Consider the following 60,948-nt stretch of genomic DNA (forward strand, 5'->3'; position numbering starts at 1 on the left):
CATCTTCATGCTAGACAACTTGTTTAATACTTATTAGAACTTTCTCAATGCTTTGCAACACTACAATCATCCTTTTACTTCATGTTTACTAGCTTTCAAATCATAAAATCCTTGTTTTACAATGTCTTGTGTTTGTATGCACCAACTTCTTGTGTAATGTGGTGAAAGACACTTTGAAGTAGTTAACACCAACTCCTATTCAGAAATTCCTAGTCATCCTTAGTCTTGGTCTGGGTTTAACACCTTTCAGTTTGATGAGTTGGAACATCTCTTTATAGTATAGGATATATTCCATTCTACTCTTCTAGACTATGTAGTTTGAAGTAGTTAACTTGACATTGTGCACACTGCTAGAATACTTGGATTTAGAGGCACTTAGCCAGAAGTGGTAAAAAAAATTGCCTCTATATCATATTAAAGAAGGCATAGTTATTTCGTTAGTATAGAAGCACTATCTATTGCCTTTATGATTAATAATTTTGCCTTTTGATATTAGCAGGCCTAAAAAATAGTCATGGCTTGAGGTTTGGTGCCCAAAAACAATTATGTGCACATAGCCAAGTCTATTCTCGAGTTATGACAATTCCTCACTTTCTTTGGAACCAAACCTAGTTCATTGTTTGTTCATTTTCTCTCTTTTCTTCTCCATTTCTTCTCTATTCATTCTTTTTCATCTCTTCCTTACTTCCTCCTTTCTTCCTCTTTACTTCTCCATTTCTTTAACACCTGAGGTTGAGTTTGGAGTCAAGTTTTATAGAAGGAAAGAAGCCATTCAACCTAGTTCTTGCATCATTCGGTAGCATGGATTAAGGTGAAAGCCTGGATTAATTTCGATAAATTTTCTTGTGTGTTTACTTTCCGATGATGATTTCTTTACATTCAAATATTTTTTATCTACAATGTTTAGTTCGTACAAAAACATCCTTATCAAGCAACTTAACTTCTGAATTGGAAGACTAACAAAATGGAAGAGTTCATGATTAATGCTTTGAAATGATAGAAAGTATAGGGATTTCTATACATATAGGATTAATTACGAATCATTGGCATCAACTTGTCTACTAAACTAGACCTCACCTCACTATTATGAGGAAAATCATTAAATGCTTTATTAGAATCCTTGTTGAGTTATGAACTAGAACATCAACCAATCTTCTTTCCCTTATGAAACCCTAGAAAATTACACAATGAAACATTGTTCAGTTTTCCCTTTTTTTTTTACGTTCTTTTTCTTCTTTTGGATGGTTAACCATATTTCATTATATATAGGAAGATTAGGAAAAAAGCTCCCCAAGAAGTCTCCATTTACATCACTTTGGACTATGTACTTAGATCATAACCACCCAAAAGTTAGTAGAGTGCCGCATAGCTTTTTTTATCTTTCTTACAGCAATATAAATTCATACTTCATTGTATTCAAGAAAAAAAAGGATAGGAAGCCATAGAGGCTACTCTACTGCAAATCTGAGCTAAAAACTTGGCATCTAAGTTCATTAAAGGCCTTCACAAAAGCATCCCACAATATGAAGTACTAGTTATATCACTCTTAAAGCACAATCCCCTGTCAGATGTCAGAGTTTTCATTTCTTGTTCCTCAAGAACAACTTCAGAAAATGATCAAACCTTTCTTAATTTCCTCTATTCCTCTTAAATACTCTTCTAGTTCTCAAGAATGTCCCAAGAATTTGGATGCTCATAGGAACTTTAACAAAAATATGCATACTGTATATTTATTAACCATTAAAGTTGAATCTTTCCAAAGTTGTCAAAGTCAAACAATCTTTTATGGATCCTTCAATCTTCATGTCTCCATTAAAATACAAATCCAAGGATTAGACTATTAGACTCTTAATTTTTGTCATTATTTTTAATATTTTTTCTCTTTTAAGTTTTCAAGAAACTATAGCGGAAAACTAGGAGACTTAGTTTAGTATTCTGGTTTTTCCTTCTTTATACAATTGATGAAAATCCACTCTTCTTGGCACATTTCAATTGGTAAATCATTAAAGTCAGAATTACTATTATGTTTGGCTTGAATTGATATTTAGAAACTTCTAGGATCACTAAATTCAAGGTTTGGTGCTGCTAAAGAACTCTCCTCAAGGTTTGAATTGGTATTCCTCTCTTGAGAAGAATAAGAACTCTTCTCAAGAGAGGATTTACAGCAGATCCTTGGAGCAAGAGCGAGAGGAAGAGCTCCATGTGTTGTGGAGTCAAGATAACTGAAATACTTTTGTAGTATTTTCTTTACTCGGATCTTCATATGAATAGTAGTTTCTGGTGTCAAGCATCTCAAATGCAAGAAAGTGGGCTTCTTCTTGTGGGGTGTCTGCTCTCTTTTTCACTCTGCCTTTGCTTCCATTTCACATGATGGCCCAAATTTTGGGTCTTGATTCTTTTAACCAGCCAAAATTTTTTGCTAATTAAATGTTGTTAGTTCTTACAACAAGGCCATTCCTGCGAAGAATGCTCTTTTGAGTTGAAGCAGGGTAGAATCCAAACACCATTGCGACTTAGGAATTAACCAAAGATCCTAGAAATAGGTTAAATTGTTCAAATAAGTGATTACTCCATTGACAAAGAATGAAACAATGCCGGATTGAGTTGATTGGGAATTATCATTACCTTTGTAGTCGACAAGATGAGCGTCTAGTATAGACAAAGCAAGAAACAACCATGTAAATAGTGAGTACAAAATTTTATAAAAGAAACAACATAAGAATTGTTCAATAGTGAAACTCCATTGGGATCATTGTTCTTTATATTTTCAGACTAATTAAAAGAAAAGATAAATAATTAAGTATGTAGTTTTATATACACAAGCCTAGTGTCCTTTAGTTACTCTAGGATGGAGATAACATGCTTTTTTGTTGGTTGAGATTTTGGCTTAGGAGTTGGCTGTTGTTACAGCAATCCCGTTTTGTTAGGACCATTTGAAACAGCTTCACCATTTACGACCTATATAGGTGAGTCAATGGATGTTTGACTCTTCCATGCATGGTTCCCAACTTTATTATTTGGATTCAGGTTTGGAATTGACAAGCTTGAAGGGGATCTCATAATCTTAATAGAATTGCTGATAAACAAATAGAATTACGGAAGAAATTAGGGTTGTCTTTCTTAGGTGGATAGTAAACACCACATTACTAATTACTGATTACGTATTGAGGTTTGATGGCAATAGAAAATATGAGCATGGACTTTTGGAGGCAGTTGGCATTGGTGGTTTATTGTTTCTATCTTTTGATGGTAGGGTAGTTTGGGCATTCATTGGACTTGATGAGCATGTAGATGCAACTAAAGCCAAAATCAGAGCCTTATTAGTTGGCCTCAGGGTAGCTATGTCTATTTTAGCCAAGCTTTTAGTGGTTGAAGGTGACTCTAGGAATGTCATTGGTTGAGCATCCAGAATTAACTAAAAGCCTTGGAAGATTTCTTCAAGAGCTGTTAGCGCAATGTTAAAGCATATTTACTAAAAGCCTTAGAATATTTTTATAGGAATGACATTGATAAAAAAATAAATAACTTTGGCAGCAAGTGGAGAAGCTGCATTAAATTTTGTATTTCAACTATTAAATTTTCTTTTTTACTCAATGTCACTCCAACTGGTTTCACCAACCCAACCAGCTAGGTTTGGTTGAGCAAGAACCCTACAACCAAACCAAGCCAGCCCATGAACACTCCTAGTTCTTAAGAATTTAATAAATTTCATAAAATGTTTTGTGGACTTCCCCACAACTTTCCCTTTCTCACTAATTTTTTTGATAAATCATTTTAGGTTGCATTCATCTTTACTATTTCAGAATCAACCACCATAATGGCAAGTTGATAATTGCTAGGTAAAGAAAGAGAGAAAGTAAGAGATTCATTTCCTTCAGGACAACTAACACTTTCCACTCCTAATCCTAATGACATGCCAAAATTTCCACTCCCAAACCTAGCTTCTCCTACTACACTAGGACACTACTTCCTATTGTGCAAGTTATGTATACATTTGCAATTGTATAAGGGGAGTAATCAGCTCTTGGAATCATATCAAGGGCTATAGGTAGCCATATATGATTCACTCTAGATGCCAAATGAGGTGTTTTATATAAGAGTTATTTCTTTAATCATTATAATTCCTTTCTACTTATGTGACCAGGGCACTCTTAGAAGGTTATAGGGAGCTTCAATTGGGTGTTTAGTAGTTAACGAATATACTTTGAACAAGAGTTGGATTTATTGACCAAGGTACCTTAGTAAAAAAATTTCACAATGAATCTTTATCTCTAACTTAAAATTTCTTTCCTAGGTAATTGCCTTATGACTATCCTATTTTATTTGATTATATAGGACAAGCATGGCTTACTTGGAAGGATCTTCACAGTTCCTTGATTTATGCAAATCAATAAGGGAAAATTCTATGTCAATGTATTAAGTGCAACAACTCTATGTTGAAAAATTGAACAGAAGTGTACGACCATATCATTTGTGAGGGGTTTAATATGACTTACATGAATTGGGTGTACCATGGTGAAGCTACAACTTCTAAGACTGCTACTACAAATGCTGCAAATAGTGAGATAGGTCCATATGATGCATGGTATGTCACATGATGCATTTGGTTATTTAAGCTCAAACGATGATTCAAATGATGTGGCACATGCATCTAGACAAGAGATTAATGATTATCCTCAAAAGTTTTTTAAGTTTGTAGAAGATGTTAATAAAGATTTATATCCAGGATGTAAGAAGTTTTCTATGCTTTCTTTTCTAAAATGTTTGGGTAGATGGACCAACAAATCATTACCATGTTGCTTCATCTATTAAAAGAAACATTTCTAGTGGAAGAAACAATGCCAAAGTCATTTTTTGAAACTAAAAAGATCATCAAGGAATTGGGTCTTCATTTTGAAAAAAAAAAATTGATGCATGCCCAAATGATTGTATGTTATATTGAAAAGAGGCTACCAAGTATGAATCATGTTACATGTGGTACTCTTAGGTGGGATTTAGATAACAATACATCATCTAAGAAAAATCAAAAGATTCTAAAGAAGATATTGTGTTATTTTCCCTAATACCAAGGTTTCAAAAGCTATTCATGTCTGGAAAAAATAGCTTCTTTTATGCATTGGCATGATGAACACCTTAAAGATGGATAGTTGAGGCATCCTACTAATTCACCTGCCTGGAAAACAACTTCTTACATTATACATACGGATAGTCTTAATGTTAAACTCGGATTAACTACAGATGGCTTTAATCCATTCAAAACAATGAATCTTTCCTATAACACATGGATTCTTGTTATTATACTATACAACTTGCCACCATGGATGTGTATGAAGCAACCCTATTTTATGTTGTTATTACTTATATTCCTGGCCCATATGGACCATATATTAACATTGATGTGTACTTACAACCTTTAGTGAATGAGCTAAAAAAATTATGGGGTGGTGTAGAAACTTACGATGCTTTAAGAAAAGAGAAATTTCTACTTTATGAAGTTGTATTATGGACAATTAATGAATTTCCAAGATATGTTAATTTGTTTGGGTAGAGCACTAAAGGTTACTTAGCTTGTCCATATTACCATAAGGATACTTGCTCTACATACTTACCAAAAAGTCGAAAGATATGTTACATGGGCCATCGATGATTTTTGAATCATGATCATAAATTTAGAAGTGATAAAAGATCTTTTAATGGTAAACAAGAATATAGAAATGCATCGATTTCATTCTTTGGGTCTTATGTAATAGCAGAGGTGGGTGACATTAATGTTACATTTAGAAAGAATATATGTGATAATAATCTTCCATGTAATTGGAAGAAAAAGAGTATCTTCTTTGAGTTGTCATACTGGAAAGGTCTTTTATTACGTCATAATCTTGATGTTATGCACATTGAAAAGAATGTATGTGACAATGTGGTTGAAACATTATTGAATATTGAAGGAAAAGATAAAGATAACCTGAAGTCTCATCAAGATTTGGAAGCAATGTATATAAGAAGACCAACTCTATATCCGGTGCAAATTGGACAAAATAAAACATATTTGCCTCCAACATGCTTCACAATCGATAAGGAGAAGAAATTTTTTTGCCAAGTCTTAAAGCAAGTAAAAGTTATACATGGCTATGCATCTAACATTTCTAGATCTGTATACTTAAAAGGAGTGAAAAATCACAAGATTGAAGAACCATGATTACCATATTTTGATGTAACAATTACTTCCCTTGGTTATTCAAAGGACATTACCTAAGTATGTAATCTCAATTTTGACTGAATTAAACTCATCATTTAGGGAATTATGTTCTAATGTTGTTCAAATACATTGTTTTCAAATGTTGGAATCTTGAATTGCATTAATTCTTTACAACTTGGAAATAACCTTTCCACCATCATTTTTTGACATTATGGTGCATTTGCCGATCCATTTAGTAGGTGAAGCCATGATATGTGGACCCGTACAATATCGTTGGATGTACCCTATTGAGATGTATGTGATAGTAATTAGAAAGTTTGATTTGATTATATGCTTATACTAATAATTAAAGCTTAATCCATATTTATCCAATTTCATGTGGATATAAGTATTTATCTACATTAAAGTCATATGTGCGTAATAGAAATCGACCTGAAGGCTCGATTGCAGAAGGGTATCTTGTAGAAGAATGTTTAATATTTTGTTCAAGGTACTTACATGGAGTGGAGACAAGATCATGAATGATGATCACAATAATATTTCTATAGAAAAAAAAAATTTCTATTTTTCGACATGTAAAACGTGCATTTGGAAAGTGTGAATCATTTGTCCTTGACAATAAATTAAGGACACAAACATACTGATATGTGCTTTTCAATTGTGATGAACTCATCCCCTTCCAAGAGTAAGAACTAATTGTTTTATTAAATTAAATAGAATGCAATTTTTTGAATCTAACATAGATTAAATCACATGTAGAGAGTACATGAACACTCTTAATCTAAGTGTCCATCGTAGATGAGTAAGAGATATAGAACGGATTCATAGTGAGAAGTTTTACGAATTATTTCACAACCATGTAAGAAATTATTATTACGATGTAGTATCATGTGTACATTTAGTTTATTGATCAATTTTTTCATAACTAACTCTTAGTTTATTTATTATGTCATGGATATGCAGGAGACAAGGTGCGGACAAGTATTAAGTGATATTAGATGGTTGGCCATTGGTCCTAACAATATTACTAGAAGATTTTAGTGGTTTATAATGAATATGACTAAATTTCATACCAAGAAATGTGATGGTAGAAGGAAAACTCAACATGAGAGGATTATTGTTAATGCAAAAACATCAAGCTTTGCAAGTGCCAATGATTAGAATCCCATTACAAGAGATATAAGTTACTATGGTGTGCTAACTTATATCATTAAGTTGGATTATCATAGGAACCACAAGTTTTTTTTAAGTGTTTAGGCTGATGTTCTAAACTATGGTAGAGGAATCAAGAATGATGAATTTGGATTTACACTTGTCAATTTTACACAATTATGTCATACTAGACGAAACTTGCATGATGAACCATTTGTTTTAGCATCTCAAGCAAGTGTTTTATGTGATAGATCCTATGGATATTGATTGGCATGTTGTTGTGAAGAAAAAAAACAAGAGAGATATATGAAGATGGCTTAGAAGATGATATTGAAGCAAATTTACAAAGCATATCATGTTCTGATCAAAGCGTGGATGATGATACTAGTTAGGATAGGCCAAGTGTAGATAGTACAACAATTTTACTTGAGAATGAAGAGAATCATCAAGTTGATATTGAACTTGATGAAGAGTATATTGAGAGCAACACCATCAAAAGTGAAAATTTTTGCTTAGGCCATTTGGAGGACAGTATTGACCATATGGTTGCTAGAAGGAAATAATTGTCAATGTAGATTCAAAGGAAGACAATGTACTAAAACTAAAATGAAATGATCAGTCAAGTCAATAATCTCATGCTCTCTTTTTTATTCTTTCCTCCATTAAAAGGCGTTCTACTTAAGCAATCCTCTTTCGGCCCTCCCTCCCTTCAGTTTAGTAGTATAAGATGTATCAACTGAATTCATACTACCTTGCTTGGTTTGATTGAATTGGAATGCCAGAATAAGTGACAATTGAAATGCTTTGTTTGCAGAGCATTTACCAATGAGAATTTCAATTTTTAGAGCATTTTTTTTTAGTTTTGCAGATCATTTCTCTAGAATAAACTCCATACCACATGTTTATAAAGTAATAAACCACTCAAATTGAATCTTCAAGATCTAGGTGACAGTTGGAAATCTGAAAAATTGTCACTTTTGTATGAAACAAATTAGAGAAGTGGTTATCGTTCAATCTGTTTTGTTATTTTGCTCTAATTAAAGGTATTTTTTTTCTGAAATGCATCTTTTAAGTTCGAACCAATGGGTTGAATTTGAGCTAAGATATCAATCCTAGATTGTCATGTTTAAACTGGTAAGATTGAAAATAAGTTAAATGTAAGGAGAAGAAACACAAAGAAACTAGAAAAAGGTTATGACATGGCAAGTTCTATAGGCAATCTTAGATATATGGTTGGTTTCAGAACCCTTTCATTATTCAATAATTTAACTACCTTTTTGCAATCTAGGATCAAGTTCTAAGTTGTAACTAAAAAAATCAAGTTTAGTAAAATATTAACTACCTTCTTGCTCTTCAGTGAAACTATTTGATTGGGATGTATTTTCTTGCCATTCTATTAGTGAAAAGGAATTAAATTTGATAATTTTGATTTGATTTTCAAAAATTCAAAAACGTTTTCAATTCAGTAAAAAAGGAGAAAGCCAAAAAGGCTCTCTCTCTTCTTTCATTAGCTTTCTTGAATTGATTTTGAACTAACCTTCAATCAAGAATCTAAAATAGGTTCAAAATCCATTGTCAACTTCAACCAACTAATTAATAATCTACTACAAGAAAAAATATTAACGATAACTTAACAATGACTTTTAAGTCTATCAAGAATCTCTTTGAAATATTTATTTTCTTATGTTGTTTTGATGTCTTCAATTTGATAAAAAAATTGTAGGATATGATTAAGGATTTCTTGAAGAGTTTAAGGAAGCAAGAAATTGTGGCCAAAGAAGTTGTTGTAAGCAAAGACCCATGTAAAAAAAGTAGGAGATATTGAATTGGGTCAAGATTTTTGGGAGGTATATGTTGGGGGACTAATAATGCATAAAGATCATTTAATAAGGCCCCATGGACATTATAAGACAGTTGGTACATCTGTCAGAGCTACAACTGCATGGCCTTTGGTTTTGATAATATTACAAACTTACATATAATTATTTTTATTTCATATTTGTTTCTATATGTGATTAGATAGTCAAAAGCTATTTATTTACAAAATTTATACCTATTTATTTAATTTGTCTTTTTTCTTTTTGTTGATTTTCTTTACAGATTGTAGAGGAAGAGAGAATTGGATAAGGACTACAAAGAGCATTTTTTTCTTTATATGTTAGAAGGATTTTCTTTTGGACTCTATATTTGATTTGTAGGTTGTCAAAAATGAAGTCATCTATTGAAAAGGAAGAAGGAAGATAATGAGAGCTGAATGTCATGATTTTTTGTTTCTTTTTGTTCTTAAAGTGATGATGGAAGTCAATTAGAATATTTACATAACAATATCCACAATTTATTGATAAGTTGTATTTTTTTTTTTGGATGAAGTATATATTTTCATACAGGTTTTATGTTTTGATTGAAGAATATATTTTTGTATAAGTGTATCACTTGGAATATTTATGAAACAATATTCACAAATTGCACTTTTAAAAAAAAAATTGAACATTTTTAAAGGCGGCAAAAGTGCCTCTAAATATTAAAGAATATATCTTTAGAGGCAACCAAAAACGTCATTAAAACATTTCAATTGAGATTTTTCCTCTTTTTAGATTTCTTTTAGAAGCACATAAAATCACTACAAAATTATTTAAAGGCATTCAAATGCATCTCTAAATTAGACTTTCAGAGGCACTTGTAACTACCTTTATACAAGACTTTTAGGGGCACATAAAATCGCTGTAAAATCATTTAAAGGCATTCAAAAGCACGCCTCTAAATTAGACTTTCAGTGGTACTTGTAACTGCCTTTATACAAGACTTTTAGCATCGATGCAATAGAGACAGTTGTATGTGCCTCTAAAAGTCAAATTTATATAATCCGCCTTTAATTCTCAACCAAGCGCCTCTAAAACATTTAGCGGTAGGGATTTTAGAGGCACTCACCTGGCTGCCTCCTATTTGTTTTAAATGCACATTGTATGATTTTAGAGGCAGTTATGGACGCCTCTACAAATTAATTTTCCAGTAGTATAGGAGTTTTTCTTCCATGTCACTAGAAGTTAATAGAAATAACACAATAGTGAACTTGGGCTCTAATACCATTGTTGAGTAGGGGAGCATGTGGTTCTAGATGTATAGAAAATGAACGAGATGGAGAAGACAATTGAGCAAAAATAAGAACAAGAAAAAAGCACACAAGAGAACTTTTAATGGGAAAAACCCTTCTAGGCTTGAAGACAAAAACCATGGGATACTAGAAACTTCCACTATCTTTTTCAATAGTGGGATTACAACTTCTCTAATCTCTATAAGAGTATAACATAGCGAAAGATGAGTTCTTCTTTTGTATTGTAAAGGATAACCTTGGTGGGGTTTCAAAAACTAAATAGTTGATACAATATGTTGTAAAAAATGAGAAACTTAAATAAATAGAGGGTTATGGTCCATCTTCCAATTCTTAAACCATTGAAAATACCTAAAATAATTAATCATCTTGTCATAGAGTAACGAGGTCTTTATAAACCAAGGTTACAACCTTGTGGAATACCAAAAGGTGTGAGGTTGAGGAGCCACCATTAGCGAGGCCCAAAGAAGATAATGAGGTTTGGGGGTAAGGCTAGCTTGTGAAGACAAAGGAAAAGCTACAATACTGGATGCCATGCAAAGTTGAGGTCTAAGGGACGATGAGATGGAGTTGGCACAACCATCATCTGAGGAGCTACAGAGGTTACCATCTTATGAGGTTGCAAAGCCATGGATCCACAAGGCTATGAAGCCGCCATCTTGGGAGGTTGAGAATAGCTATCTCATCCTTCATATGAGAAGGGAAAACCCAACATACTAGAAGGTTACCACTTCCATCTCCATCATTGGATGTTGAACCACCTCTAAATTATTTGTTTCATAACACAAACAATATTGAAATTTAATTTTGTAGTACCAACTAAGTCCATAATGACTCTTCCAACCTCATCACCATCAATACTAGTGACCATCAACTGCACCATTATTCCTATCTCTTTCTTTTCATTGCCAAATCCAATTATTGTCTTAACCAACAACGCAACCTTCATCAACCACCATCAATGATAAGCCTTCAAGAGTCATCTTCGAGACCCTTCACTTTTGTATCTTGTCCAACACTAGTCTTTGCTCCTTTCCACTCCATTAGGTGTTTGACGACATGCAAGTGTTAAGGAATATTGTAATAGGTATTGCATGACCATATCAATTTTCCTCATCTCAATAGATTAAGATCAGATTAATGGTTAGATAAGATTAAGATGAAGAGATTATCTTAATTATTTTCTTATATATATATATATATATATATATATAGTAATCTTGGTTCTAATGAATGAATGCACTCTCTACGTTCATTTTTCTTAAACTTAATACCAATACTGAATTTCTAGGACTTAGAAAATAATGATCTTGGTGTAATGGTAAAATATTAGGCTGTCAGGTTTGAGAGTGCAGATTCTAATCTCACCAGGCAAGGGAAAAAAAAGCAAAATAAAATATTATGCTATCGTATCCAGTCCACCCCTCCCAACCCCATATATAACTGGGACCAACATTGGGTAATGACATTTTTTTTGTATATACTAAGCTAGGTTGGTTATGTTTTTTTTTAAGGCATAAGGCCTCCTGTTAAAGTTAATGTGCTAGGAAGTTAAACTATTTTATATTTATTTTGTCTTTTTCTACAATTGTAAAAAGTAACTTTAGTTGGATCATTTTCTACTTTTTGTAAACTTGGGTTAGTTGAAAAGGTGTACTTGAAGAAGCTTCTATTTGGCTTGCTTAAGAAGCTATTCTTGTATTACTCTAACCAAGAGAAAACTAGAATACGTAAGAAGTGATTTTCAGCCCTTCTCTTGCTCTGTTCTTTCTCTATATTTTTACTTCAATTTGCTGCATGTAAACTCTCTGTTTTCTCCACTTTGCATGCACCCATAATTAGCTGAAATTACAGCCAAATTCCAACAAGTGGTATCAGAGCTACAAGGTTCGTTGGAACATGTTTGAGTGCAAGAAAAGTTGAAGAAAATTTGATTGTGAAGAGCAAACCATGGCCAACACTAATGTTGTTAATTTCAGCACAGTCCAAGTTCCTATTTTTTTTTATGGAGAAGACTGATTTCAGGTATGTTAAAATGAAAACTCTGTTCTTGTCTTTGGATTTATGGGACATTGTTGTCCTTGGATATGAAGAACCAGAAAATGTAGCAAATCTTACAGCAGCTCAACAAAATGAACTAAAGGACAAGAGAAGTAAGAATGCAGGAGCACTTTCAATGATACAAAAAGGAGTTGGTAAATCTATTTTTCCAAGGATAATGAGTGCTGAAAAGGCAAAAGAAGCCTGGGAAACACTTCAGCCAGAGTTTCAAGGAGACAAAAAGGTAAGGACTGTTAAACTCCAATCTCTTAGAAGAGATTTCGAAAATATAAAAGTGAAGGAAAATGAAAGTCTAAATGATTATTTCAGTAGATTTATGGAGTTGATAAATCAGATGAAAGCATATGGTGAAAATTTTGATGATAGGAGAATTGTTGAGAAGATTTTAATTAGCTTACCTGAAAAATTTGGTCCTATTGTGGCTGTCATTGAAGAAACAAAGGATCTCACTGAATTAAGTGTTCAAGAGTTGTTGGCATCTTTAAAATCATATGAGCAAAAATTGGCATGTCACTCCAAAAAATCAATAGAGGAGGTAGATATGCAAGAGGAAGAGTAAGAGGTAAAAACCAAAGAGGAAGAAGTAGATGTACTTTTGATAGAAAGTCTAATGATGAAGGGTCATCACAATGGTAATCTATTTGTAAAAGAAGCAACCATGTTGATGAGGATTGTTGGTTTAAAGGAAAGCCACAATGTCACTTTTGCAAAAAGTTTGGGCATCTACAAAATGACTGTAGATTAAAAAACAATCAGCAAACAAATTTTACAGAAGAAAAAGAAGATGAAGGAAATTTGTTTTATGCATGTCAAAGTGCCATGGAGGAAAACAATGATGTGTGGTTCTTGGACAGTGGGTGTAGCAATCATATGACAGGGCACCCAAATATTTTTCTTGACATTGACACATGAGTGTAACTCACTGGTGTATTGACTCTGGGGCTTCAACTCATGCGTGTAACTCACTGCAGGGGTTCAAGGTAAGAAAAAGGCTGAATGAAGGAGAAGTGACGCTCTACTTGGGGACTTCTGCAAGTGTTGCAGCTACGACAATAGGAACCGTAGAGTTATTTTTTAGAGAATGATCCATTGTACTCAAAGATTGTCTTTTTGTGCAAAATCTAAGAAGAAATTTGATTTTTGTCTCAATACTGTATGTGGATGGATATTCTATTTTTTTCAGTAATACGATTACTATTAAAAGAAATAACAGATTCATCGCATACGGGGAACTGGAGAACGGTTTCTATGTTCTACATCCTTCTTTAGAAACTAACATAACCGAAACTACGTCAGTTGATATCACCAAGAAAAGAGTACGTGATACAGTTAATCCCACGTGTCTGTGGCATTACCGACTTGGCCATATCGGTATTGACCGAATCACAAGACTGGTAAAAGATGGTCATTTGGATTTTCTAACTGTAGAAGATCTTCCCACTTGTGAGCCTTGCCTTCAGGGCAAGATGACAAAGAGGTCGTTTAACGGTAAGCCTGAGAGATGTACAAGCACGCTTGACCTTATAGATACTGATGTATGTGGTCTCCTGAGTGTTAGGACTTGTAACCAGCACGTGTATTTTATCACATTTACCAATGATTATTCTCGGTATGGTTACGTGTACCTAATGAAACATAAGTCTAAATCCTTTGAAAAGTTCAAAGAGTTCAGACAAGAGGTCGAGAAACAGTTAGGGAGAGAAATTAAGGCCCTTCGATCGGATCGAGGTGGTGAGTATCTCTCTGATGAATTCAGGGACTATTTGCAGGTTAACGGGATAGTATCACAGTTGGCTCCTCCTGCTACACGACAACTTAACGGTGTTTCAGAGAGGAGGAATAGGACCTTGTTGGATATGGTCCAATCACTTCTCGTCCATTCAGAGTTACCCACATCCTTTTGGGGATACGCATTAGAGACTGCGATATACGTGCTGAACCGGGTTCCAACCAAATCAGTTCCGAAGACTCCCTATGAGCTTTGCACAGGAAAGAAATCAAGTGTACGAAATTTAAAGGTTTGGGGTTGTCCGGCACACGTTAAAATAACAAGTCTGAACAAATTGGAATCCAAGACCAGCCATTGCCTATTTGTAGGCTACCCAAAGGGCTCTGTAGGTTACCTATTCTATGGCCCAAGTGAGCAGAAGGTGTTCTGTAGTCGAAATGCACAATTCTTGGAAAATGATTACATCCTGGACAATCATCGTCAGGAAATCGTTCTTGATGAGGAGAGCTCGGATGTAGTGGGAGGTGTCCCACAAGTTCCAAGTAGAGACCAACCTAGAAGATCTACTCGGGTATCCAAGCCACCAGTCCGTTTTGGTTATGACCAGGATAGTTACCTGGTGGAAGCCTTGACTGGTGAGGAGGATCCTGTGACTTATGCAGAAGCTATGTTGGACATAGACTCCCTTAAATGGGTAGATGCCATGAGAGCTGAGATGGACTCAATGGAGACCAATGGAGTCTGGACTCTAGTAGATCCGCTCCCCGAGGTAAAAGTAATTGGTTGCAAATGGATCTACAAGAGGAAGAAGGGCCCCGATGGAAGGGTTGAGACCTACAAAGCTCGACTAGTGGCGAAAGGGTACATTTAGAAAGAGGGCATCGATTATGAGGAAACTTTTTCGCCTGTGGCCATGCTTAAATCCATTAGAATCCTGCTAGCTATAGTAGCATACCATGACTATGAGATTTGGAAAATGGATGTCAAAATTGCGTTCTTGAATGGAGATCTTAGTGAAGATATCTATATGCAACAGCCGCAAGGCTTCATTGATGCAGGTCAGGAACACAAGGTATGTAAATTGAATAGATCCATATATGGACTTAAGCAAATTTCTAGGAGTTGGAACATCCGATTTGACTCTACTATCAAAACGTTTGACTTTGAGTAGAATCCGGATGAACCCTATGTTTATAGGAAGACCAGTGGGGACAAGGTTACGTTCTTGGTTCTGTATGTAGACGACATTCTACTCATTGGGAATGATGTAGGAATGTTGACTACGGTGAAAGTGTGGCTTTCACAGCAATTCTCCATGAAAGATCTTGGAGAAGCCTCCTATATACTAGGTCTTCGACTCTATAGAGATAGATCCAAGTGGATAATAGGATTATCCCAATCTGCTTACATTAACAAGATTGTCAAGAGATATAGCATAGAGAACTCCAAGAAAGGAAATGTTCCTTTCAGGCACGAAGTCACTCTCTCCAAGAAGATGTCTCCTAAGACCTCTGAGGAGATAGAGGGCATGAAGGACGTTCCCTATGCCTCAGTCGTAGGGAGCATCATGTATGCCATGTTGTGCACTCGTCCTAACATTGCTCAGGCAGTGAGTGTGGTAAGTAGATTTCCGGCCAACCCAGGGCAGGAGCACTGGACTGCTGTGAAAAACATACGTCAATACCTTCGAAGGACAAAAGAGTTTTGTCTGGTATTCGATGGTAGTTCACTACAGATCCAGGGGTATACTGATGTCGATTTCCAATCGGATCCAGATGATAGAAAGTCTACAGCTGGGTATGTTTTCATTATAGGAGCGTGTGTTGTTTGCTGGAAAAGCAGCAAACAGGGGTCCACGGCAGACTCCACAACCAAAGCCGAATACATTGTCGCAAGTGAAGCTGCCAAGGAAGCCGTGTGGATGAAGAAGTTCGTTCACGAATTGGGAGTAGTTCCATCCAGCACATCACCCATCCCGTTGTTGTGTGACAACAATGGAGCGATTGCCCAGGCTAAGGAGCCACGAGCCCACTCAAAGTCGAAGCACATCGAGAGGAAGTATCATGTACTGCGGGAGATTGTTGGTAGAGGGGACGTCCTGATTCAAAACGTAGCATCAGCGGAGAATGTAGCAGATCCGTTGACTAAGCCACTCACACAGAAAGTGTTTGAGAGACACGTGGAAAGTATGGGACTCTGGCTTGTACCAGATTGGACCTAAGTGCAAGTGGGAGCTGTTAGACAATTGTATGCCCTTAGTTCTAATCAGAATGATGTACATTATGAATTTATTGTAAATGAATAAAGTACATATTTGATTCATGTTCCTGTGGTGTGTTTCTGTGTAATACCCTTAAATTGGACACTTATGAGACTCGTGTTAGTTTAGAATGTTCACAGCCATTGGATAAGTCTGGGGGGATTTATCCTGCCAAGGCTGACACTGGTGTGCTACCAAATGTTGGGGTGGCCTGTCTCAGCTACCAGGGTGAGACTCAAGGCACATGCAGTGTAGGATTGATTGAATCTTTCAACCGGACCAGATTTCCAGTATTGCTCTGGACCTTGGAGATTGATGGGCAAAACTGGAAAGTTACACCTGACCCCTAGATTCGATTATGATATTGCACTAGGTGTCGGATCGAGCTGTCTTTGATATGCCAATCGGTGAGATCCTTAGTGGGGGTCAAAACCTGGGTGTGTTGGGACAGTTTGAGAATTCATTTGAGTGGGTGATCATAGTGATAGGATCAGCCCCTTTGTCGGACAAAGGTAATGATCGGGGATGCACTCTCTATGATGGAAACCAAGACTGCCGACAGTCGATTTCAATCGTTGAGATATGTTTTGCAAAATATATTTTATATGAGATATAAAAGTATGTATATTATGGTTTCCAAACGTTTTCAAAAGGTTTTAATTCCCGGGATCCATGTGAGTAGAGAGTGCAGCCTTGCAGCCGAGGGAGAGGTCCTCTCTTGTCGGGCAGTGTTTGATCATTATGGGCTGAGAGGTTAAATGTAAGACCATTGAGGGTAATACCTGATGGACTAATCTTGCATCTGCCCACAGTCCTTGGGTGTTACAAGGTGGCTTGGCCCAGGGACCACTTAGGGTAAGTGTCGAGCTCATAAAGCCCATGTGATGGGTTTCAGGGGGTGCACTGTCCATAACAGTATATTCGGCCAGGCCTTGTAACAAAGGCTAGGTTGAACCCATGTGGCTGATGTGTAGATCAATGTTTGGGTCCCACGCCATACAAGGAAGCCTAACTGGGCAGCAGTTTGGAAGGCTAAGTGAGCACATAACCTTAATGGGCCTAAAGCCCATTTCGAACTGGGCTGATTTGATTAGTTAAATAAGGGGCAAATTCTGATATTAAATTAACAAATAGGATTGGGTCTTAACCCTATCCACTCAGAAAGTCTAGATTTGAATGTGATTCAGATCTGGAAACCTCCTAATGAGATTAGGAGTAGGCTGATCTAATCTACAGATAAGATAAGGGTTTACCCTTATCACTTAAAAGGAAGTCTGATCCAAATATGATTTGGATCAGCAACTCCTAATGGGATTAGAAGCTGATCCCTTTAAAGATATAAAAGGAGGAGGGGGCGGCAGCCTTTATAAGAGATACATTCACATCCTCTTCAGAGTTGAAATTACAGAAGGAAGAATTCAGCAACCCTGTGAAATTCTTTCTTGCCGCCTCCTTCCTGCCATCGCCTCACCTGCCAATTCGATCTCCAGTTCAGTGGGAGAAACCAAGATTCGATCTTGGTATCAGTTCCTTGTGAAGGGACTGATAGGAAGCTATGCTCACGTGCCATCCTGCTAATTCTTGCGAAAGATTAGGTTCTTGGAAAGAACACTACTGATTCTGCTCCATCCTACACTGCGCCATCTTCAGTGGGAGCAATATTTTGATCCTTCCTTGGACGTGAACACCTTCGTTGGGAGATATTATTTCTCCGTATTAGGTATATCCCTCTCCCTCTGCTTTTGTTCAGATCTGATTCGGTTCATGGTTCAAGATTGATCCTTGAAAAATATGATTTTTCTAAAATAGGGAATACGATTCCCAGTAGGATGGAGAGAAATTTTTTGAAATTCGCTCATTCTATTCCGCAAGATTCAGGTGTCCATACAATGGATATCTCATCCCTTCAACAACAAATAAGTGATTGGTGTTAAATGGGTCTATAAAGTGAAGTACAATTCTGATGGTTCTATGCAAAGAAACAAAGCAAGGCTAGTTGCTAAGGGCTATGCACAACAACCCGGTGTTGATTATTTTGAAACATTTGATCTGGTAGCAAGGTTGGATACTATTAGAGCTCTTATTGCACTTGCTACCCACAAATGTTGGTTGTTATGGCAACTTGATGTTAAATCAGCTTTCTTGAATGGAGAATTAAAAGAAGATGTGTATGTAGAACAACCACAAGGCTTTGTGATTCAAGGCAAAAAAGAAAAGGTGTTCAAGTTGAAGAAGGCTCTATATGGGTTAAAAGAAGCACCAAGAGCATGGTATAGTTAAATTGATGCCTACTTTGCTGAGAAAGGGTTCATGAAAAGCAAGAGTAAACCTACATTGTATGTGAAGAAACAAGGTATGGATGATGTTTTCAGTGTTGCTCTTTATGTTGATGACTTGGTTTTTACCGGAAACAATATGAAAATGATTGAAGATTTCAAAAATGAAATGGTGAAAAAATATGAAATAAGTGATATGGGACTGTTACATCACTTTCTTGGTATTGAAATTTATCAAGGTGATGATGGAGTATTCATTTGTCAAAGCAAGTATGCTGAAAAAGTTCTCAAAAAATTCAGAATGTTTGGATGCAAACCTATACCTACTCCACTGGTTGTTAATGAGAAATTAATGAAGGAAGATGGCGGTAAGAAAGTGGATGACACCTTGTAGAGAAGCTTGGTTGGAAACCTATTTTATCTCACTGCTACAAGGCCGAACATCATGTATGCTGCAAGTTTATTGTCCAGATTTATGAACAGTCCCAATCACATTCATTTTGGGGCTGCAAAAAGAGTGCTAAAGTATGTGCAAGGCACCATTGGTTATGGAATCAAATATGACAGAGGAAATGAAGTAAGACTGATTGGTTTTTGTGACAATGATTGGGGAGGATGTGCTGATGACATGAAAAACACCTCTGGTTATTATTTTTCCATTGGTAGTGGTGTATTTTCTTGTTGTTCAAAGAAACAAAAAATAGTAGCCCAATCTTCAGTAGAAGTAGAGTATGTTTCAGCTTCAAAGACAACATCTCAAACAATTTGGCTTAGGAGAATTATGAAAGATATTAATGAGAAGCAAGAGAATGCTACGGTGATCCATTGTGACAACAAATCTGCCATTGCTATGTCAAATAATCCATGTTATCATAGCAGAACCAAGCACATTGCTCTAAAACATCACTTCATTCGAGATGCCATTGAAGATAGAGAAATTGAATTAGTATATTGCAAGACTCAAGAGCAATTGGCTGATATTTTCACCAAGCCATTGGCAAGAGAGAAGTTTGAAGAAATAAGAGAAGCATTAGGAGTCCAACAACATCACAACAACAGCACATTAAGGGGGAGAATGTTACAGTTAATGTGCTAGGAAGTTAAACTATTTTATATTTATTGTCTTTTTCTACAGTTCTGAAAAGTAACTTTAGTTGGGTCATTTTCTACTTTTTGTAAACTTGGGTTAGTTGAAAAGGTGTACTTGAAGAAGCTTCTATTTGGCTTACTCAAGAAGTTATTCTTGTATTACTCTAACCAAGAGAAAACCAAAATATGTCTGAAGTGATATTCAGCCCTTCTCTTGCTCCACTCTTGCTCTGTATTATTACTTCAATCTGCTGCATGTAAACTCTCTATTTTCTCCACTTCGCATCCACCCATAGTTAGCTAAAACAACAGCCAAATCCCAACACCTCCCAATAGAAATCTAGAGACCAAATTCATTATTAAACTTGCTCGGAATTACAATCATACAATAAAGCTTGAAACAAAAAAGAAGGGGAGGGGGACCAAATAAAAACATGATTCAAGTTAAGAGCATGCTTGGCCAACAAGTGGGCTGCCTTGTTACTAGTACGAGGGGCCCAACTAATCAAGCAGTGATTAGGAATTTGCATCATGAGGATTTTACAACCAGTGATAACAATCCTAATTCTCCATGGAGGTATAGAATTGGCTTCCAATTAACAAACTCGAATTGAGAGAGAAGACAAGGGAAAGAGAGAGAGCCGCTGCTACAACTTGCAGCGGCGGTGGTAGTGGTGTGAACACGGGAGGGAGAGAGAGAGAGAGAGAGAGAGAGAGCGGGAGCAAGAGCGAGAGAGAAGATAGGGGGAGAGAGAGAGAGTCGCCATTGCAACTTGCAGCGACGGTGGTGGTGGCAAGAACACAAGGGAGGGAGAGAGTAAGAGAGTGAGAGAGAGAAGATAGGGGAGAGAGAGAGAGAGAGAGAGAGGTGTTCTTCCTCACTGAGCGAGAGCGAGAAATGCGTCTGAGCGCATTTCTACAAAAATAGAAGGGTAGATTTGACCTTGCACCAGCTCTGAAATGCGTCTGAGCACATTAAGAGCTAGCCCAAGGTCTATTATTTTCATATCTGAGTATAAGATTCAGACCATGTTTAAGAGGTAAAACCAAACAAGGGGTGAGGTCTGAAAAGCAGCATTTTCAGATTCAGGCCTCTGAAAAGTGCAATCAAACGACCCCTTAGAAATATGAGAACTTTCCACTTTCCCATATTAGAAAAATTATATTTAAAATATAAAATATTAATATATATCTATAGCGAGGTTGGTTTGAATTTAGTTAGCTTACAAATGGCCAAACCAAAATTGACCATTTTCAAAAAAAAAAAAAAAAGAAAACCAAAATTGACCCATCCTAATCAAGTTGGAAAATTGTTGAACCAAAGCTGACTGGAAATATTGGAAAACCAATCAACTTGGGCCAAGTTGGGTCGGGCTGGTCGGTTTGGTCATTTTCATCGATTTGATAAGCAACCCTAAATGAAATTAATTATTATTTTTGTATTGCAAAAAAATTACAATTACTATATAAAATATAAATAATTATTAATTATTTAAAAAGTTACAATATAAAACAATTGTCTACTCTTATATGTTTCTATTGTTTAACTTTCGCTTAACACGGGCCCCTACTAGTATTTAACTAAATTCAAGCTTAAATAACATGTTTTAAACTATCCTTTTATGAATTTGCATCTACGCTTAAAAAGAGAAAAAAAGGCTAGCTAGGCTAGAAGCCTCACATACAACCATTCTTAATCACTACTTAACTTGTGAACCTATCAATATTCTTCTTTATGTTACTTCAATGACTAAAATAAAAGGATGTTGCATCTGTTAGTAGAAGCCGAATTTCATGCACCTTGTTTGTGTTCATGCATGCATTGAAATATTAACACCTTCCTTGGGATGGTTCTTCATCCAATTCTCATACACCTTGGTTGCTGGAAACAAAAATTCCTCCCCAAAGAAGAGAAAAACATGTATTCACTAGGTATATGTTTGGCATCGATGCTGCAGTTGCAGCACCGTTTTCTGCTGATGTGATGTGTGGTTTGGACCTTTATTTTTGTTTGGAATCATTTTTGTCAGGTAGGATGTTTCCTGGAGTAACAACAACTTTTTCTATTTGGTACCATTGCTCCAAGAAACATTTTCAGCATTGGTACCCATTATCCAGTACCACATCACTGCCCTATTGGTAGCAACGAGCTGCAGCTCCAGGAAACACCAAATTTGGCGTTGCTCCAAGCCATGGATTGGAGCATGTTTTTTATGGAAAAATGTACGGTTCCAAACAAATGCCTGTTTCCTGGAGCACCACTTTTTTCCGATGTGGCGCTGATGTGGCATCGTTGCTCCAGGAAACGGAAACGATTCCAAACAGCCACTGGGTGGTAATCTATCCTATGTATAGAGATCAAAACTTGAGAGAGTCTCTACCCATCAAGGACTTCAAGTTCAATTAGGATGCAAACTTCCAACAAGTCAATTAATTTCTACTATTAGATGGATATGATAATTGATAGCGATAATTTAGCATGAGAGTTTATATCCTAGTTAAACTTTGAGTCTTTGATGGATAGGACTCTCAAGTTTTGATCTCTATACATAGAATGGATCACCACCTAGTGTATACATGTTTTCTCTTCCTTCTTGGGGAGAAATTTTTGTTTTCCATCAACCAAGGAAGGTGTTAATATTTCAATGCATGAACCCAAGCAGTAGAATTCATCTATTGGATCATTTTTTTCATTGGTTCTTCCAATTTAGTGTCACTGTGTCAGTTTAAATTTCTTTTGCTTGAAATTCGGCTTTTGCATACATTAGCCAACAGTAGCATTTCAGCCTCTCCTTGCTCCAAACCCCCCTTCCAAATTTCCTGTTTTTTTATTGATTTTTTATTTTTTTAATTCCACATAATTGCCCATTAAACCAATAAGGAAACAACATAGGCAATAATCCCCTTTATATATCTTGTTCCTAAAATCTCTCTCTCTCTCTCTCTCTCTCTCTCTCTCTCTCTCTCTCTCCCAATCAACTAAATCATCTCCTCTCCTAAAGGTTCTTCTAAACTATCTCCTCCACTTAAAACTTCCTCCTTCAACATCTCCTAACCTATCTCACAATAAACAACCCAACTCTAACGCCTCTTTCCCAACACCCCATCTCTTTTTCTCTATCTAAAATACTAACAAGATGAGTAAAAATTATCCAAAAGACTAATAAGAATAAAATAAATAAGACAATAAGACAAATAATAAAAGTAATAAAATTTAATAATTAAAAAATTATTGTAATTATACATAATATTTTTCATATCATCATTAAAAATAATTAATTATAATAAGTTTATATATACTATACTAATTTTAATTTAAAAAAGATTAACATAATAGAAAATTCAACATAAATTACTATTTTTAATTTTAACAATAATAATTATTAAAATTAATTATAGAAATATTATACTTAATTTATAATAACAAATTCCAACAATATTAAGAATTTTAAATAGTAATAAACTTGGTATAATATCATAGCTTAAATTATGCATCAATAAAAATTTACTAAATAAATTAAAATTTAATAAAGTAAAAATATTAATTTAATCTCCATTTAAATTAATTTTAAAATAATGAAAAATAAACACGACAAGTCAAGTTCAATATGGCTCTACCTTCACCCAACCTAGGCCCCTCATTTTGCCACATTATCTGACTTAGCCTCTGGTGATGTCACCCTACCTCCCATTTCAATGTCATAACAAACATTAATGGTATAAGATAATTTAAATAATTTAAATACCTATATCTTTTGATATTTTAATATTTAAATATGGATATTTACTGAATATTTAAATATTAATTTATTATTATATAAATTAATTGTATATTACTATTATCTGATATTGATTATTATTACATAAAAAATAAGTAGTTTAAAGATAATTATTTTTTAAAATTTTAAAGAAATTATTTTTCAGTAATTTTATATAATTTTCCGAAAATTATGAGTTTAAAATTTAATTTTGGTAATAAAAATTATATATTGATATTTTCTTTTACATTGGCTTTTGAAAAATGTTAAATATTAAATTGGAAAACTATTGGGAAATTTTAAGTATATTTATAATTTCCCTATAAATTTAGAAAATATGATATTTTTTGAAAATTGTTAAACTGGAAACTTTTGATAATTTCCATAATTAATTATTAGTAATTTACATTGGTTTTTGGTAATTATTAATTTAAAAAAATATATTGGATAATATTAATATTGATATTTATATTTTCTAATTATTAATAATTTCTATAATTATTGGTAATTTACATTGTCTTTTGGTATTTATTGGGAATTTTTAATTTAGTGATTTCCATAAACTAATTTTCATGTTTTTGCTAATTTAATTTGGTGAAATTTAATTTAAAAATCTAAATTTCTGAAACTGTTTATATTTTCAATAATTAATTTTTCATAAATTCAATTTTTTTTCAAAATTAATTTATTCATACCAATAAATTTTGAAAATTTTATTCATATTAATTTATTTATATCAATATTCCTACTAATGATTTTTAGGATATTCAAAAATTTCTTTCTATTTTTTTTTTCTGTTGTGCGAACAACAATAAATTATAAATAGATATTTTTATTAATTTAGTTTTAACATTCTATGCCAAAGTGTCAATTGGTTGGCTGGTAATCTTTTGGTTGTAGCAGAGACACGGGATAAAATCCAGCTTGCACTAGGGTTGGGAGGTTTTACAGGTTTGGAGATGATCCCCGTGGTTGTGTAGTCCCACGGAGAAACAATTTTTAAGCCTTCCTTATATTTTAAGCTCTACCAAAAAAGAAAAATCCTTGATATATTTCAAATTTTCAATTAATAAAATTAATCAACTTTCTAATTTTTCTGTTCATCGAATGGGGCAGTACTAGTATACAGATAAAACAAATGCCTCAAACGAGTTTATCTTCTCTCATTCCATGATGGGCGCAAGCATCCTTCCAATCACTTGCGAACATGTATGTGAGTACATTTCCATTTGTAGGGTGCTCAAAAGGATGCAAATCATCCTTCCTACAAGCAAAATTCTTTCTTCGAATAAGAGGGCTTCTCTTTCAAACATGTTACTCGCTAAAACAAATCAAAATAAAAATATATGTAAAGGGACGTGCTGCACCATACTCTAGTTCTAACATGTTTTAATTCTAACTTAAATATGTATAGTATTCTCATACTGAGCATAGGTCATTAACTAAAGAGAACGAATTGAATAGGAAAATAAACTTCATCAAGAAAAATATTAAGAACATGAGAAAAAAAGAGGAAAAAAATTAAAAATAAGAAATAGTGGGGGAACTAACCATTGAAGGGGAGTTCTTTAACGAAAACAAAACAAAAAAAAAATTGCTCCAGTACTTTCACTTTTTAGGGTGGATGAAAGGTCGCACCTCCTTAGCTTGTTTTTGTGAAAATTTTTCAACGTTGAATGATATGGTTTTAGTTCCACTATTTAATTTACCTACTTACTTTATAAAAGGAGTGAAAGTTACATTATGAAACCCTAGAATTCATGACAAAGCATGGGCCAATGACAGAAGTGATGTAAATTTTTTTTTTTTTTTGTGCAGAGTAAAAAGAAAAGAAAAATTATTAAAAGAGAAAAAAGGTGAAGAAAAGAAGAGAACAATACAATCCGAGTAAGAGGATCGAAGCTCTCAAAAGAGACTAGAACATTTTCCAGGTTAAAACTAAGCACAAAAAACTTAATATCTTCCAACCTAAAACAACAACAGAAAAGTATGCTTCAGTCCACTGCAGAATTCTGAATTTTACTGTATACCTATAATAATTTAAAATGTCAAACACCCCCACTCTATACATCAATGCGGGCCGTGAATTGACATCAATTCCAAACTGGCACCTACCCCAACTAGGCTGAACCGTCATTCTCCCAAACAACCAAACCCTGAGAGAGTGACGTCCTTCTGAAACCCACAAAAAGCAGAAGAATCTCAAAAAAAACACAAAGTTGAACCACCATCAAATTAAAAAATCTTCAAAATACCCAAACTGCCTTCCTCCTCTTCTTCTACCCCTAACTGCCTTCCTTCCTCCTCTATCTGCTTTAACTGAGGCATCCACATAATAATCAATAAGCCTCCTAGTTTTCTACTGCCAGGTAGACCTCCAAACTAGGAAGCCTCATCGGCTTCATCCAAGGAGTCGTTGTTTTCCAAGAACTCTTCGAGGTCACAGTCAACCCCTTCTTTAGCTCGTACCTCTTCAGCTTCTGCTTCAAACCTTCGTAACGATTCACTTGCAAAAGCTTCACCACCCCAAAAGAACAGCCCCATTGATCTCGCCACCTGAAAGTCTCTCTCTGCATGAGAGTCTGCGGATCCTGGCGCCTCCACCTCAGAACTCCTAGAGGGACCCGCTCCTTGCCTAATCGATTCTTCCACTTTTACTATTTGTGATCAATGCCTCTAATTTTTCATAAACTTATCTTTTTTTTTTTTTTGAAAAAGTAAGGTAGATTTTATAATTAAAAGAAAAAAAAAAGAATATACAAATTATATACATGGGAGGCCTCTACAAAAACAGAGACAGGCTTCCCTTTAAACAGCCTTTATAGCCTTGGATTGAAAATATCTCGGTACTTATATACTTTATTTCATGAGAAGATATTTTCAATACAAGATTACAAGAGGTTGTTCGAACAGTGTGAACATGATTGCACTGACTGAAGCCGAACTCACAAAAACAAGTGCCAAATCAAAACAGCCCCTCGGAAGCCTCTACAAGCCTTGACAAAATCAAGCACAAAAACAAAACTTACCCAAAACTTGTTGAATTAATATCTTTTATCTATTAAAAACAAAAAAAGCATGTCGAATGAATATATACCTTTTAATTTTTTTCAAATCAAAACTTGTGAATCTAAAAGTGTTGAACATTGTGATATGTCCAAAGGTTACTTCGGTTCAGTTAATTATTTTAATTCTTTGTGAATCCATTTACCAAATCTATAGTATAGAACCAACAAAATGTTTACACTACTTGGTATATGCTTCATTCCATTATTACGTTGCCTATTTTTGAAACCAAAAAACGTACTGTAGAAATTAAAACTGTGCGTGGAAGGTGGAATACCCTCTTTTGGTAGGTTATGGTTTGTCCCAGATTATAAGAAGACTGGTTGGTGACTTCTGCCTAACACCTACCTTCATAGAAGTAGATGATCATGATTATTATAGAACGAAAATAGAAAAAACAAAAAGAATAATTATATACCTAGTGGGGTAGGCCAGATATCCTGTTCTTTGTTGCTTTCCTTAGGGCATATCTCAGGCCAAATTAATACTGAAGTCAATAGTTAGTACTATTGCCACTACCTCAGCTCTATTTTCAATCATATTAAATTATTAAACTGCTCTCTCTTGATCTCTCACTAGATCTGTCTCATGTTACCAAAGGATTGAAAGTTGTATAGATATTGATGGTGTGCGATCTAGTGGTTCTCATGTGTCAGATGATTTAGACACCGAATTGGATGCTTGTCTTGTTGAGCTAGGGCTGGTAGAGTTGTGCAATTTTGCAAGAAAAAGAGTTAGAGTGCTTGGGTTGTTCGTACTCAAGATGGGCACTCTAATGCTTAAGTCAGCGAAGAGAATTTTTAGGAATTCTTGAGGATTTAGAGAGTGTGAGAACTTAATCTCGCATACATCTTCAGGTGAAGATGAGTCCTTTATATAGGTATGAGTGGTTATAGACCTCTAGCAATGAGTCTCGTGTTCTCACAGAGTCGTTTCCATTAAGTCGGGAGAATAATGACATCGGTTACGTGATCTGCACAGGGGGCTGAGGTCCGTCCGATTAACTCTGATGCATGCGATACATGTGGGTTGGCCAGCCTAATGGTCAACTCATCAATGCTCTGTTAACCGATCTATATGACAACAAGTCAGCGAGCATGCCTTGTAGGTCGCTATTGGTACTTCTCATAGCTTGGCCAGTTCGGAAGTAGGTCTCTCTTAGCTCGGAGGCCTATTAGTTTGACCAAAGCCGAGGTACTCCAGGTTGGCCTATGCGAGATGCTACGAGCCGACTTATCGAGATGATCTACTTATTCAGCGCTGAGGTATCACTTGGATGCCATGTGTCATGATGTCATTCGGAGAACCAAAATACCCCTCATCAGATACCACCCAAGCAATTGTGGAATTATCCATGAGAACTATTGTTATGCAACGTACTAGTGAAGTACTATCCAAGCAATTTTGAATCATATGGAATATAATACTCCATTTAAGTACTAATCAATACCGGAAAATCATTATCAGTGGAGGAATTAAAGAGATAGACGCGCAGCTGTATATATATATATATATATATATATATATATATATATATATCGTGATGTCATTCGGAGAACCAAAATACCCCTCATCAAATACCACCCAATCAATTGTGGAATTATCCATGAGAACTATTGTTATGCAACGTACTAGTAAAGTACTATCCAAGCAATTTTGAATCATATGGAATATAATACTCCATTTAAGTACTAATCAATACCAGAAAATTATTATCAGTGGAGGAATTAGAGAGGTAGACGCGCAGCTGGCTATATATATATATATATATATAAGGGAAGAACGTGGACAATAAGTAAGAGTAAGCAAATTAACTGCAGCTCCCTAACTTCATCAGAACCAACTGCGCCAAGGTCTAAATCTCTTTTATCACCCCACCTGTTTGATTATTTCAGTGAAGGATTAGTGGACTACTTGGAATATCTATCCACTTGGCCACTAGACTAGTCATACAAGAAACATTCCAAGTCTCTTTCAACTTCCCTTCATCTACCATTCTGAGTGCGTTCTTCTAGTTGGTTCACTATTAAGAGCGTGCAAGATAAGAGAGACAGATTAAAGGTCATGAATTCCAAAACATTAACAAGGAGGAAACTGAGAGATGGAAATAAGCCCTGAAGATGTAAAGCAAGAGACTGATCATGTCGCAAGGATTTGTGATGTGAACAAGGAGAAGTTAGCTTTCATGCAACAGAAGATCTCAAGAACCCCGTGGCTTCTGAAAAGCTCAGCTGGCCGGAGATCCTGTTGCATATTTAGAGTCCCTCAAAGCCTCATCGACGTCAACGGCAAGGCTTACCAACCTCATATTGTATCAATCGGTCCTTACCACCATGGTGAGAGTCAGCTCAAGATGATCGAAGAGCACAAGTGGCGCTTCCTGGGCTCCCTCCTTTCCAGAACAGAAAGCAAGGGCTTAGGCCTAGAAGACTATGTGAGGACTGTCAAATCATTAGAGGAGAAGGCCAGAGAATGCTACTCAGAGACAATTGGCCTGGACAGTGATGAATTTGTCGAGATGATGGTTTTGGATGGTTGCTTTGTCATCGAGCTCTTTAGGATAGTTGGGAGGTGTGTGCAGGGAGACCATGCTGACCCCATCTTCTCCATGTCTTGGGTCTTCCCCTTCATCTTGAGGGATCTAATTCGGCTTGAGAACCAACTTCCATTTTTTGTTCTCGAATCCTTGTTCGATTTATCACAGATGCCAGGAGATGAATCAGGCCCCTCCCTCGTCAAACTTGCCTTGGAATTCTTCAACAATGCAGTGCAAAGACCTGACGAAATTATTAACAAGTATGAAAAGCTCCGACTCCAACCCAAACATTTGCTTGATTTATTCCGCTCAAGCTTCATCCCAGAGTCCCAACCAGAGCCACAGAAGTCCACCTCGTCAACCCAAGTAATTCAATGCGTTAAAAGGCTCCGGCGGGCAGGAATCCAGTTCAGGAAAGTAGAGGCAGATAGTTTCCTGGATGTGAAATTCAGAAATGGGGTGTTCAAAATGCCAACAATAACGATTGATGACTTCATGGGCTCCTTCTTCCTTAACTGTGTTGCTTACGAACAGTGCCACAGACATTGCTCCAAGCACATCACCACTTATGCGACTCTACTGGATTGCCTGATTGACACCCCAAAGGATGTTGGGTACCTTTCCAAACACAATATCATTGAGAACTACTTCGGAACTGATGCAGATATTGCAGATCTCTTCAATAATTTAGGCAAGGATGTGGCCTTCGACATCCAGAGATGCTACCTAACCAAACTGTTTGACGATGTGAATACGTACTATGACAGCCATTGGCATGTCTACTGGGCAAGTTTGAAGAATACTTATTTCAACTCTCCTTGGTCGTTCATTTCACTGTTTGCTGCTGTTGTGCTCCTCCTCCTCACCATGGCTCAGACCTTCTTCAATGTTTTTGCCTATTTCTACCCTCCTCATCAGCTGTGAAACCAAATAGATGTTAATAACAGGTAAGCACCAAGATAGCTAATTGTAAAATTGCGGTTGCAATTCATGATTTTAAGACAATTATTTACGTTGTTATATTGCAAATATTCTGCAATTATACCGTCATCTTGCTCACAAGATAACGTTTATTTAATTTGGACCATGGAACTGTTAGTTTAATGGCATTTTATGAGAACGATCGAAAAGTTGTGGGCCTAGTGGACATTATTCATACGACCTACAAATGGCTCTATTTTCTTTCTCTCTCTCTCTTCCATGTCTGGATTGTGTGACGCTTTCCCCATTTTTACAATTAGGGTTGCAAACCAATCAGATCAACTCAGATATATACCTGGATCGAAATTAAATTTGATTTGCTTGTATTCAAATTCGAATTTAATCTTCTGGCAAAACTTGGATGAAAAATTTTAAGTGAGGAAAACCTATGGGTCAAAGTCAATATTAATTATAAAGAGAGAGTTTTTGGGATGTCAATATTAATTATAAAGATATCTCTTGGGTCTAGAAACGCATTCTCGTTGCCCGGAATCCTATCTGTTAGTTAGTGGGAATGGAAGATCAATCAAATTTTGGCTAGATAATTGGGTGTTTGGGAAACCTCTAATCGAAGAAATAAGCATTGAAAATGATGAAATAAAGATATGTATTGATGTAGGCACATATGGCAAGGCCCAGGATTGCACCACATGGCATCGGTCGGACAAGATCCAGGCCCTCCATTCCTAACAACCCTTAACCACTCCATTGCAAGGTCAAATATAAAAGGGGGTGCCCAGCTTAAGGTAAATCCATCTTGCTCCATATTGTTCTCTAACTCTCTTGCTCTTAAGTGACTTCGTCTAAGCCCTCGTCTCTAGCCTGGTTCGACCCCTTTCATACACTTAACTAATTTGACCGTCGAAGTCTCCACCCCTGAGATATAACCCGGGGCCTCTGACGTGCACTCTCTTGTTCTCAGTTTGGACACATCAGCCTCGGCCAAAGAATTGAAATTACCTTGTTGCCCTCGGCCCCATCCTTGGCAGCAACATGTATGTCTCAAACTTGATTGATTATGAGAGAAAATTTTAGGTCGAAGATAAAGTTGGTAGGATAGTTCTTAATCGGATTTGGCAGATAATAAAACTGATCTCATCTCCTCATTTAGCAAATAATAAATTAATTTGGGGCTATAATCCTAAAGGTGAATTCACCATCAAATCAGCATATTCTCTAAAATGATCATGCGTGGTTGAGCAAAAATGATTCAAAGAATTGGATGCCCTCCAAAAATAAAAACTTTTCTATACCTTCTTCTCCAAAACAAACTTCCTACAAGAAATCATCTTAGGAAGAGAGGTTTTGACATACTTGTTTTTTGTGGGGAAGTTGAGGACATTGACCATATTTTTAGTTACTACAATTTCTCTAAATAGATTTGGGCTATAATTAACGCCTATCTTGAGGTCCTAATGAAAATGATCAATCTATTGTGGAGTGGTGGTTTCGTATTGGAAATAACAAGGGGGATGGGAGTGCTCATATAAGAGAAAAACTAGCATTTATCCTATGGTCAATTTGGAAAAATAGGAATGAAAGAGTTTTTAAGTACAAGTTTTCTCCCCCTCCAATTGTTCTGGAAAGGGCGATGAACCTCTTTTTAGAATATTTAGAGGGAATGAGAGAATCCATTGTTGAATGTGTGCTAAGCACTAGAAGGCTATAGTATGGAAATCCCCAATATCAGCTATATCTAGATTAATTTTGATGCTTCCGGCAACAGTGATAGAAATTTCTCAATAGAAAGTATTGCTCAAGGCCACCTTGGAAAAGTCTTAGACTTAAAAGTGTTTAAATTAGGGGTTTCCACCATCAACCAAGCTGAAGCTTGGGCAATTTGGGAAGCCCACAATATGGCTTAGAATTTCAGAGAATCTCCTATCATTATTGAAGACGATTCCAAGCTTGTTATCTCATGTCTCAATGAGAAAACTCTCCCTCCTTGGAGCATAACTAACATGATCAAAGAATGTGTTCAGATGAAGAGCTTGTTCGACAGAGGATTAAGGTACAAACATGTGTTTTTGGGAGGCTAATCAGCCTACAGATTGGTTGGCTCATGAAGTGCTTTCATTTTCTTCGGATTCTTTGTCTTTTAGTCTCTCTTCCCTCCCCCTCCTCTTTCTCTTATTTGTTTTGTTGATTTATCAGGACGTACTACCCCTGTCTTGTGTAGCCCCTTCCATGGTTTTTAAAACCGACCTAGTGGCCGAACCAGTTAGGGGTTCGGTTACCGGGTCGAATGGTCCGACCGTTCGAACCGAATGCTTGGCCCATTCTAACAAAAAAATAAAAAATGGTCAAAACTGTTCAAATGGTTAACCGCCCAGTTCAGCAGTTCGTTGACCAAAATCAACAATTTTGGGGAGAAATCCGATTTTTAGGGGAAAACGGAACCGATCACCTAACTGGTTCCCGGTTTTTCCGGTCCGACCATCTAGTCCAGTCCGGTTTTGAAAACCATGGCCCCTTCTGTCTTTATCGAAAAAATTTGAATTTAATCTTATCCGTTGAATTTGTATTGGATTAAAAATGAATTTAAAAATGCAATTAAATATTTAATAGCACTATTAAATTAAAACAAAAGTGATCAAATATTATATATTATTAATAAAATGAACTAAAAATGACATTGATATTGTTGAGAATAAGTATGCAATAGATGGAGGCAACAGGCAATAGCAGTACTCTACTGAAATTGGAACAATATGCAAAATAGAGAGAGAGAGAAACTTATTTGTAATAGCTGATCAGGTGTGTAGCTAGCAACCACTGTCCTAAAAATCAATTTCGCCACCTAGGAACTTGTGCGTTGGTACATTAAGTAACAAAAACAAATTTAGGAATTAGGAACTTAAAACTGGTTTGAATGTGCCACTGAATTTCTGGACTTTTTTGTGACAAATACATATATTTGTTAATTTGCTCCAGTTTTATTATGAGGGCAAAATTGTAAGGAGGCATCTAGTTGCGCATTAATTGTGCATTATAAGTAATAATTAATATGAAGAAATTCCGTTAATTTTTTTCATTGTTTTGTGACTGAATATTTGGTAATCTATCCCATTGTATGGTGATAGCACAATCTCAATTGGCTCAGGTTGCACTAAAGCTGTGTTTGGTTTAAAAGAAAAAGTAGGAAAAGGAGAGGAAAGATAGAAAAACCTTTATAAATCTTGTACGGGTTTTTATACCTTTTCCTTCCTTTCCCTACCTTTTCCTTTAAACCAAATATAGTCTAAAGGATGTTGTTCCGTATATTTTTACAGATCTCTAGTGGTTGCATTTTCACACTTGGGTTTTCTAAAATATTTTTTACAAAATTTACTTATTTAATAGGTTTGTATGACCTATTGGCCTCTTAAGCTTCTATTTACAGTGAAATTCAAGACCATAGAAGAACATTGTTAGGTTCACTAGTTCTGTCGTGGTTGAAAATGGTTAGATGTGAATCTTATAGCTTAACCTTTTCCTTTTCTTTTCTTTTTTTTCTTTTTTTTTTCTTTTTTTTGAGAAGCCTTAACAGGATTATATCATTTTAATTAAATTAGAATGTATGGAATTTGAAGTTAGTCTAATATGTTTTCATAAATTAATTAGTTTCTTTGTAGAGATACCTATATAACTTGAAATTTTGGGAATTTAGGGTAGCATCTCTCTATCTAAGGTGCAAAATGAGTCAATTTCAATCAGATATAGTTAGATACGAATTTGAATTGTTAATATTTGAATTTGAATAAAACCTTATCTAACATCTCTATCTAAAGCACATGAACGAACCGTGAAGCAAAAGATGTGAACCAATGATAAAACAATACGTCATATCTAACATCTTTAATGTTTAAAGTCTTGATGGTAAGTACACCTTGTAAAACGAAACCAATGAAAAGTAGTTCATGTGATGTCTCTAATGCGAATGGTTGAAATTTTAATTTAATGTGCAATAAATATTCGGAAATTCACTATATATAGTTGAACTTTGAAATTGAATCAAATTAGGATTGATATCAAAAATTGACTAATATCAATAAATTAAACTAAAAAAAGGTCAAAACATTATACGTTATTATGAAATGAACTGCAAATGACTTTGATGTCTTATGCTATAAATTGAAAATTAAGAACTTGTATGAAACTTAAACCTATGACTTTTTAAAAGCAAATGGTAAGGAATAAATACATTATAAAAGAAGAAAAAGAAAACAAGTACAAAAATGAGGGTCAACCATAACCTGCCTAAAACCAGGAAAGCCAAAAAGAGATCCCAATTAACTTGGCTAAAACGACACCAGACCCAAAAGAACCAAAACAGATCCCAATTTAACCCAATGCATTCTAAAACAAAATAGGTACATCATTTGGATGGTTTTTCAAAATAGATTTTTTTCTTTTTATGATAAACATATAGGTAACTTGATACACACTTAGAAATTTTCATTCATTAATTGAATGGATGAGATCAATTGAGACATTGATACATGCTCATGATTAATTCATTACTTTCAAGAGGCCACTTAGATAACATAGATTATTTGATTGATTTAGGCGGTGTTTGACATCGATGCCGTTGCTCCAGAAAACGGTGATACATCAGTGCCATATTGGAAAAATCGGTGCTCCAGAAAACGGTAGCATGTTTGGAACCGTTTTTCCATAAAAAATGGTGCTCCAAGTCATGCCTTGAAAATCAAGAAGGCATGGTCTGGGGAAACACCGAATTTGACGTTTTCTCAGTTTGGAGCTCGTTGCTACCAATGAAGACATGATGGGGCACTGACCTGGACTACTTCCTACAATGGGTATCAGTGCTGAAAATAGATATGAAGCACTGGTACCAAACAGAAGGTGTTATTGTTGTCTCATAAAACGTTTTATCTGGCAGCAACATTTCCAAACAAAAAAAAAATCATGTTCTCAGAAAATAATTTTGTATATGCAGCATCGATGCCAAATATATACTTAATTGAATGGCCTAAATTATTGAAATCCCAGTACATTTAGATAATTGAGATCAATTCAATGATTGTTTAAGAAATGACTTCGATCACGTAGATCTTTAGATTGATTTGGCATATCAATTAGGACACCATGCGGATAGATGGACCATATTAGTTTCATCTATATGTCATTCCATTTCGATGGCAAGGTTAGTTGGAACCTTTTTCACGTCATCTGCATTTCAATATCAATTGACTAATTTGAGACCCCACTTTAATACTTTAAATCTTTTCTTTTTTAGGATAGAAAGCTCGTATGCTGATTTCGTTGATTCAAGCTTGATGAAATATCATTTACAAGAATAGAATTCAAGATATCTGGAATAACCGACCTGGTTCCCATTTTGTTATAGCATGAGCAGCCTTATTTGCTGATCAATGGGTGCAATTCACCAAGCAAGAAGTAGGTGGTGAAAATCGTGGTTTTAAAAAATGATTTGAAAATGGAATTATTTTGGCCACCAGTTTTTAGGTTGATGGTTCAACGGTCTAGTTCGAACAGACAGTCTATTCTGACAACACAAATTAAAAAAAATAATTAAAAATAAAAAATGGTCAAAATCGTTGAATAGGTCAATGGGTCGACAGTTTGACCACCCGGGTCGAATAGTCTGACCATCCAGGTCAACAGCGGTTCGAAAACCATGGGTATGTGGACTTTACACCAAAGCTCGGCTTTGACTAGTTTGACACATGATCACTCCTAAATAAGTGAGACCACCAAAACAATGGGGCGTATGTGAACTTTACACCAAAGTTTTAAAAATTGACATGGAAATGGAACCGCCTAAAAATAAAAAATAAAAAAGAAATGGAACTGCTTTGCCACCTATCTTTGGGTCAATGATTCAACCATCTAAGTGAAATGGTTCAATCCATGATATCATAAATAAAATAATAAAATTTAAAATATTTATAAACATAATATAAAAATAGATGAAATATTAAAGAAAAATAAAAGAAATACTTATAGAAACTAATTTCTTATAGAGCATGCACATCTGATTTCCTATGGAAACCCTTTACCCAATCTCATTTTATGCAAATGTTGTGTAATTTACAAGTCTTGTGGCTTTCTTAGAGTTCTTTTGATTTTTCTAATTTATTTAAAACCCGTTATTTCTACCTGCAACAACCATCGAAATCAATCAGCAAATATTCCCAAAAGGAAATTGTAGTTGGCCAAATCAACGCTGAGAGTTCTGCAAATCATCCAAGCTAGAGAAGATTATATGTTTCTACTACTTGAGAGTGTAAGTACTACATGTAGATCGCCATCACAAAATTTGCAATGGGCATCATAATGATACAAAAGTAATTGCCACGGTACCTATGGTGAAGTCTGTCACCATCACCAAAAGCAATACAACCATGTTGCTAGCAACTAAAATCATAGGGTCCCGCGACCTAACAAACCATATGGAACTTATGGTGACACCTACAATGAACTCAGTAACCTCATTACTAGCAAGTATATCATTCAGAATGAACAATGACAAAAATACGATATGTGATGTCGCTAATAAACATTAATAGTGTAACTAACATATAATGCGCTATCACATCCATCACCACTCTCAACTTAACTTGACACTACATGATTCCCTTCATACAACAACAATGTCGGCCCATTTGCGATGTCACATATCCATTGTCAAGTGTCCACACAGAAGGAGCCACTAACCTATGTCACTATGGGTAAGTTCTCAAAAGGGCTGTAACTATAAGTGTATGCCCACGTGAGAATTCTAAAGACAAGAAATTCTAATCCCAAGAGATTCTCATGAACAAAAATGCTCCATTTGGTTTGTAGGATGGGGATGAGAAAAAGAGAATATTCCAAAAATATTCTTTTTGTCTCTTATTTGTTTTGAGAGAAATAGGGGTGGGATGAGAAAAACGTGGAATGCGGGACCCCAAAATCATTAATCAAGATCACACCAAAACAGTGCAATCTCAATGAAAAAGCACTCCTAAGAAAATATCGCGGGCCTTGTCAGAGCAAAAAGCCTTAAGAGACTTTTCTTCTTCATTCAAAGGTAAGACCAGGTCCATCTTCTACAATAAGATCTCTGACGATTGTCCAACGTACCATTTCGTTCAAAGGTAAGACTAAATCCATCTTCTACTTCATTTTCTCACCTACTATTTTGTTTTTTGGCACATTCTTCCTTCTTCCCCATCCCTTTTATTCCCTCCCTCCCCCCCAATGGTTGGAGACCTAGTTGTTTCCTTCGGCGTCTCCAATGAAAGTTTGGCTGGAGTGAAAAACTTCATTCTTCTCCAACAACCTCAAGTTTCTTTTATTTTCTTTTCCCATGCCTATCAACTAGCAAAACCAACAACTAACATTTATAGATATATTCGTAAATGCCATTGATGTGTGTGGGATTTCTATTTGCAAAACTAAGAATGACATTACTTTCAAATCTATAAAATTTGCAAATCTGGTTATTGGGTTCCTAGATCTAACATTTCCATCTATAAAACATTCTTTGTAACATTTTCTATAAATCTAACAATTGTAACAATAACCAAATCTATAAATTATATAGATATAGCATTTTTTATTGATCTACAAAACTAACTACTAACAATATTACATCTGTAAATTTTGTAGTCAAAATATTCTTTTTCATTAAACTAACTTTAAAACTAAGTGGAATTTACATCTATAAAACTAATATTTTTGTCAATCAGATCTAACATTTAGTCATTAGCTTCCTAGATCTAACCTTTTTATCCCATTTTTTACAGATTGAAGCCATTTTCTCACAAAACATACATGGAAAAAGGAATTTTCCCACTATTTTCCTTTGTATAACCAAACAATGAAAAGTGAAAATTTTACACTTTCTCATCCCATCCTTTCCCATCCCACCAAAATCTTCCCACGAGCCAAACAGAGCCTAAGAAACTTACCTGCTATGTATTTAACAAATCGTAGTTACCTATCTAGAACAAACAAGTTTCCTCCTATCGTTTTTCTGTCTCCTTTAATAACTTTACCCCTTCCTATATAAGTAGGAGAGGTCTGAAGTTCTCCACACGAGATCAATTCAAGAGCCTAGAGAGCCCTAGCTTCCCAACTTTCTACCACCTACCACCTTACCCTTAGCAACACTACCCCCAACTTTCCTTACCTATTCAATCAGCATTTGTCTTTCATGGAGACCCCTTCTGTAGCCTTACCATCCAACCTATTACATGAGATTTGGATATTGCTCATTCAAGTAATTCATACCGGTTGTGATTTGTGTCTAGGGTCTGTAATAGAGTTTTCATTAGTGGTTTTAGATATAAGAGAAAGAAAGAAAGAAAGAATATATGAATTTATAATCCTTTCATTGCTTGATGGGGAAATTAAAGAAATAAGAGGGAAAGATGATATCTAAAGGTCATTGCTGCCCAACAAATTTGTCACAATTTTACTCACCACCCAAGAACAAAAAGGTTGTTGTCGTTCTCTTCATTGCCACTCAAAAAGGTTCTTGTTACAACTAACATTTGACTGGTTGAAAGAGAGGAGAGAAGAAGTATTGCATAGCATTGGGGGTGAGGAGAAACAATAACAATGAAAAGAAGAAGAGAACCCTAACTTGTTTTGTTGAAGTGGTCACTTGGGAGTCTTGAGACACAAATGTCATTTTCAATTTTTTAAAATAAACCATTGCCTTGATGACATAGAATGGAAAGTGTGGAAGGAAGAAGAGAATCACATTCTTCAATAAGGAGCTTATTGAAATAAGAGAAGCCCTCAAATCCACAAGGAGATGAAAAACTTAAAGCAATTGTATTCAATTTGTTATATTAATTTAATATATAATGATCAATATTTATACATAACATATCAAGTAAATTAGAAAACTCCTAATTGAACACAAAGTTTCTAAAATACTATATCTAATAAAAAGAATCTTCTTACTTTCTTAGGTAATAAATTGAACATATCTCCACTTATGTAACTCAAAGCTCAGAATTAGTGTATTTGCAATCTTTATGGTGAACTCAACAATCTAATAAATTGGACATATCTCAATTTAGGTAACTCTAAATCCAAGTTAGTTTTATACATTTGAGAATACATTTCAAGAGCTTTTCATAGACTTACAGCTTGCCTTGAGAATTCTACATTATTAAGTTCAAAATGGGTGCAAAATCCACTACAAGATTGACCTACTATATTTTATAGTCTCAATTTTGGCCTCTTCCTTTTCTTTCTCAATGTTCATGGGCCTTTAAGAACCCTTTAGATACTCATTCTACACCAATCCCTTCCATTTTAAGTAAAATTGTACATGAATTCTCCTCAATATGATTTTAGGTAAGGTACTTGTACAAATCAACAACATTGAAAGTGTGTATAATTTTGCCTAGTTATATGGAAAATTTATCACATAGGCATTATCATTGATCATCTTCACTATTTTGTAAGACCCAAAATTCTTATTATTCAGGTTATGTCATGTTACAGTAGGAAAATGCTCTTTCTAAAGGTGAACCATCACCAAATACTATAAGAAAAATAACTTTTATTGCCGCTAAGTCCTTAAAATTACCACTAGAAGTTTTATCGGAAGTTAACAAACTACCACTAAAGGTTCTAGAGACAGTTTTGGTGACTGCTAGTAAGCTCAAAAAACTACCGCTATAAGTTTGATACCTTTTTTGGCCCATATATTTCAGCAGTAGTCAAGACTGCCACTAAATCTCTAATTTCTTTTTTTTTCACCTACCCAAATAAGCTCATATTTTGTTCCAAATTTTATTTGTTAGTTTATAAGTTCATTCTTTAAATAAATTTTGCAAAATTCCTTTCATGATTGAATGATACATTTGAGACCCATAAGGTGGCTAATCAAATAGTGACAAGCTCCAACATTTAGGCAACCACTAATACTTTTTTGTGATAAAAATACTCCATTCCATATAATGTTCATTTAAAATACAAAATTTATCAAAAAATGATTCTAGTACTAGAAAACATTTACTATCTATCCCCTCACATTCAAGACCTGGGCTTAGATATTTGAATACACTACAGAAAAATGGACTTCTAGCAACGGGCAAAACCATTGCTAGCAATGGACACAAACCAATGCATTTTCCACCATGGCAATAGGTTCTCGTAGTGGGATTTTGAAACCGTTAATAGAGTTAATATTTAGCAACAGATCATGTCTGTTGCTATAACATTACAAAAACCGTTGCAAAAATAACTATAGCAATGAAAAAAAATGTGGTTAAAAACATTTAAAAAAGAAAATTTGGTCCTTTTATTGCAACAGTTTATTGCAATAATCATTACGAAAATTGTTGCCATATGATATCTATTGCAAGGGTTCAAACAAAAAATTGCTACTACATAATACCTATCGCAATGGTTTTATGAAAATTGCCGTTATAGAATGCCCATCGCAATGGTTTATAGAGAAAACCATGGTTATAGAATGCTTATCGCAATAGTTCAAACAAAAAATCATAGCTACATAATGCCTAAAACAATAGTTATTCATGAAAACTGTGGTTATAGAATGCTTATTACAACGGTTTATAAAGAAAACCATGGCTATAGAATGCTTATCGCATTAGTTTATAAACAAAACCATGACTATATAATGCCTATCACAACGGTTTATAGAGAAATTTGTGATTATAGAATGTCTATTGTAATGATTCTTCATGAAAATTATGGTTATAGAATACTTATCGCAACGGTTAATAAAGAAAATTGTGGTTATATAATACCTATCATTATGGTTTTTCATGAAAATATTAGCTAAAAAAGGTCTATTGCAATGGTTTATATAGAAAATCGTTGCTATATACTACTTATCGTAATAGTTTATAAAAAATCATTGTTATATAGTAGTTATCACAACGATATATTAAGAAAATCATTGCTAAATAATATTTGTAGCAACGATGCAATGTGAAAAACCATTACTACAACTCTCTTTTAACAACGGTTATTATATAAAACTATTTCTAAAAGATACATATAGAAACAATTTACATAAAAAACCGTTACTATAAATGTTATACCATTATTATAACCTGACATAAAATAATTTGATGGTTATCAAACTGTTGATATATCCTATCATAAGATGCATATAAATTTTGATTTTCTTCATATACAAATGTAAATACAAAAAGCATGTAGCATTTAATAAAAGTTACTAATATTTTGGTTAAGTAAATTACAACCCAACGCAAAATTCTGAATTACAGCCCCCCATAATCTATTAGTAGCCCATATAAACAACATTTTGCCTATGGATTTGGCATCAATCCACGGTCATGATTAATCCCCCCTGTACGGTGAAGATAAAAAATTTTAACCTAGACTGATCATTCATTCTCCCTTAATGTTTCCAACAAAAAAAGTAGTAAAATGGTGTTCTTGTTTTTAACAATAGATATAATGAAAGAAGTATCAAATGTTTTCAATGTATTGTTAACTTCTCATTCAATAATTTTTTTTATGGTTGTATTACTTCTTTCTAAACCGTGGCTAAAGGTCAAAAAAACTGTAGCTAAAGACCTATAGCTATGATTTGGCTACGGACAAAAAACCGTAGCATATATTCGCGTGGCTATAGCCTATAGCTATTGTTCAACTAATCCATGGCTATAGCCCATCTATAACTATGTACTTGTCTGTAGCTAAATGACATATGCAAACCATATAACTGTTTTAGCCACGGACTAAACCGTAACTAAAAGATGTATTTAGCTATGGTTTTTAAGTTATCTGTAGCTATATATCCAAATCTAAAACCATGGATTTTCACAAAACCATAGCTGAGGTCTTCTATTTATAACCACAATTTATTACAAAATCGTAACTAAATGTGTCAATTTATATCCACTGATTTTTTCCAAAACCAAAGCTAAATACTTAACGTATAGCTACGGTTTTTGACAAACTGTGGATAAAAGGTATAATTTATAACCACAATTTCTTGTAAAACCGTGGTTAAATGCATTAACCTATGCCTATGGGTTTGAACAAACCACGGCTGAAAACTAAAATCTATAGCAACAATTTCTTTCAAAACCATAGCTAATTGTTTCAATTTATAGCCATGGTTCTTTAAAAAATCATAGCTATATTCTAATTTAAGTAGTAAAATAGCAACAATCAGGATCACCACTTTAAAGCAATACTTTTATTTCATTCATACATTACATGGAATTATATATTAATTTCTAGCAAATGATTACATTATTGTAATAAGAAATTACATATCATGTATAGTTTGAATACATTCATTATTACAAATATATTACAAATGTCAAATTCTCCTTAATACATATTAAAGGAAAAGAGAAATTCTATAATATAAAAAGAGTTGTCCATTGTTTCCGGTCACGCTTTAAGGATCGTTTATTACATATTTGACCTACAAAGAAAGAAAAATAAGAACAATGATTATTTTGATTGTCTAATTAAATATGCAATATACAATGAAAGGATGTAAAAGAAGCTAGGTAACAAAATCTAATAAACAATGAAATATTGCAAAGTCAATTTTGAATTTCTAATTAAATGGATTTGGTGACTTGAAAAAATTTATAGAAATGGAAGTCCAAGTTGAGGATGAAGAAGAAGAAAGGAGGGAGGGGAGGGAAGTCAATGGGGAGTAGAGTTGAAGAAGTTTCAAGGGAAATTAACATTTTTGATAAAGATACTTATGGAGTCCTAGTTTTATTCATTTACAAACTCAATATTGGTTGTCTAATGATATGGAAAAAGAACCTCATAATGAAAAGCAAACTTTTGAAGAAATAGCTATGTTATTAATGGAATAAGCCTAAGAAAATAAGGGCTATTTTCAAGAAAAAAAAGAAATATACAAAGAAGTGATTATTAATATGCATGTCTAAATGGGTGTATGAGATAGGCTCAAGCACTCTTACAGTAACCAAACTGAAATTTCTCATATTGCCTACATTGATTTTACATTTTAGTGAGAGGGGGTCTATAAAACTTACTAAATTAACAGCATAACATGAAAAAAAAAACAAAAAAAAAAAAATTCATTCATGCATGCATCTATTACATAGCGGAAGAGAGAAAAAACCAAAGAAAAATATTGTCGGGATGTAGGTGGTCGCATAAATGATGTATAGATACACATTTCAACTAAGAAATAGACACATTTGCAGTGGTTATTACCAATTACTGCTTTTGTGTTTTGGCCTAATTAAAGAACAAACCAAACCTAACAATCAAGAGTAGAGGTAGGAAAAAAAAGATATTATAGGAATTCAAAAGTTTGATGGTTGACAAAATGAGGGGAGTAAAACTCTCTCTTATTATAGGTTACGGATTTAGAGATTTCAAAAAAAAAATGTCTTATCACACCAATTGAATGATTTTGCAAAGTAATCTCCATGGTGCATATAAGCATTCTAAAATTCGTTTATGTACAAAGTAGTTGATAGCGAGGGGCGGCTTTTCACATTAATAATTTGGAATTCATACTAGTAAACATAACTAATTCAACTTAGCTATCTCCACTAATCAACTAGAACAAATAAGGATAGTAAAGCAAGTAATCTAACTGAACAACCAATTAAGATTCAAAATAGAATTGAAAAAGTAAAAGTACCCATGGGAAAATAAAGACCCATTTACCTCAATCAAAAATCATGACATTGTAAGGAATGTTGTTTTCTTGGAGGCAAATGCAAGAATTTTCCACAGCATCATATAGATCTTTCATTGTTTTTTACCCCCAAAAACCAATCCACTTATTGGATAATTCACCAACTTGGACACTATCACTCCATTGTCAAGCACATTCTTCACTGCGGTTAGTTTTTCAGTGGGGGTCTTCTCCACGGGGAAGGGCACCAATAAGTAATACACCCATAACAGTGAAGTAATTGTCAATCATAAATGTAACCGAACCAATATAGATAACTATTGTTTGTATTTGTAAGAACAACAAGTGAGCATTCATGGGGAACAAAGCTATTAAATAAAATAAAGAAATTATAAACTAGAAACGGAGGTGATTAATGGTTGTGAAGGCACCAACTGTTGTAACCCAATCTAAAGAAGGGATCTGTTGCTTCAGATGTCATATGAAGAGCAAGAAAGAAACTCTCATGGTCAATCCTATGATGCAAGCAATCAACAACTCGGGGAATCAGAAGCTCATGTCCATAATCAATTGGGCTTACCTCAAAACCAAATAGAACATATGTCAAACAAGAGTTGTTCTATATCAAATTGCCCTAAATATTCTACCACAACCTTTGATGAAGTAATTCCGAATCTCATTGGTCTCACATTTATGGCAACAACATTTGGGGATTTGGAGCTATTGCTGATGGAAGCACTCTGCTCAAACATGAAGACCACCTCCTTTTGACCAACCTTAGTGAAATTGAATTTATTTTCATCAAATGGTTGGAGAACCTGATCTATACAAAACTCAGTCGGCCATTTCTTCAAGTGGTGACCTTCATTTAGCTGAGCAATGAATCCATAATCCCTAGGAGTAATAACCTTGTGGTCTCATGTTGTCACATTGTAGCGGAAGAGCCTTGGGCTCATCGGGTCCTCCCACTACACAAGCAACAATTCGTTGAGGAAATAAACCTTAGGGTTATCCTCCAGTTCAATTGTGTGCCCCACCTTAGATAAAATCGATGTCATCTCTCTCGAAGAAATGGAGAGGAAGCTTTGATACCAAAGGATCAACACATGGACCAATTTCAATACAATTGAAAACTCAAACAAAGAAAAGAGAAAGAAAGGAATAAAATTGAAGAGGAAGGAGATAGGGGTCTCTCTTGTTGAGTCTGCTCCATTTTCCTTGTTAGGGTAAGAAAATGGGAATGGGTACCTCTCTCTCTCTCTCTCTCTCTCTCTCTCTCTCTCTCTATATATATATATATATATATATATATATATATGTGTGTGTGTGTGTGTGTGTGTATGTGTCCTTTCACTTGCTTGCTTTCAAGCGCCACGGGTATTTTAAAATTTTGGCTACTATGCGCATATTTTAAAATTTTGACTTTTTGTGTACTAAATTACAAATATCACCATAAGGTCGTTTCATGTGCCGATTTGCAGTTCCAGTCCAGGAAAGATTGGGAGTTCAGATTGGCACCCTGTCCTACAATACATCCAATCTGTGTTTTAGGAACATCTCTCAATGACAAGTACACGATATGAGCGCTGATTTGATCTCCAAAATTGGGCATCTAGGCTTTTGGCCAGAGATCGGGTTTGGGGTAAAATGGAATTGGTTGCCTGAACGGTTTCAGGCCGAACGGTCTGACCGTCCGGGTCAGAGAAGGTTCAAAAACCATGCATTCAAGTATTCAAGTATTGTAAATTTATAATTTTAAAAAACCGAAAATCCAAATGCTTTTCTGATTCAAGCATTCCTAAAGCTTTTTGGATTTTTTTTCTTTTCACATTCAAGTATTCTTAATTCTTAAAGTCCCAATTCCTATTTAAAGGCTATGGTGGTGATTTGGTCCATATATATTTAATATTATATATTTTATCAAATAACTTTTAATTTATATATATATATATATATATATATATATATATATATATATATATATATATTACTTGAATGACCCAATTTACAACTTCAATTGTAATGCTCTTGGTTTCGATTAACCTAAAAAGATCGATTGTTAATTCAAACGATTGGTACAAATATATATATATTATATATATATATATATATCATATATTCCTGATGGGGACCTATAATATATATTATAAATATAAAAATCTAAAGAAGTGAAGCCATCAAAAACTAAACCAATTAATTAGTTAAACTAAGAACACCCCTACCAAATTCTAAAGCACGCACTTTCTTTCTTTCTTTATTTTTTTTAATTTTAACATCATAAGCATCAGATGTTAGGGCTAAGGGGATTAGGGATGAGGGTAGCCTATGTTCATTTCTGATTTCCACATACCCATAAGGTCATAACCCCCAATCTTGTCCCATGTGAGAGTCGAATTTGGTCAACCAAAAATAATGCTTGAATTGGACTTAAAAATAATTAGATCAATAAATTTTTAAATTTAATTGACAAATATTTAAGATTCATAGACAAATATTTCACCTAGAAATATTACTTGGATTGGAGTTAAACTTGCCGAAACAAATTGATTCTTAATTCGAATTTAGACAAAATAGATACCAATTGTATTTTGTAATCTTAAATCCTAACTGTATTAATTTAAAATCCAATTAAATTTAATAATAATTATGTCACTGAAATTTTAAAATTAACTAATAAAAAATTAAATTTCATAAACAAGCAAGTTTTCAAGTGTGCAATTCACCTAAAAGAATTGCTTTGATTGGACTTGAACCTAAACAAATGTCCCAAACTTACTAATTAAACATTATAAGAATGTCATAGGCTTATAGGCCATTGCCCATAGGGCTCCTCCTAGCTGGTTTCTACATAATTAATTTCTCTTAATATATTATATATTATAAATTATTTTATACTATATATTATACCATGCCACGTATTTTATTTCTTTGATATATATATAAGAAATAAAATAATATATAATATATATAGTCGGGTTTGTAATCGGGTATTAGAAATGGGTACCCACATCAAAAAAACCGGTATCGGGTATCAAATACCCTACTGTCAAAACCCAAATCTGTCCCAAAACCTATAGGGTTTTAATTGAAAATCAAAAACCTTATATAAACGAGTTCTGTTAGGATTAGGTCGGGTCGGATACCAGAAGATTCCCATGAAATTGCTATCCCGAGTTCATACCGACCTGGAGGTCGAACCATTTTTGCCTCTAGGTCACGGGTCACCAGTTCGACTGATTGTGCCACATCAACATCTACTTATTTAATATGTGTGTGTACCAATGATTTAAAAACCGACCCGGAGGCCAAACAATTTTTGCCTCTAGGTCACGAGTCACAGTTCGATCGTCTAGGTTGAATGGGTCACTAGTCCCACTTGTATTTAAGGCATATAATTATATATATTTATATACATATATATGTATATATGTATATATATATATATATGTGTGTGTGTGTGTGTGTGTGTGTGTGTATAAATATATATTTTAGCAATAAATAATGTATAAATATGCTTTAGATATGTTATATGTATTATTTTATATTTAATTTATGTTTTTAATTTTTTATTTATAAAACTTTTCAAAATTATAATTTAAGGCCAAAAAAGGGATTCGTTTTTGCAAAAAATAATGGGCTACAATGCATTGGGACGCCAAAAAGTTATCCAAAATAAAAAAAAAAAAAAATCACACCAATCGGACATTGGTGTGCAAAGTTATGGCCTCTGAAAGTTTGCATGCATTGAGTGTGCAACCCACAACCTGGTGACCAGGTTGATGGTTGAACCAGCCTGGTTGGATGGTTTTTTACCAAGTCAACATTCTTTTACCGATTGACGGGTTTTGATGTCTAGCACTACTATCCCCCACTTTTCCTAAATTATCTTTAATTCATCATATTTATCTTCTAAATTATCTCTCATTTCTATTTATCCTCTCCCCCACTTTTCATAGATTTTTATCTAAGTTTGAAATAAAAAAAAAAAATTAGAAATTATTTAAATACTATAACAAAATTTTCTAATAATATTAATACAAATTATTATTTTATGGATAATTTAATTTAATGACTAAGGGCCTATTCGTTTGCTCTAGCATTTGACATCTAAAAGTGCAATTATTATATTTAGAAGTATAATGGTATTGGTGAACTTTTCTTTCCTCTAAACTCTTAATGTAAAGAACGTTGTTTTGAATTCTAAAAATTGTCAAATGTCCATTTTAACCCCATGTATGAGAATTTTTGTTTGTCTTTGTAATTCAATAAAAATAATATTAAAAAATATTATAACAATTAATAGTTAATTAATAACAATTAATAATATGTAATTAAAAATTAAATTATAACTAATACTAATTATCAGAATAATTAATGAAAAAATAATAATTATGAATTATGAATTAATGTCTATTATAATAATTATGAATTTTTAGCAATTAATAATAATTACTATAATAATTAATTATTATTTGTTTGTAATTTAATAAAGAAGTAACGTTAAAAATAGTTATGATGATTAATATTAATTAATAATTAACAATAGTGATCATAATAATTAATTATTATTAATTAACTTTTAATTATAATAATAAATTATTGTTATTTTAGTATTATAAAAATTATTAAGCGTAGTATACAAAAATAAATAATCATTAATTATTTAAAAAGTTAAAATATAATTAATTAAAAATAAATTCATTTTTTATTATTTTAAATTAATATTTTCAAATAAATTTATAGCTATTGCTATACATAGCTTTTAGCCACGGACAATGTATATTTAGCCACGAATAAAATCTGTGGCTATAGAATAGTTATAGCCACGGATTACTAAAGTCTGTGGCTATAGTTGAACTTCTACTAGTATAACTTATAGCCACGGATAACTTAAAACCGTGGTTACAAGTATCTTTTATCCACGGTCAAATAGTTTGTAGCCATGGCCAAAACGCCAGTAGCTAATGTTCATTTTCTTGCTACGGACATAATGTTGTCTGCGGCTATATCTCATGTTTTAGCTACGGTTGTTTTAGTCCGTAGCTAAAATACAGTAGCAATAGCCCTCTTTTCTTTTCTTGTAGTGCATTGATCAGATTTCTAGATAAGAGAAGACCCTTGAGACTTTGACACTGCACCCAATTTCTGGAAAGCTCCCCATACAATTTGTTATAGCACAAATCAATATACTCAAGACTTGGGTTGATGCCAAAGTCTTCTATTATATTCCCGGTCAGTTGGTTGTTTTCAAGCCGGAGTCTCACTAAGCTTGTGTAGTTTCTTAAACCTTTTGGAATGGGACCAATGAAGTGGTTGGAAAAGAGAAAAAGAGAGGAAAAAAGGTTGTTCTAGACAAAGATTACCTCTATTTATAGAGAAGTTTGGGTTTATATAGCATTAAATCTTAAGGGCAAAAATTTGATGTTGGAAGATCAATGGCTATGAAGTCTTTCTTAGATTTGGGAAAGGGTGTCTTACAAGTTCACCAATAAGGAATGGACATGTAGAGTTAGGGTGCAATCTTACTTTGCTTTGGATTAGAAGGCTTGCAAGATAAAATAGAACACCTCACCTAGACTCCTACTAAAAGGTTGAGACATTTTAGTATTACATGTAGTATAAGATGCCCAACTTTGAGAAACAACAAAATTACACCTATGCCATTGGGGGATACCAATTTGAATGTTACAATTGGTCGAGCACAGTTTGAGTTTGGGACATAAGATGGGTGGGTAAATGCTATCATATTCTGATGATTTTGGTACTATTAGATTCAGCATTTCAGGCTCTATGTACGTATGGTTTCAGATTTCTATCTTGACATGAAATAAGGTTGTTGATCAAAAAGATTTCAAACATATGATCAGAATTGGTCTTGGCTTCGGGTCTTAGGGTGATGGGTCAAATGGTGTCAGTTTTGGGTAGACTTAGTATCATTGGATTTAGAATTTTAGGTTTGACATATCCATTAAGTCATATTTGGCTCAGGCTTGTAATCAAAAAGATTCCAAATCAATGATCGGAATCAATTCTAGCTTTGGATCTTATAACATAAGGGTGAATAATGTTGGGTTTGGGCAGTCTTGGTGTTGTTGGATTCAGAATTTCAAGCTCTATATATCTGTTAAGTCGAATTTGTGGCGTTAAGATTGAAATTAAAAAGATTTCAAACTGAGGGTGGGAATCGGTTCTAGCTCTAGGTCTTAAAATAGAGGGGTGAACAATGTTGGGTTTGGGAAAATCTTGGTATCGTTGGATTTAGAATTTTAGGCTCTATGTATATATCAAGTTTAATTAGTGACCTTAAGTTTGGGATCATAAAGATTCCAAACCAAGGGTCAAGATCAGATCTAGCTCTAGGTATTAAAATGAAAGGAAAAACAATGTCGGGTTTGGGGAAATATTGTTATTGTTGGATTCGGAATTTCAGGCTCAACCTATCGATCAAGCTAGATTTGTGACATTAGGTTTAGGATCTAAAGGATTCTAAATCGAGGGTTGGGTTGGGTTTGGTGTTATTGGATTTACAACTTCTGGATCTAAGTGTCAATTGATTTGATTAGGCTAATTTGGAGGTCCAAATTTAGCAAAAATCCTAAAAGAAATACCCCTAGGTCAACTAAGAAGTTAGTAGAAGCAGTGATTGAAGATTATACTATAAAGAGAAGATAATAATAGAGGCACAAAAATGAGGTGTCTACGCAACGTATTTGTTATTTTATTTTACTAATCCGCTCGGTGCTTCAATACAATGGTAAACTGTTGTAGAAAAAAAAAATCCATCATACATGTTTTCTGCTCATATTTGATTGACCAATAGTGGTGTTACTATATTGATGTATATGAGAGTTTGGTGTTTAGTGGAGTACAAACTTCTATTGCATAAAATAATGTCACCACTGTTGTAAAAATGTACAATATTGTATAGTTAGAACTCATATGATAACCCACAAGTTGATGCACAACTTGTTCTCTTTAAGGATTGTTAGTACTTCAAATAGATAATTAATGTGGTCTCATTCATTATGGTTGTAGATCAAAATATCATCAAAGTAAACAACAACATCAACAAAATAATCAATGAATGGTTTCAATCTCGTTCATCAACAACATGAAAGCACTTGGTGCAATGAATAACCTGAATGGCATAACCAACAATTCATACATCCCTTCCTTTATCTTAATGGTTGTCTTCCATTCGTCTCCTAGACTTCTGCAAATCTAATGGTATCGACTTTTTAAGTCAATCTTAGATAGCACTTTAATCCTTCCAGCATATCAAGCATATCAACTAGGTGCAAAATAGGAAACCTAAATTTCATTGTTATTGATGATGGCATGATCATCTATGCACATATGCCAATTTCCATATTTATTGGGTTTTAATAATGCAGGTACAACAGATGGGCTCATGCTATCTCTACTCAAGCCCTTTTATTACAACAATTATCCAACTTTACCTTGTAATATTCCATGTTCATTTGGGCTCATCCTATGGTGTGACAAGTAGGAAGGCTAGCACTAGATATGTGGTGTTGGATGTTCCTCATGGGAGGTAACCCACTAGGGAGGTCATTGGAAATTATTTCCATAAACTCCTTCATTAAGGTCTCCATTTTAGAGGAAACATTGGTGAATGTCATATATACCATCCCTCTTAACCACTAAGACATGCATATAAAATAAATTTGTATATATATTATATTATATTCAATATAAAATATTATATATTTGTAAACAGATCCTGGGGTTAAGATAGCCTTTATCATAGGTGAAAAGCCCAACTCGACCCAACCATAATCAGCCCTATCATAAAGAAGAGCATCTTCTTCAAAAATTAGCTTCTTGAATCCACAAAAAGAAGACAATTCCTTGAATTCACATGGAAAAAAGAAACTCAAAGATAATTGTATTCAATTCACTATATTAATTCAATGTACAGTGGTCTTATTTATAAATAATTCATCAACTAAAATAGAAAACACCTAATTGGACTCAAACTTTATAAAATACCATCTATATATATATATATATATATATATATATATTGGTCTGTCCACGTCACCCTACCTCTCCCTGCTTCAAACCCCCCCTTCCTAATTTTCTGTTTTTTTGAATTTTTATTTTTTTAATTCCACATAATTACCCATTAAACCAATAAGGAAATCACACATACTTAACTATTTCTAACAACCATAAAGAAACATGGATTTGCTTTTCTAATATTTAGCCAAGTGGCACCACTTTTCCCCACTTCCTCCTAAATTGTCTCTAATTGCTATTTATCTCCTAAATTATCTCTAACTCTTATTTATCTCTTAAATTATCTCTAATTTAGTAAAGAGATTCTCTCCTAAACTATCTCTAATTCCTATTTATCCTCTCCCCCACTTTTTATCTATATTTATATAAAGAAAGTTTCAATAAAAAAATTCAAAACTATTTAATATAACGAAATTATATACTAAATTTAAAATATTTATTCAAAACACAAAAACAAATTTAAAAAATATTCATATTATTAATAATTCAATATTTTTACAAAATTCATCATGAAATTATGTAGTAACAATATAAATTATAATTTTATGAATTATTCAATTTAAATGTCATTTAAATAATAAAAATTTAACATTAAAAATAACACATTATGTAAATATTTCAATAACTAAAAATATTAAAATCAGATAAATAATACAACAAAATATTTAATACAACGTAATAACATTAAAATAAATAAAATTCAAATAATGAAAACTTTTAAATATTTTACATATTATTTAAATATTTAAATAACAAAATATTTAACATGACAAAATTTTAAATAGTTAAAATAACGAAATTATGTAATAAATTTAAAAAAAAATCTTAAAAGTAGAAAAATAATTATAATTGATTCATACTATTCATATCAATAATAAATTAATATTTTACAAAATTACGTAATAATAGTACAATTATAAATTTATGGATTATTAAATTCAACAAATAATTAATATTTTAAGAATTTAAATGACAATATTATTTCAATAACTAAATAAAATTGTAAATTAATAACTAACTTTACTTATATGAATTAATAATTATAGAAAATAACTATCAACAAAATTATATTTATTAGTAATAATTTTACAATAATAGTGTATATTCGTTATATATTTATATATACTATAACTAATATTTATTTTATATTTATTAATTATTTATTTTTTATAATTATGCTTTCAATAATTATTTATAAATGTATTTTTATTTTTTCTATTTAATAGAAAATTATCAATAATTATTGGATATTAAACAACTATTATTTAACTTTTGAAATTTAATTTATCGTATTTATTGTATTTTTGTTATAAATTTATTTTTAGTAATTATATTTTTTATAATTTATAGATTAATACTTATTAGATATTAAACTATTATTTAAAATTACACTATTTATTGACTAATTTAGTATATTTTCAGTATTTATTATATTTTTGTAATTATTATTATTTTTATTATATATCTATTATATTTTCATTATAAACTTATTTTCAATGATTGTGTACGTTTGCTATAAATTTTCAATAATTATTAGAGATCAAACTATTGTTATTTATTAGAGATTAGACTATAAATTTAGTTGAAATTAAGAGTGTTCAATGATTGGTTCAGTTCAGTTGTAGGTTGTTTCACCAACCAAATCGATTTGGTCAAGTCCGTAGTTTGTCACTCGAAACCGATTGACCATTAGCAGAAACCCACCAACTCGAGTTGTATCGATTTGGGTTTATTTTTTGTTTAATTTGTTTGTTCAAAATATTTAAACTTAAAAATTAACTTTAAATTTCATAAATTACAATGATATTATTAAAAAATAAATTACAAAAATTAAATCTATGATATAAAATATTTTAGACTAACAAATATGGGAGTTTTCCTACTTTCCTGTATTAAAAATTAAATTTAAAATATAAAATATTAATATATATTTATTAAACCAAAGTCGATCTAAAATACTAGAAAACTGACCAATTCGGGTTGAGTTTGATGGGTTGTTTATTAAAAAGTTAAAATATAAAACAATTATATACTCTTATGTATTTCTATTGTTTAACTTTTGCTTAACAAAGCACGGGTCCCCATCACCATGCCTCTCCTTGCTCCATTGTCTGCACCCAACATTCTCTTTGACTTTCTCTCCTCTCCCCTTCCCACCACTCCCATCAAGGCATGTCACCCAACTACCTAAAAATATTCCTATAATCTCTCTCCTAAGGTATCTCATTTAAACCAATAGGACAGTATCATGTTGCCCCACTCCCTAATCAATTCGTAAAATGCATCCCCCCAATCTATATCCACTCTCCCTCATTTTAAATATTCATATTAATTAATAAATAGTTAAATACGGTTAATATTTAATCTCACCCATATTCAATGAGTATTAAATAGTGTTATTACCAAAAGTTAATAAATTTGGTTAGTAAATTACCAAAAATTAAATATTCTTATTAGTATGGTTAATAAATTACCAAAAATTAATAAATATTGTTATTAATTAACTCATTACCAACATTTTATAGAAATTGAAAACTCTTTAACTCATTCCTATAAAATTGAGAATTGTATTTACCAAATACCAAAAAGTATAAAATTTTAGTTATTGTTATTATTATAATTAATAACCAAATACAAATGGGGGAACAAAATATTATAATGTTAGAAAATAAAATTATTAATTAATTTATATTGAAAATTAAAAGATAAATTAGTGTAATTTTGTTAGTAAAATACCAAATAAAAAATATATTTAATAACAATTTTAAAAAATCAATAAGTCCCTATAGTTACACAAACATAATAAATTTTTCAATTTTTTTCATAAAACTACACTTTCGTAAAATAACATTTTTGAAATTAAAAGACATAAAGTATTTGAAAGTTTATTTAAAATGCATTAAATAATTATTGAAAATTATTAGAATATTTTGGAAAATTTAGGAAAATTTATTACATTTGATAGATTTTGGAAAACCATTGAAAAATTATGTAATTTTCATTGCAAATTATTGAAAATTATTAAAGATAAATGACTATGGGAAATGGAAAACTATAATTTGAACAAATAATTACACAAATTAGTAAGATAAATTAGCATAACATTAGAAAAAGGAAATTATTGGTTAGTTTATATTAGAAATTATAAGATAAATTAGTATAATTCTGTAAGTAAACCATTTAAAAAGAAAATAAATTATTTAATAAAAATATAAATAAATTTGAATAAACTTTCAAAATTACACAAGTACAATAAAATTTCCAAAATTTTCATAAAATTACATTTTTGAATATTAAAGACAATTTAGTGTACTTTTAGAAATTTACCATGTGGTTGATACTCAATATATCCTTTTGATCATTTCTACCATCAAATTGAATATTGGGTTAACGGGGACAGTGTTTTCAAAACTGGATCAAACCAGATGGTTGAACCGAAAAAATTGGGAACCGGACATCGTTTCACCTCAAAACCACTTTTTGTCCAAAAACCGTTTATTTGGTTAGCGAACTGCTGACCTAGGCGATAGAACCATCAACTCGGACAACAGGTTTTTGCCTTTTTTGTCTTTTATTTTTTTTTTTGTTAGAGCGGGTCATCCGTTCGAACCGAACAGTCTAACCGTTCGACCCCATAACGGTTCCCTATCTGGTCCAATTTTAAAAACCTTAGATGGGGAGTGGGTGCCTTGCCTTGAGCTTGGTTTGGTGTGCAGCATGGCCTCGCCCAAGGCCCGACCCATGGACCAGCCCGAACCACGGCACGGCACAGCACGGGCCCATGTGGGCTCGAGCTGTGGGCCATGTCGAACCGACCCCCAAAATTATCCTAGAGGAGGGAGGCATGGCCCGGGATGCCTCGTGGGTCAGTACGGCACAACTCGAGGTTTGTGTGGGCCACATGCAGGTCATGTCGTGCCAACCCAGTACAACCCAATTTACACCTCTACTTGAACCTGCCCAATACCGGGGACAAGGTAGGGAAATTCAAGGATTCTCCATCTTTGGTGAGGAGTGGGGTGCCTTGCCCCTGAACTCGCCTGACATTGAGGAGTAGTTACCTTGCCCTGAACCTGCATGACACTGGGGACGGGATGAGGATGGGGTAGAGTGTCTTGACTATGGGGCAGGGAAAGGGATGGGGTGCCCTGTCCTGAACCCACCCCATTGTCATTCCTATATAATTGTTAATTATCAATGGAATTAATAAAAATGTTAGCTTTTATAATTAATTTTATTTATTTAAAGTTAATCAAATTTTCATTTAAAAACAATAAAAAGAATAAAAATTATTAAAATTACTACAAATTATTAATAAAACTAAATTTATTAAAAAATATCGGGTCAATTACAAAGACCTCCCTGTACTTTGTTTTGCGACAAAGACCCCCTATACTATGATCATGAGACAAAAACACCCTTCTGTTAAAATCTATCGTTCCAATATTTTTTAATCGCAGACTACCCATCTAAAAACATTGTTCATCTTCCCCCCTCAGATACACGAACAGCAGCGGCGGTAATCCACATTTCTCCCTCTCTTCTGCCTCTCCAAAACCCAAATGCAACAGATTCTGTTAGGGAAGAAATGGGGTCACTTTAACTTTAGAGGAGAAACTCTGAGGCGCGTCTGAAAACACTGTCTTTAGAACGTTAGTTGCCCCCACTCAGTTTTACTGAGTTTGCTGTTGGGTTATAGGCAAATTCGTTCCCAAGATACAACAGAGCCTTGGGCGAGAATCTGCAACCAGCAAAGTTGAAGAGTCTCCAAAGAAACCTTTTGTGAGACTGTAGCAAACCGGACTGAGAGAGAAAGAGTGAGTGAATTTCGAAATTGTGTGATTTGGAGTCTAATTCATGCTCCTTAAATAATTTGTGAAGAGGTATGAAGAAAAGGTAGGTGCTGGTTTAGAAAAGGCACCTTGAACAGTCACAATTTCAAACATTGTGACTATTTAAAAAGTAGTTAACAGTTGGTGATTGTTAACCTTGAATTGTGCCTCTTGATCACACTCGATCGAATCGTGACCGTTGATCTCATCAACGATGATCAATGGTCATCAACGCACCAAAACTAGAGCCGTCCATCGCGAGCCACGCGGGTGCGAGCAAAGTGCGCCTCTAAAGCGCCTCATTGCGCCGCACACACGCGTGCGCGCGCGCTGTGCGGTATCGAATCCCCATACTCTCCTCTACTAATTCTAAGGAGTGTAAATCAGCTCCTATTGAAATATTGAAAACAAAACTTATAATTTTTCAATGTGGGACAAGTTCAAAACTGGGTTTTTATAAAAGAAAAACTAATTTTCAACCAAGTGTGCAGGTGCAATTTCTCATGTAATTGACCAATCAAACCCATTGGATTTAATCTCTTATGAGATTAAAATCCAACAATCCCCCACATTGATTGATCAATTACATAGGTTCTCTCTCAATCCAAACTACTATGACACAGTTATGCATACAAAAGGTGTTTATCAACTTAAACCTCTTGTTAGTATAGTTATCTCAGAGCCTTGTCAAAGTTATTGGTGGTAAGACCTTAAACCAATTAATCTCAAGACAGACCGAAGACACCTATACACACAAAAATGTCCATTCTTTGCAAGAATTTCACGTTTTGCTCAGCACTGTTATGGCCATGTGCTTCTTTCCTAGTTTCATGAACAATCCCGAGAGCAAACCCAAACCCTCATGAGAAGCGGCACCACTTCTATGTTCACATAGGTGAAATTCCACTATGTGCTCCGTTATTTGACACATTTCAGAACTTCATTAAGAGTTTATCTCAACCTCCCATCATAACGGACAGCACTGTTTATGTTGTGATGGAAAATTTCTCAATGTCAGTGCTAACAGTCACATTGCTGTAACTTGTTGTTACCCATTAAACCCAATACTGATGGTTTTTCAGTTCAGGTTGGGTTACCATTACAGGTAACTAAGTAAAAGGTTTTAATCCCATTTCTTTGGTTGTCATTCTTACCAATTCTCTGGCCAAGCCTTTGGTAAGAGGATCAACCAAGTTTTTACTTGACCTCACATAGGTTATAGTGATGACTCCATCTTGAATTAGTTGCCTAACAAATTCATGTCTCAGACTTATATGTCTGGACTTACCATTGTAAGTACCACTGTAGGCCCTTGACAGAGTTGCCTCACTATCACAGTAAATGGAAATTTGGAGGCATAGGACTAGGCCAAAATTTTATATCCAATAATAAATTTCTAATTCATTCAGCCTCTTTTCCAGCAGCCGCTAAGGCTATGAATTCGGATTCAATGGTCGAGTGAGATATACAAGTTTGTCTCTTGGATTCCCAAGAGATTTCACCCCCACCAAGGACGAAAATTCATCCAGATGTGGACTTGTTATCTCCATTACCGGTAATCCAACTTGCATCAGTGTATCATTCTAGTACAGCTGGATAATCACAATAAAACAAGCCAAGTTCCAAGGTTCTCTTGAGATACCCAAGAACTCTCCTAATTCCCTTCCAATGCTCTGCACTGGGGTTACTTGTAAACTGACTGAGTTTACTTACTGCAAATGCAATATCAGGTCTGGTACAAAGCATAGCATTCATCAAGCTTCCTATTGCACTAGCATACTCAAGTTGTGCAATTGCTCTACCAGTATTTTCTACTAGATTTATACTAGAATCATATGGCGTGCTATATTCTTTAAACACTAAATGCTTAAATTTCTCAATATAATGTGATTGACTTAATGCATAGCCCCTACTATGCTTTTTAATTTTTATTCCCAATATGGTATCTACTTCTTCTAAATCTTTCATCTTGAAGACAGAGGATAAGTAGTTTTTAGTTTCATTTATGCCAACCATATTTGTACCCACAATAAGCATATCATCAACATAAAGACACACAATTACTCCATAATTTTCAGTGAATTTTGATTAGATGCATCTATCAGCACTATTATGTTTAAAACAAAAAGCTATGATGCAAGAATCAAATTTCTCATGCCACTATTTAGGTGCTTGTTTTAATACATATAGTGATTTAACCAGTTTACAGACTTTTTCCTCATTTCTAGGAACAAATCCTTCTGGTTGTTCCATATAAACCTCTTCATTTAAATCACCATTTAAGAAAGCGGTTTTAACATCCATTTGGTGAACAGATGAGTGATAAATGGATGCTAATGCTATGAGTGCTCTAATTGATGCTGATGCTAATGCTAATGCTAGGTGTCAAAGTAATCAATCTCTTCCTTTTGATTAAATCCTTTGGCTACCAATCTAGCCTTAAAAGTTTGTACAGTTCCATCAGTATTGTATTTTCTTCTAAAACACCCATTTACATTTTATTGGTTTTGATCCTAGAGGCAGGTCTACTAGTACCCATGTGTTATTTGACATTATTGAATCCATTTTATCATTTATGGCTTCCTTCCAAAAGGCAGCATCCCTAGAGGTCATGGCCTCACTGTAGGTTTTTTTATCATTTTCAATATTTAGGACAATAGGTATCTTATTTAAAATCTTCTCTAAGGCAGCAGCATCTCTAGGCACCTTGAACAGTCACAATTTCAAATATTGTGACTGTTTAAAAAGTAGTTAACAGTTGGTGACTGTTAACTTTGAATTGTGCCTCTTAATCACACCTGATCGAATCGTGACCGTTGATCTCATTAACGGTGATCAACAGTCATCAACGCACCAAAACCAAAGTCGTCCATCGTGAGCCACGCGGGTGCGAGCAAAGTGCGCCTCATTGCGTGTGCGTGGCACGGTATTGAATCCCCATACTTTCCTCTACTAATTCTAAGAAATATAAATCAGCTCTTATTGAAATACTGAAAATAAAATTTATAATTTTCCAATGTGGGACAAGTTCAAAACTGGGTTTTTGTATGAGAAAAACTGATTTTCAACCAAATGTACAGATGCAATTTCTCATATAATTGACCAATCAAACCCATTGAATTTAATCTCTTATGAGATTAAAATCCAACAGATTCTACATAATCCGGTATTTTTCCTGTGAGATTGTTTCGGTTGAGGTAAAGGTTTTCTAGTTTTGGGGGATCACCGAGGGAAGCCGGGATTGGACTAGAGAAATGGTTGTAACCCAAATCGAGGTAGTCCAGGTTCTTGAGTTGGCCGAGGAATTCAGGGATGGGGCCAGAGAACGGAATCCGATTGAGACGAAACAATTTGAGGTTCCAATGTTTGGTGATGGGGAAGGGGATGGAACCATTGAGCTGGGTGACTTCATCGAAGGAGAGGGTTTCGAGATAGGGAAGGTCACCAATGGAGGATGGAATTTGGCCGGGGATGTAGGCTCGGAAGAAGGCGAGTTGGGTAACTCGGTAGGTTTGAGGGTTGCAGACGACGTAGTCCCAATCACAGCAATCGATTTCGGGATCCAGCAATCAATTCATGCGGATTGCAATGAACAGAAGAGGAGAGGGTGAGAGATGGGAGAGAAGCTGAAACGAGGAGGAGATAGAGATGGAAAAGAGAGAGTACTGAACAGGTGTTGCTGCATTGGTGATGATTCAGAACCAGAAATGACAACACAGAGCAAAAGAAGGTTTGAATTTATAGAATGCGTACATATGGTGCATGTGCAGCTTGTATAGAAAGTTACGCTACTGATTTAAAGAAAATGGAATATGGTTTCCCTTGGTTTCTCTGTTTGTGTGCTTGATGTCAAACACAGGATTATAAAAAATCATGGCTTGTTCTTCTGTGTTTTGACTACAAACTTTCTTCGGTTCATCATGCAAATGAGATGGGGTTTTTCTATGTTGACCTACAACAGAACAGAACATTGGTTAATTGTAGCAATAAAATGAACATAAAACAATATTTGCTTTGCCTGGCATTAATCCAAGTTCAAATTTAAAAGAATATATGAGAAAAAATACAAGGTAAATCAAATCAGAGAAAGTACTTTTCCTTTGAAATTAATATATTGTTTTCGTTTAGAGAAAATTTCAGATCAAACAAGTAAATTATTGTTTGAAATTTTTTTAGACCAATTTCATTTAGAAAGTACTCTCCCAAAACCAAATCACTACTGCCCCATCACGTACACCACGA

The 60,948-nt window shown here is 34.0% G+C and overlaps 1 protein-coding gene and 1 pseudogene across 1 annotated transcript; one reads left to right on the forward strand and one right to left on the reverse strand.

Annotated features, from left to right (window-relative positions):
* Positions 1 to 28,770: 28,770 nt before the first annotated feature.
* On the forward strand, positions 28,771 to 30,353 carry LOC104608138 (UPF0481 protein At3g47200-like). Its single transcript, XM_010274031.3, has one exon. It carries the CDS (start codon positions 28,798 to 28,800, stop codon positions 30,154 to 30,156), a length of 1,359 nt encoding a protein of 452 aa, XP_010272333.3. The 5' UTR covers positions 28,771 to 28,797; the 3' UTR covers positions 30,157 to 30,353.
* Positions 30,354 to 43,729: 13,376 nt separating this feature from the next.
* On the reverse strand, positions 43,730 to 58,256 carry LOC104608139 (GDP-L-galactose phosphorylase 1-like; annotated as a pseudogene).
* Between the last annotated feature and the right edge of the window lie 2,692 nt (positions 58,257 to 60,948).

The sequence above is a fragment of the Nelumbo nucifera genome, chromosome 7 (assembly GCF_055504915.1).
Source record: "Nelumbo nucifera cultivar China Antique chromosome 7, China Antique-T2T, whole genome shotgun sequence".
NCBI classification, from domain to species: domain Eukaryota; kingdom Viridiplantae; phylum Streptophyta; class Magnoliopsida; order Proteales; family Nelumbonaceae; genus Nelumbo; species Nelumbo nucifera.

What these genes read in the sequence shown, in the direction of transcription:
- LOC104608138 (XM_010274031.3), top strand. Translation starts at nt 28,798, where the DNA reads ATGGAAATAAGCCCTGAAGATGTAAAGCAAGAGACTGATCATGTCGCA.